At 46.3% G+C, this 71,846-nt stretch overlaps 1 protein-coding gene across 2 annotated transcripts; it reads left to right on the top strand.

Moving 5' to 3' along the window:
- Nucleotides 1-19,175: 19,175 nt before the first annotated feature.
- Nucleotides 19,176-30,201, top strand: LOC117863994 (vacuolar protein-sorting-associated protein 33 homolog). Of its 2 annotated transcripts, XM_034747954.2 has the most exons (23): nt 19,176-19,385; nt 19,549-19,669; nt 19,746-19,785; nt 19,872-19,952; nt 20,110-20,304; nt 21,082-21,192; nt 21,264-21,329; nt 21,601-21,708; nt 21,806-21,850; nt 22,017-22,073; nt 23,690-23,784; nt 24,465-24,516; nt 24,698-24,757; nt 25,370-25,432; nt 25,503-25,609; nt 26,171-26,293; nt 27,177-27,258; nt 27,371-27,441; nt 27,947-28,027; nt 28,669-28,726; nt 28,807-28,874; nt 29,488-29,575; nt 29,853-30,201. In XM_034747954.2, exons 2-23 carry the CDS (start codon nt 19,617-19,619, stop codon nt 29,952-29,954), a joined length of 1,806 nt encoding a protein of 601 aa, XP_034603845.1. In that variant the 5' UTR covers nt 19,176-19,385; nt 19,549-19,616; the 3' UTR covers nt 29,955-30,201. The 2 variants fall into 2 exon arrangements, 1 of the variants encoding a protein (XP_034603845.1); XR_011898705.1 differs by lacking the exon at nt 29,853-30,201 and having other exon boundaries at nt 19,177-19,385; nt 27,947-28,040; nt 29,488-29,559.
- The last annotated feature ends 41,645 nt before the right edge of the window (nt 30,202-71,846 follow it).

Consider the following 71,846-nt stretch of genomic DNA (forward strand, 5'->3'; position numbering starts at 1 on the left):
TGCCAGCCAATCTGACCTGTTGATTGGCAAGGAAAGAAACGTGTCAGATCCCAGAGGTTGCGATCGGCTAAGGTTCCGATCTCGAGATAGCTTATCAGCGAATCGGCCGATTTGCTGTAATAAAGGAAACGGCTACAATACAGCCGATTACCGGGCATCGTTAATAAAGAAGACTGCTGGAGTAATCTAAACAACGCTACAATAACAATACTAGGAGTAGATCTAAATCGGCTATGCGTAAAATAATAGATTGAATAACGAAGCACAAGAAAGCCGAAAGTTCCAATTCCTAGCTGGATAACTTGTGATAAAACTAGAACAACAAGCAAAACCTAAGATTCTAGTGAATATCGATAACTAGTGAATAAATCTAAACGAAACGACAACGATGCGCCCGAAGTTAAAGCTTAGATGTTACTCAGTAAACGGAACTCACAGAATCGGCCGGAGGTCAAGTTGATGCAGCCCCGCCAACCCGTACGAACTCGTGAGAAAGAAGAAAAAGTATTGGCGAAGTCGCCTGCTTGAAAGTAAGTACGAGGAAATAGTAGTTTGTTGTATTGATTTGATGATGATTACAGATCTACGAAGGTGGCTATTTATAGCCTGTTACAAATCAACTCCTTAACCGACTAGAACTCTATCTCTGATTTTAAATGAAAACGAATATTTACAAGTACGATTCGTACTGGAGTTGATCATCATGCTCTCATGGGCTGACTCCCTTTTTATCTTCATAATCCACTTTAAGCCCATACCGGCCCAATTGCTCCAGCTTCCTAATCGGCCGATTTCTACCAACTCCATCGGCAAGGGACAGCCGATTACGGCCCACATGTTGGGGGCTCCGATTACTCCGACCCTAGGACCAAAGGTCGGGCGAGGCGGAGTTCCTCCCTCGGAGGGTCGGGCGCATCCGACCCCAGGACTCAGGGGTCGGGCGAGGCGGAGTTCCACCCTCAAAGGGCAATCGGCCGATCCTCGACTGTAGCACCAATAGGCTGATTTCCAACCGTGACCTCTGTGTCTTGCCGCATCTCCTGATTTCTTCCTTTCCTGACACCGATTTCATACGTGTCAAAATTTGGCGTCAACAGACGTATACTGTGATGCCTCTGGCACTGGACTTGGGTGTGTTCTTATGCAAGACAACCAAGTCATTGCCTATGCCTCACGGGCGTTACGACCTCATGAGCTAAACTACCCGACCCATGATCTTTAGTTAGCAGTAGTGATTCACGCCCTAAAAATATGGAGACACTATCTAATGGGCACCCACTGCAACATCTACACTGATCACAAGAGCCTCAAGTACATCTTCACTCAAGCTGACCTCAACATGCGATAAAGAAGATGGTTAGAGCTGATCAAGGATTATGATTTGGAAGTACATTATCACCCCGGCAAAGCCAACGTAGTGGCAGATGCTCTTAGCCGCAAGACCCATTGCAATTGCTTGTCGGCAACCAACTTCACAGAGACCCTGTGTCATGAGATGGGAAAACTTAGTTTGGAGATCATTTCCCATGGAACTCTCAGTCATGTTTCTCTTGAATCTGCTTTGGAAGACCAAATTGGGTCAGCCCAGTTAGAGGATGGGGAATTAAAGCTAATTAAAAGGAAGATTGCACAAAAGGTTGAAGGGTACAAGCATTTTCGACAGGATGAAAATGGGAGAGCGTACTATGAGAACCGACTTGTTGTTCTATCTGACCTAGATCTCAAGAAGCAAATCCTAGATGAAGCCCATATCTCCAAATTCTCAATCCATCCTGGTGGTAATAAGATGTATCATGATCTCCATCAAACTTTTTGGTGGAGTGGAATGAAGCCAGAAATCTCACGCTATGTCTCAGAATGTGACACGTGTCAACGTGTCAAGGCGAGCCATTTGAAGGTAGCAAGTACCTTGCAACCGCTACCTATTCCATCATGGAAATGGGAAGACATCAGCATGGATTTCATTGTTGGACTACCCCCTACATCTCAGCGACATGACTCCATTTGGGTTATCGTGGACCGCCTCACCAAGTCTGCACACTTTCTTCCTGTTCACACCACCTACACGGCCAAGAAATATGGAGAGTTGTATCTTGACCGTGTTGTTTCTCTGCACGGTGTGCCAAGGACGATCATATCTGATCGAGGTGTTCAGTTTGTAGCACGTTTTTGGGAACAGCTACAAGCATCACTTGGCACCAAGCTCATCCGTAGCTCAACCTATCATCCCCAAACCGATGGTCAGACCGAAAGATTAAATCAGATCCTTGAAGACATGCTACGAGCTTGTGTCATCCACTATGACAAGAATTGGGATAAGGGTCTTTTATGCGTTAAGGGTCGTCGAGAATCAAGGAATCAATGGTGACGCAAGGAACACGATTTAGACAGGTTCGGGCCGCTAGATCGCGTAATACCCTACGTCTTGTATGTTGGTTTGTATTTGATGAACTGGAGTTGTTCTCATGTGTTGAGGTGTGTCCTTGAGGGGGGTCCCTGCCCGCCCTTATATACACGGGAGGGCAGGGTTACAAGTCTGAGTCCTAGTCGGGTACTATTACAGAGTTCTACTCGGTAATGGCCCGAGTAGTTTTCCATAAATATACTTGACTAGTCCGAGTAGGATACGCCCATCCTTGTTCTGATCTTGTCCGAGTACATCCCTTGATGGGCCGTGCAAGGCCTACTCGTGGACCTGGGGTGTATGCCCGACAAGCCCCCGAGTACTTTGTAGTCGTGCGCCACAGTCTTGGGCACTGCGGGCACTATCCGAGTAGCTAGTCGTAGAGGTTGCAGACTGAAGTGCTCGAGTACTGTCGCGTGGCTGGAAGGTACTCTTTTTGCTCCTTCGAGTTGTTTCCATCCCGAGTAATTTTATATGGTAGTGCGATGTCAATCGCACTCCATATGGAGTAGCCCCCGAGCCTTAGGTTGAGTCGAAGAGTCAGGCTTAGGGTCAAACCAGCTTTTGACCATTTTACCCTTGGAGATCTTGGGAAAAAAGAAAAAACTGACCAACGGGTACGGTTCCCGCAGCCCCCAAGCACTTGGGCGATCTCTGTCGTTGAAGTGGTCAGCAGTCCGTCAAAAAGAGTAGCCGTTGAGTGTTAAAGGTGATTAATCTGCAATTAATCTGTCCGTTTCGCAACTGACGCATGGAAACTGGAGCTGGCGGAGATAAAAATGGAAGGTACCCTTTTGGTTGGTTTTATGCCCTGCTGTAATCAGATCTGTTTTTCTTCCTCCCCTGCGCCTCTGCTCCGCATTTTTCACCGTCGCGATTGCCAAGTGCCACCACCGCCATTGCTGCTCCTTGAGAGAGATCCGAGAGTGAGTGTCTTTTGTTGAGGTTGGAATCGGCGGATGCGCACCAAGAAGATGGGCAAGAAACCCGAGAAGATAAAGGGCAAGGCTTCGGCGGCGGGCAACGTGAAATCCAAGAAGGGGAAAGAACTGGTGCTGCCGGCGCCGAAGGTGGGACCGACAAATCATACTGCACCGCCCTCGCCTGGAGCAACGTGGCAACATTCAGTGATGAAGGAAGAAGCCGTGCAAGTGCTAGTCGATGCCAAGCTTCTGCAGATGAAGGACATACTCGAGTGGCGCCCAGCTTTTCCAAATGCATGGCAATTTGAAGAGCACCCTGGCGAGACAGTGATGCTTGCCCAATTTATGGAGAGAGGGTTGGCGGTGCCCACCTCCGACTTCTTCAGAGGTATCCTCGAGTACTACAAGCTTCAACTTGTTCATTTGAACCCCAATGGTGTGCTACATATGTCCATTTTCATGCACCTCTGTGAGGTTTACTTGGGAGTTCCTCCGAGCCTTGAGTTGTTTAGGAAGTTGTTCCGCTGTAAGCCTTAGCCAAGTGTACAAAGGACAAAAGTCTTTGGGAGCGCCGGGTTCCAACTCAGGAACTCGGGCGCGTATATTGTGTACAACTTGACTAACTCCCATGGGGAGTGGAAGAAACGGTGGTTCTACATCGGGAACCATGATCCTCGCTTGCCTGTAGTTACTGGCCACGCGCCGAAGCATGCAGAGAACTGGGTGAGCGAACCCGAAGACACCTCGGAACTTGACCACTTGATGCAAGAGATTACCGAGTTGAAGGCACTCGGTCTTACTGGAATTAATGTGGCGGCCAGTTTTCTGAAGAAAAGAGTCGAGCCGCTTCAGAAATGTGCTCACTCGGGAAGTGAGTACACAGGTCTTAAAGATCCATCGCGTATGTCCGATGAGGATATATCCGATGATGATGTAGAGGCGCTGCTGGCCAAGTTTTTTAGGAACTACCAGGGAGTACCAGTAATCCCTGCGGCTCTGCGTCAGTATGACGCCTGGTATGAGCCAGAAGTTGTATGTCTTTTGCACCTGACATGTTCTCTTTTGACTTATGTGATATTTGTTGTTGATACCGACTTGTTGTTTGTAGTCTCGAGTTCTTGCCGGCTACTTGGCGCAGTCGGAAGAAGAGTCAGAAGCTGTTGCTGAGGAGTCGGAGGACGAGCCTTCTCCTCCTGTCAAGAGACGCAGAGTAGTCCACAAGATGTCTGCGGTTAAGTCTGCTTCAACCCCTGAGAAGTCTCGGGGCACCAAGGTATGTAGTCGTGAACGTATCTGTAGCTGATGAATTTGAACTTGCTATTGATGCGACGAATTTTGTCTTGTTCGTAAAGGCTGTAGATACGGTGCTTGGTGATGATGAGGCTGTTTCTGAAGAAATGGTCGTGACCGACCCAGAAGTTGGTAATGTATCTATTGACATGGTGCCGGAGAAGGTGCCGTCAACAGAAACTAGAGTAGCCCCCGAGCTATCCGCGCCGACTCCATCGGCTGCCATGCCGCCCGTTGTTGACCAAGCGGTCCTGGGGTTACCTGCTGAATCAGCGGGTGTTGTAAAGGAAATGTCGCCAGTACTCGCTACTGGTTCTTTGTTGTCTAGTGTGATCACCAGTGGTAGGTGTTCGGCCCCAGCTGGATTTGTTGATCCGAGTAGATTTGTAGTCTTGACCTTTGCTTTACAGGTCTTGGCGAGAAGACGATGCCGGCGGCTGTTCCTGTGGCGCCAATTACTCGGCCACCTGTTGTCGAGAAGAAACATGTGCGACTTCCGCCACGCTCGACTCGGTGAGCTTACTTTACCCGGTGTATATCTTTAGGTCGTTTTGAAGTCGTCTAATGACTTGTCTTGATGCAGGTATGTGGAAGAAACTATCCCTATGGAGGCAGGGGTAGGGTCGGATCCCCCGACTATACTATCTGCTCCTTTTGAGGATTTGATCGTTGAGGAGGTGCCCGGGGTTGACGCCGGTCGTCTTAGAGCTACCATGTCGATGCTTCAAGATGTCATCCGTTCGGCGGAAGTTCCCGCTGCTGCATCGTGTTCCGGAAGTGCTGCCTTAGCCGCATCTACTGGCGGATCACTGGCTGTAGTGAGTGTTGAAAAAACTAAAGAAGCAACTGCTCCAGGTATGTTTCTGTAGTCTTGTTATTGTAGTCGTAGCAGGCGGCTGACTGACGATAAATGATGTAGGTGCCATTTTGGGTACAACTCCTCATCTTGTGGAAAGTACTCAAAGACCGGTGGTCACCCTGCCATCCAACTTGGAGTTCCAGAAGGCTATCGATGTTTTCCGGAGTTTCCAGGTAAATTTCCTTGTTGAGTTGTTGCATGACCCGAGTAGTTGTGAGGCTTGAAACTCACCACTCCATACTCGGACTTTTTCAGGAATGAAGTCATCAACTGGAGCAGGAAAATGTGCCCGACTGACAGAAGCTTTGCGGGTTCATGAAGTTGGGGTGAAGTCTTTTGCCGTGGAATGCACGAATCACGCGGTTCTGCAGCAAAAATTGGAGAGCCGCTACAAGTTGCTGAACAAGAAGTATCAAGGTATGCATTTCGCCTACTCTGGGTGTGTCCAACTGTAGTTGGCTGTGGTTGAGTTTTTTGTCTTGTAGAGCTCAAAAAGCAAGAGGCGGCTGCAAGGAGCCAGGTTCTCGACTGGAGAAACACGCACGACCGAGTGGCGAATGAAGCCGAACGTCTTCGGGCTGCGCTGACGGAAGCACAGGCTGCTTGCGAACATCAGCGGGATCGAAAGATGCAAAATGGTGTGATGCTTGCCATGACCACGGTGGCATGCAGAGATCATGCCCAGACCATGGGAAGACTTCGGGGCGAACTCCAAGAGCTGTCTGTAGCAGCTGAAGACTTGGTGAACTCCATAGCCCCCGTGGAAGAAGGCGCAGGGCCACAATCACTAGTCGAGCGATTGAAGGCTGCCCCGAGTAGAGTGGCGGGACTTTGCAAGACTGTTTGCAAATTGGTCCTTGCAGTTGTGAAGTCCTACTACCCGAGGGCAGACTTGGTGGCAGCTGGTGCTGGCGTGGCCCGCAACTGCACAGAAGAAGCATATGTGCAGTACCTCAAGGAGGCGGAGCCTATTGCATCGAAGATGTCGGAGTTTGTCTCTTTAGAAGAGCCTTGAGCTCTGTATGCACTCTTCTACTTGTGTCGAGTATTTTGAACGATATTGTTTGATAAATGGATATTGGACTTGTTGCTTGAAGTTTGCTATCTTGCAAAGGGTAGTTTTACTCTAGCTTGTCCGATTCGAAGCCCCGGGGTCGGCTGAGCCTGACCCTCTGGGGGAGGAGCTCTGCCTCGCCTGACCCTGAGTCCTGGGGTCGGTTAAGCCTGACCCCTGTGAGGGTAAAAAACTCCGCTTCGCCCGACCCTGAATCCTGGGGTCGAATGCGCCCGACCCTTGAGCAGAGGGTCGGAGTAGTCCGAGCCCCCGAGATAATGGTGTGAACGTAGGCCACGCCTGAGTGTCGAGTAGCCGTAATGCTTGTTGAGTACTCGTCTTTCGAGGGACACGGGTGTACTGTACTTTGTCCTTTGTGGATGCACGGGTGTACTGTACTCTTTTGTCCTTTGTGGCGTAAGTACCGTCACATGGGCGAAGTTAGGAGTTGCCAGACTCATTGATCACGGGTGCATAGTAACTCTTGGGCAGGTGGAAGTTGCGGAGTTCGACTATAAATAGAGCCATCTGGTGAGCGAACCAACTCAAGTTCCTGATCAGCGATGGACTGCCTTCGGTTGCTTCTGTTTGAGTGTAGAGAGCCGTCAGAAAGTGCACCGGTGCTAGAAGATTCCTCGTAGATTGAGGCCACCTTCCCTCCATAGACTCCTGCGCTCGTAGGGATAGCCGCGATGCTAGAAGAATCCTCGTAGGAGGCTTCGTCGCACGCCTCATCTTGCAGCTCGTGATCCAGTGGAGTACGCGCTGGAACTCGCGAGTGATGGGTGATGAGTGCCGCGGTCTTTATCCCGCTCTCTGAGAGGTGGAGGTGCGGCCGTAGAGTAGATTGGCTCCGCAAGGCTAGCAAAAGAGTAGCCTTGGTTCCCTCTAGGCGCGTCATGCCGAATTCATCGTTGCCGTTGTCAAGGTAGTGGCAATGCTGAAGTTCCTGGCATTGCCTTGGGTAGAGGACCTGGATATGGCTGCGTTGTGCGCAGCTTCCTTGCGTGTGGGTCCTTCCCCTTGTGGTCGGCAGACCTATGTGGCCATGTGATATAGTAAAAGCCTGAGGCTTAAATGCAGCCCGCCAGTAGGTAGTTGCTTGTAGTCTTTGTGTATACCGAGTACTTGTACTCGTATGTAACCTGATGTATCCTTGTTTCAGTAAAGAAATATTGATACGGAGATTTTGTACCAGGGCAGTGATCCTTGTTGAGTTGATAACTCTTGTCAAAGCTGAGGTATCTTGAAGTCGGTAGTCGGGAAGTTAGCCCGAGTAGTAATCATGAGTTATTGCCTTGGAGTGATTACTCGGATGCCACTATGGGTAATAGCGACAGAGATGTTCTTTATTCCAGGAGTTTGGTACTTGTTCTCCTGAGAGCTCTTAGAGTCTGTAAGATCCGGGTCCCGTAACCTTTGATACAATGTAAGGACCTTCCCACAGTGAATTGAGTTTATGCAATCCTGACGTGTCTTGGATACGCTTAAGGACCATATCGCCCGAGTTGAAAGATCTTTCCTTGATGTTGCGGTTGTGGTAACGCCTTAAACCGTCAAGGTATCTGGCAGATTGCACTAGTGCCGCGCATCTTGTTTCTTCTAGACTGTCTATATCTATTCGCCGTGTTTCTGTTGCCAGTTCTTCGTCGTATTGTTCAACGGATGGTGATTGCCACATGATGTCAGCGGGTAGTATGGCTTCCGAGCCATATACCAGGAAATAGGGTGATAGCTTCGTAGTCTTGCACGGTTGGGTACGGAGGCCCCACAAAGCATTTGGTAACTCTTTGAGCCATTTGCCACCTTTGGTGTTGCCAACGTCATGTAGTCTTTTCTTCAGGGCGTCGAGTATCATGCCATTAGCATGCTCGACTTGTCCGTTGGCTCGCGGGTGAGCGACCGAGACATAGTGGACGTCGATGCCGCTGTTCTCGCAATATTCCCAAAAGTCGTGATTATTGAAGTTTGACCCTAGGTCTGTGATAATCCTGTTGGGAAAACCGTAGCGGTGTACGATTTCATCCAAGAAGTCAAGGACCCGGTCTGCCTTGGGGCAAGTAACCGGTTTGACCTCAATCCATTTGGTGAATTTGTCGATTGCCATGAGTACTCTGTTGAATCCTCCTGGCGCAGTTGGTAACGGACCTATCATGTCGAGCCCTCAGCAGGCAAACGGCCATGTTGGAGGTATTGTGACTAGCTTGTAGGCCGGTACATGTTGTTGTTTTGTGAAGAATTGACAACCTTTGCATTTCTGAACTAGTTGTTTGGCGTCAGCCAGAGCCATTGGCCAGTAGAAGCCTGCTCTGAAAGCCTTGCCAACTAGTGTCCTCGAAGAGGCGTGGTTGCCACAGATTCCTCTGTGAATCTCTTCTAGGATTTCTTGGCCATCTTCTCTGGTGACGCACTTCATGAGTACTCCAGACGATGCACCTCTCCTGTAGAGCTTGTCTCCGACTAGAACGTAATTTTTTACTCGCTAGGAGGTTTGCTCAGCTTTATTTTTGTCGGATGGTAGCTGGTGGTCTTTGATGTAGTCGATGAAGGGTGTCCTCCAGTCAACTTCTAGCATCATGATTTCGCGAGAGACGTCAGCAGTCGGGATTGCTAGCGGTGTGACTTGGTCGGATATGGACGACTTGCGTAGTTCGTGTACAAAGATTCCTGCTGGAACCTTTGCGCGAGTAGAGCCCATTTTGGATAAGACGTCGGCGGCAACGTTGTTGTCGCGGACGATGTGATGAAATTCCAAGCCAGAGAACTTGGTTTCCAATTTGCGGACTTCTTTGCAATAAGAGTCCATGTTATCCTTGTTCCGGTCCCACTCGTCATTGACCTGGTTTATAATGACTAGAGAGTCACCGTACACCAGTAGTCGTTTGATGCCGAGGGAGATTGCGAGGCGAAGGCCGTGTAGTAGTGCTTCGTACTCGGCTTCGTTATTAGATGCTTCCCAGAATATTTGCAGCACGTACTTGAGCTGGTCTCCCCTGGGGGAGATGAGTAATACGCCTACGCCGGCTCCATCAAGTTTGAGGGATCCGTCGAAGTACAATACCCAATGTTCTGGTCGTTCGACTGGTGTCGGAACTTGATTTTCAGTCCATTCAGCTATGAAGTCGACCAAAGCCTAGGACTTGATGGCTGTCCTTGGCTTGAAGTTCAACGTGAGAGCTACGAGTTCAACTGCCCATTTGGAGATTCTACCCGTGGCGTCTCTGTTGTGGAGAATTTCGCCGAGCGTGAAGTCGGAGATGACTGTGATGTTGTGCTCTTGGAAGTAATGGCGCAGCTTCCGGGAGGTGAGCAAAATAGCGTATAAGAGCTTTTGTATCGGTGAATACCGAGTTTTGGAGTCCGAGAGTACTTCGCTGACGAAGTAGACAGGTCGTTGGACCTTGTAAGCGTGGCCCGGTTCAAGCCATTCGACTACTATTGTCGTGCTGACGACATGAGTAGTAGCTAAGATGTATAGGAGCAAGTCTTCGTTTGGAGAAGGAGCGGTGAGTACAAGAGGCTTTGACAAAAAGTCTTTGAGTTGTGTTAGTGCCTCATCTACCTCTTCTGTCCATTTGAACATGTCCTGGCGTTTGAGAAGCTTGAAGAAGGGTAGTCCCTATTCTCCAAGTCTTGAGATGAACCGGTTGAGAGCGGCCATGCAGCCTGTGAGTTTCTGCACATCCTTAATGCTGGCTGGTGCCTGCATGTTTGTGATGGCAGATATTTTTTCCGGGTTGGCCTCAATGCCGCGATGGCTAATGATGAACCCGAGTAGCTTACCGGAAGGTACTCCAAAGACGCACTTAGTAGGATTAAGTTTCCATCAGAAAGCGCGGAGACTAGAGAAAGTTTCCTCCAAGTCAGCAATGAGTTCCTCCCGGTTTCTTGTTTTGATGACGACGTCGTCGACATAAGCTTTGACATTGCGGTGAAGTTGCCTTTCGAAGCACATCTGTATGGCCCGTTGATAAGTTGTCCCTGCATTTTTTAGTCCGAAGGACATTGTTTTGTAGCAGAAAGCTCCGAATGGCGTGATGAACGCTGTTTTGGCTCGATCTTCTTCTTTGAGGCTTATCTGGTGATAGCCGGAGTAGCAGTCGAGAAAGCATAGCAAAGCGCACCCAGTGGTGGAGTCAACCACCTGATCGATCCTGGGTAACCCGAAAAGGTCTTTTGGGCAATGTTTGTTGAGGTCGGTGTAGTCAACACACATTCTCCATTCGTTGTTTTTCTTACGAACAAGCACAGGATTGGCGAGCCAGTCAGGATGAAAGACTTCTTTGATGAACCCTGCCGCGAGTAGCTTGGCTAACTCTTTTTTGATTGCTTCTCGTCTGTCCTGAGCGAACCGGTGTAGTCGTTGCCGTCTTGGAGTAGCTTTAGGATTGACATTGAGAGAATGCTCAATCAGTTCCTTGGGCACACCTGGCATGTCAGCCGGTTTCCAAGCGAAGATATCATGGTTAGCCCGAAGGAAGCTGACGAGCGCGAATTCCTATTTAGGATCTAGCCCTCTTCCGATCAGGGCTGTCTTGGAAGGATCACCTATCTGGAGGTCAACTGATTTGAAGTCTTGCTCACTGGTGGGTTTCACCTTTGTGGACCCTGACTTGTTTTCCGGGATCTCTAATTCGGTTGGATTGAGCTTCTTTGAAGCTGTGAAGACTTGTTGTATGGGACTGGGTGCTTGAGTAGTCGCAGCAATTTCCACGGCTTCAGTGTCGCATTCGTAGGATCGTCGTAGATCTCCTCGTAGCGTGAGCTCCCCCTTGGGGCCTGGCATTTTGAGTACCAGGTAGACATAATGTGGTATGGCCATGAACTTGGCGAGTGCTGGTCGTCCGAGTATAGCATGGTAAGATGTCTCGAAGTCTACGACTTCGAATCTGATGTACTCGGTATGGTAATGTTCTTTAGTGCCGAAGGTGACTGGAAGGACAACTTATCCTAGTGGTATAGCCACGTTTCCAGGCACGATGCCGTAGAAAGGTGAATCCGTTGGGGTAAGCATTTCAGTAGCGTCGAGGCACATCTTCTTTAATGTCTTGGCGAAGATAACGTTGAGGCCACTTCCGCCGTCGATGAGTACTTTGGTTAACTTTGATCCTGCCACAACTGGATCCAGGACTAGTGGGAAACGACCTGGTTCTGAAAATTTTGTCCATTGATCTTTTCTGCTAAAAGAAATTGGAACTTCTGACCATTTTAACGGTGTGGGGTCCGTTGGTTCGATGGCCATGATCTCCCTGAGTACGAGTTTGTTGGCTCGCTTGGATGCAGTGCCTAGGATATCGCCGAAAATGACGTTGACGGTTTTTGAAGCTATCTGGAAGTCGCCTTCTTCATCTTCGTCGTTGCGGGCTTTATTCTTACCCTTATCTCTATTCTTGGTGTACTCTTCAGGGGGTGGTGGTGCGGGTAAGTCTTGCATGACTCGGTGCATGCTATAGCAGTCTATCGCCGAGTCCTTGCTAGTCGGATGCCATGGGCACTGCTTTTTGAGTAGCTCAGTGAAGGTTGGCCCTTCATCATTTCTGCGGTGTCCCTTTTTCCCGGAGTTGGTCATGGCGGCAACAGTGTGGCTGGAATTGACTTGGACACTGGCGAACTTGAGTCCTTTGAAGTTGAAACCGACTTGGACACTGGCTGGGACTGACTAGTCCGAGGCGAGTCCGACCCTGAGTCCTGGGGTTGGCTGAGCCCGACCCTTTGGGGGAGTAGCTCTACTTCGCCCTACCCCGAGGGGTGAAACTCCGCCTTGCCCGACCCTGAGTCCTGGGGTCGGGTGCGCCCAACCCCTGAGCAGAGGGTTGGAGTAGTCCGAGGCGAAGTCGAATCCAACGCGTAGTCGAACTTGAACTCGTCGACTTTGAAATCTTGTTTTTTTCCGATCATATTTTCTGGTTTCTTCTCCTGAACGTCAACGATCTGGCGCCGGAACGAACCCGAGCCTTCGGCGACGCAAAGCCAAGATCTGAAAACGAAGGTGGCGCCGGCTTCGATGAAGAAAACGGGCCTGATGATGACCTTTGCCATTGAGTTCGCGCTGAGAAACTCGATGAGTCCCCCTACCTGGCGCGCCAGCTGTCGGTGTTTTAGACCGGCAACCCACCTAGGGGGTACCCTAGGTTGTGTTTTATGCGTTAAGGGTCGTCGAGAATCAAGGAATCAATGGTGACGCAAGGAACACGATTTAGACAGGTTCGGGCCGCTAGATCGCGTAATACCCTACGTCCTGTATGTTGGTTTGTATTTGATGAACTGGAGTTGTTCTCATGTGTTGAGGTGTGTCCTTGAGGGGGGTCCCTGCCCGCCCTTATATACACGGGAGGGCAGGGTTACAAGTCTGAGTCCTAGTCGGGTACTATTACAGAGTTCTACTCGGTAATGGCCCGAGTAGTTTTCTATAAACATACTTGACTAGTCCGAGTAGGATACGCCCATCCTTGTTCTGATCTTGTCCGAGTACGTCCCTTGATGGGTCGTGCAAGGCCTACTCGTGAACCTGGGGTGTATGCCCGACAGTCGGAGGTGTCGGACACCGTTGAATTGGTCACAAGTGGGAGAAAGACAAACCTATGGCCCTAATCTAGTAGTAGAAGCCGAAGAGCAAGTTAAGATAATTCAAGCAAATCTCAAGGTAGCCCAATCTTGACAGAAGAGTTACTCCGACAAGAGGAGGAGACCCCTGCAGTTTGACATTGGTGATCACGTATATCTTCGAGTCTCCCCGACCAAAGGAGTGCAACGGTTTGGAGTAAAAGGAAAATTGGCTCCCCATTACATTAGCCCTTATGAGATTGTGGAAATCTACGGACCCGTTGCTTACCGGATCCAGCTACCCGAACAGCTCCTAGTCATTCATGACGTCTTCCACGTCTCCCAACTGAAGAAATGTGTCCAAGTCCCGACTGAGATCTTGGAACAGGAGCAACTTCAAATCGAGCTCGACCTGACCTATGCTAAGTACCCGACCAAAGTTCTCAACCGAAAGGAGAGGCACACTCGACGACAAGTGGTGAAAATGTACAAGATCCTATGGAGTAACCACACGGAGGATGAAGCAACATGAGAAATAGAGGAGTATCTGAACAAGCACTTTAGAGGTTTTCTTTTCAGCCAAGGAGGTAAGAACCGCACCCCCACTGGTTGTCCTTACACTCGAATCTCGGGACGAGATTCTTTTTAAGGGGGGTAGGCTGTAACGACTCAAGTTCATCAGCCGAGTTAATCTTAAGACAAGTTCCCAAATCTGCAGTTCTAATCAGCCCCGACCCCTGAAACCCAACAACCCGCTGTTTTTCTCTAAGTCCCAAAAACAAGTGTTCCTCCAAACTTTGGAGCCTTGGATCCCCAAATCCACTACGTTTTTGGACTCAGTCCAATTACAAGAGTTGGGCCTTGGCCTAAAATCTACTTTTTTTTGTTAAGGAAGTCAAAGTGGTGCAGTTCAGTTTTTGGGAGAGCCAGAGTCTGGAAGTTGGACCCAGGGAAAGGATCCCACGGATCTCTCGAGTCAAGCATGCCAGAGCAAGCGTGCGTCCTATCTCAGAGTACCGCCGCCGCGTGGCTTAACCTCCCCGACGAGCTCTGCCTCGCCTAGTCGCCGGTCACGACCAGATGGATCAGCACGCCTCCTTCCCAATCGCGTGCAGAAGCGCCCTGCAGACTCTCTGCCTCGTCTCGTCTCGCCCGTAACCTCGCCGGTCGCACCAGGCGCCCTGTCGCCGCTGCGACCAAGGATTGGCCGCTGCCGCGCCAAACCGCCTCGCCTCCCACGCTCATCATCTCACCTGGATCCCTGGCCACGCGCCCCAATACCTTCCGGCTTTTCCGTCGCCCCTCAGTTGCGCTGCCTACGCGCGCGCCCCACGACGGTGCCGCCTTCACCAACCACGGATCCAGCAGTGACAACTCCTTTTCCCACCTCGCCAGTAGCATGCCCCGGCAAAGCCACTAGTTCAGCGCTTGCTAGCGTTACCGTTCGCCCTGACACCTTGCCTGTTGCGCCCTCGCTTGCAGTGCCCCTTCCTTCCTTCCTGTCACACGCTAGCCGAGTCGCCGCCCCCAATCCGCCGCTTGACGCGACCAGACCTGGGCTCGCCCTCGCCAATCCTTCTGTTGACACCAAAACTTGGTGCAGAAACCAGCAAGCTTTTGGTGTCAACACCTTCTCTCCGGCAAAACCGCGCCTGCATAAGCTCTATCTTCAGTGCCCAATGACCGAAGACCCTATCCTCGAAGCTCCGCTTCGCCGGCCAATGGAGGCGTCGGCCAATCGCCACCATGGCAGAGCACTCCTTTCTCTTCGACCTGATCCTCGCGCTGCCCCGGACTCCCTCTCTTCCGCACAGCTATAAAAGGGAGTACCAGAGCCTCTACCGGAGTTCCCTTCGCCATCGTTGCCTTGCCGCATCTTCCTCTATTTCGTGCTCAAGCACTGCCACCTAAGCTCTTGAGGAACTCCCCTCTCCACTCAACACCCGCCTTTCCCAACCAACCAGCCGCTTGTTTCCTCCGCACGGTGCTAGAGCTTACTTGTGTCAACAAGAAGCACCGCCGCCGCCGGAGCACCGCCGGACCTCGCCGCCGCCCAAGCCTTAGCACCTTTTCATCGCTCCGCCTGAGCCTGTTCCTTCCCGACCCCAAGACTTCACCAGTAGGCCCAAGGGTAAGCTGCCGATCCCTGTCTGGTTCGCCCGACCCCTTGTCCAGTTTGCCCGACCCCTTTTCCATTTCGCCCGACCCCTATCTGTTTCGCCGACCCTTGTCCGTCTTGCTCGAGGGCTCGGCTGTATCTTTTTCTTTTGACCAAGGGTATCTGTGCAAAATTTCGAGGACTTCTCTGTGTTAAGTCTGAGGACCCCGGTATAGTTATTCCTTAGGTCTGAGGGTCAGATCATAAGTTTTTCCCGACCCGACTCTTTTATCTGATCTCTATCAACAGAAGCATGGATTTCCACACCTTTCCTGTAGTTTGCTACAAGTTTCTGGGCTAAAGCTTGCAGGTGTTGTTGAAATAACCGTCTAAGTATTAACCCCTGCATTTGCATTCGTGTAGAACTAACTCTCGCCGACGGCACCTACGAGCTGCATCCGGTGCCAGAAGACGGAGCAGTAGCTGAGCCGTCGATCGAAGGAGCTGAAGCAGAACCCGAAGAAGACCAGTTTACCTCCGCCCTGCTCGAAGGCAAGCCCCGGAGCATAACCAAATCTTTCTAACCTTGAGCATGCCTTATTTTGTATGTATGTGCATTTACGTTACAAGAGTTGTTTGAAACCATAGATGCATGACTTAGTTCCCTTGATCTGAACACTAGCATGATAAGTCCGAGTAGTTGCAGTGCTTAATAGGACTCGATAAAAGTCGAGTGATTTCCTGTCACTCGCGAGTTGTAGGAGTTGTTTGTTCTCCTTCTGGTTACAACTATAAGGACGGTGGACGGGGTAGGGTCTTGTGAACTCTTTTGGTGGTCGGTGGATCACCCCGTCTGTCTATATGAAGTTGCTTAAGGTCGGAAAGTGTTGGTGTTTGTGATCAAGTGTTGAAAGTACTAATCTCATACCTAGTATTAGATGGGGAAGCCTAGTACTTGATTGAACTAGGGCGTGGCTTATACCCCTGCTGTCCTTGGAACGAGGTTCCCATGGTGCATCATGTGGGTGCAAGTGCGGCCACAGTACGACAAGAGGTTGGGACTGTGGAGCATTGCATGGCAAGGGAAGTTTGGACCTGACACGTGCTTGGGAATTGATGGGGACAGCCGACACAGGAAGCGACCCTTTGTGGTGCGCGGATGTCGTGAGATTAGGTTCGCCATGCATGGTTAAGAAACTCGAATTGATTCGTCTGGCTCTCACAGTTGTAGACTGCTTGATCGCTATGCTACACTAAGTAAAGATGGAACATGATGATGATATGAACTCGATGCTTGTTCTATATATTATTGTTGGAAACTATGTTTGTTTAGCATAAGTTGCCAATGTAGACTGGTTAATGAACTTAGAATCTGAGCTAAAATATTGAAAGTAAGGACCTACTGTAGTCGATTTTGGCAAAACAAACCCCTCAGCCAAAGAGCCTTGCATGTCTAAATGTTGGTGGAGTAGTTCCCCACTAGTCGGTTAAGTCTTGTTGAGCTTAGCAGCTCAGCCTTGCTTGTGGCATCTCTTTCAGGTGAAGTTGAAGCTTCTGAGTTTGCCGCTGTTGGCACTTGGCCGCCCCAGCTTCCTCCTGGGTGGACGGTCGAGTGGGATCCCTCCTCGGACGGCGAGGAGAGGGATCATTGATGTCCTGATCGGCCTCATCAGGGACATCCGACCCGGCGCTAGCTTTCGCTGTTCTATTTATCTTTCCGCTATTTGTGAACTTGTAAAACTCTGATTTTCGAACCAGTGTTGAAGAACTTAATGTACTTGTTTAAGTAAAAGATCTGTTGTATTCTCTGGAACCACTCACCTTCGTGTGAGCCATGCTAACTCGGTCCTGTATAGTGGTTTATCGGATGAAATCCAACGGATCGTCGAGTTAACTTGATTAAAGCATATGATCGCGTGTTAGGTGACTTAGATGTGCTTTAGCCAAGTTAATCCGAGGTGTTCCACCACACAAGGGGCGGCAGCAAAGGGCGGCGCTGGATCGGGAGTCGGATGGGGGGAGATGGGGGACAAGGTCACGGACTCACGGGGGGATGGGGAGGCTGGGGCCTGGGAGTCAGGGAGTGACTCGGTGTAGCGGCTAGACCGGTAGAGGGAGAAATGAAACCCTAGACTCTGAGTTTATATATATGGTATTGGAGTTGGGGCCACATGTCAGACATTGGAGCGGGTCTGGCAGGTTTGCGGGTGCGGATATCATTTTTTCACGCCCATGAACAAATATCCGTTGGGTCTAGGGTCACGTCCGTGCCCATCCCCGCAGGCACAGAGTTAGACCCATATCCGTGCCCATCGAGTTTCATATCCGCGGGTTTGCGAGTATTTTCTACCCGTTGCCATCTTTAACAGTGCTGCATCACCCTATTTTAGCCTGATGGGCCTTGTATCAAGTTGGATCAATGTGGACGCATCCTAGGGTTGGAGCACGACACCAGGACCCCCCTTGTCAACCTCCTAGGTATTAATAAGGATTAGAGCCACCACAAACAGATTGAGTTTTGCTTAATGAAAGTTTAGCTACCGCTACTTCCTTATAAACGCGCGTGTTGATTAAACCACCTTATTTTCTTGATTCAGAACCCCATGTTTAAGTGTATCAGATTCATCCCTTGGGCAAAGTCTGTGTACTGTTTACTTGTCCACTTGTTCTTCGATTTGCTTGCAGGTTCAAGGCTGTTCTTGGCACGGCAAGAACAACAACAAATTGTAGTCGGTGTAACTGTCGCTAAGGTGTAGCGCCCCTGTTGGTCGTTGTAGTCAGGCAGCACAACGTCGGATCTACCCAAATCGAGTTATCTCCCACTCACCAAAAGATCGGGAACAAACCCTAGCGGGTTCATATCACAATATGGCCCCATAAACCCAACCTTTTCTCTTACCTAAGCACCCAGGCCGGCCTCTAGCTCTGGCAAGCTTGTCGGCGCGGAGGACAGGGAGGGAGAGCGCATAGCATAGAGGGCAGAGGCTCGAGGCGAGCCCTACCTAGGCACGCGCACCGTGCGTCGAGAGTGCCGTCCATGCACACGCGGCTGACACGCCTTGCTAGGATGCCTCCGACAAGTGCGATGTGTGCCACATCATCCGGCGCGGCTTTTCCACCAGAAAGGAAGAGGCAAGGCCTGCATGGCTGTGTTCAGCTAATACCGCACGTTCGAGTCCATTGAGGCGCCCGCCCGCAACAACGGAGACATGGCCGGCGCGCGCAAGACGCTGCTGAAGGGGCGTGGCTGACCGCTGCCGTGGGAGGTGAAGCTGGGGGTATCCATGGGCTCCTTGCTCACCATCCTATTTGCGGGAATGTCGGCGCACCTTCGGTGAAGAAGAGCAGGGAAGGGAGGATACAACTAGCCTGCCGCTGTAGATTGATTGGATAACCGGTCGGTGTGGTCTACATGGATTTGGTGGTTGCTGATTCGAGGGAGGAAGGAGGAGGATGAGCTGATTGCTGCCGATTTGGAGTTGGGGAAAAGTACCAGCACAACGCCGTCGGGCATGAGATGCAGAGGGCAGAGCGTTAGGAGGAAGAAGAACAAACGATCCTATGTATTAGAACTTGGAGATATATGTATTATGCGGTTATGCTCAAAGTGTTTGAATGGACTACTTATTTCATATCTTCTTATGCAACATATGAACATCTATCCGTTAGATTTGTGTAGCTAAAATAATATAAATGTATGCTGTGTCCTACTTAATTTTTAATTTTCATCACGGTATATATGACAATCATTGATCTGTGCAGTGGCATGTAAGGAATGAGGTAAATTTCACTCCATTCCTTGAGAGGGGTATAATGGTCTTTTCCATCTCTAGAGAACAACTTGGGGAGGTAAAAACCCGGAAAAAGAGACAGGGCTGTCGTCATTTTGCATTGCTGGGCCCTTATGGGCCATTATGTTTGGCCCAGCCCGTCTCTGTTTCCATGTTGCCCAGCCCAGCACATCCCGTCTCGTCCTCGGCCGCTCCGGCCGCGACCTCCCGTCAATCGTGCGTGCCCGCTGCGCCGCAGCTCCTCTCGCCCGCAGCGCCCCACGCCGGTGATCCCGCAGGGCGGCTGGAGGAGGCGACGAGGGCCAAGGGGCGCCGCCGCTGCCGACCCACCTCTCGTGGCCGGCAGACTGCGCCGCTACTCCGCAGCTAGCCTCTGGTCCGTCCCTCGACGTGCTCCGCCGCAGCGCGCTCGATCGGTGTGAGGTATTGGCCGATTACTGCCTCCTCCCTTGTCGCCATTGATTCGCGTGTGCTCGGATTTCTCAGTTCTGTGCGACCTTGCCTTCTGCATTAGCTGTAGACTGAAAATTCCTGTAACACTTGATTAATTCTTCTCCTCTCCCCTCGTCGTCCACCTCTCTCTTAGGCTGGAGTGGAGCAGAGATCCACCCGAACTTGGATAGGTTCCTTTCCAACTCACTCATCCCTGGACAGATGGCGCAGATCCCCAACCTTGACAATGCGCCGCTCAACCTTGCAGCCCTCAGGTCCTCCCTATCCCGTTCCCCTCTTCCTATCTGTTATGCCTCTGGATTCTGACATGCCTGTTTGCTCCAATTGCAGGGAGCAGTCGCAGAAGGACCTACTCGGCATCCTAAAAAGCGTGGGTTTCTTGTCTCATACTGCTCGTTGCGACCATGGCCTCCATGCTGAATTGAGAAATTAAGTTTCCTTTGTGGTGGATATCAGATAAGGGGGAAGAAGTGTCTGGTCATTGACCCGAAGCTCGCTGGGACCCTGTCGCTGATCGTGCAGACATCCCTGCTAAAGGTGCAATGTTGCTTTGTTGTCTTCCATAACTCTGTATTGCAGTAATATTCGTTGCACTCCCTTTTATACATCATATCAAGGGTGAGGCTATTGCCACATTTCATTTGCGGAGTTTCAGACTTGCTTATCTCATTATGTGGCTTGTTCTGCTTATCAGGAGTACGGTGCGGAGTTGCGAATTCTCTCTTCTGATCCCTTGCAGACGGAATGCCCGAAAATTGTATATCTTGTGCGCTCTCAGCTGAGCTTAATGAAATTCATTGCAAGTCAGATCAGGAATGATGAATCTAAAGGGCTCCAAAGGGAATACTTCCTTTACTTTGTACCACGCCGCATTGTTGCTTGTGAGAAGGTACCTCTTGTTCTTTTTTATGTTTGGACTAATCCTTTTGTGGTTCCTTATTGTTATTTGTGCTGGAGGTCCAGTTTGTTGGATCTTAGAATAGTTTCCAATGCTTACTGCTATTTAGTTATTCTATATTTAAATTTAGTAAGAGTGAAAACTCAAAGTGATCACAATTGCCATATGATGGATATGTTTAGCTTGCATGAGAGTAGATATTGCTGAGTCTAGTGGAAAATTGGTTTAATTAGGTTCCAAAAATTGGCAGCCGAAGCTAGTCCATCAGTTTATTACTCTGCCCTTAGGCTATGCTTAGACATGAGTTCAACGATACCACCTTGTGTATTGTATCTGGCATGTTAAGCATTGGCAGATATGTAATTACAAATTTTTAGTGGCGTGTAAGGAATTGCCTATTTATAATATATAATCCTGCTTTGCGTAACCTAAGGCCAGTATCTAGAATCTTATAATCTGTAGTATGAGATCCGAGCAGGGCCTAAATGGGTCGCAATGGAGTCACTAGTTCGATGACCTGGTTCAATCAACAGATATGTTGCCCAGGATACATATCAGGCCTGAAATGTTATTTCCAGTTGAACATCGTGAACTTCTACATAGTTAATTCCCAGATATGTATTTGAGGTTTTAATAACAAATGAGCTTTAATTGAAGGCAATCTTGTCTTTCTTGCTGCCATGAAGATGAATGGAAATAAAACATGTTTAGTTTATAATTAAACTGTTATTGGAATATGGCTTATATTGTTTTACTTGGCACCTGCAGATCCTGGAGGAAGAGAAAGTTCATCAGAAACTGACACTTGGAGAATACCCTTTGTATCTAGTTCCATTGGATGATGATGTCCTTTCTTTTGAACTTGACCATTCTTTGCAGGTATTGATGCATGTTATCTAGCATTTGTGTTCCGATATTCTGAATCTTGTTTGAGCTCCTATGTCTTTTAGGAATGTCTCATTGAAGGAGATACAAGTTCTATCTGGCATGTTGCAAAAGCAATTCATAAACTAGAGGTATTTATGTCCTTCCTCCTTGTATTTGAAATTTATATATTATGTGCAAGAAGCAAGATGCATCTGTTTGTGGATGAGGCACCATATGGACATGCTAAATTGTTATCTGCTACTGAACTATAGAGTGCGGAGTATTTACCAATTTCATAAATCTGCAAAATCACAAGTTCTAAATATTTTGTTAAGTAGAAGGCATGACACCCTGTTGTACTTTGGAATACTGACTTATAAGATTCTTGAAGTTATGCATAGTATTGCATCTTTTTGCCAGTTTGCCTTTGGAGTTATCCCAAATGTTAGGGCTAAGGGTGTGGCATCTACCAAAGCTGCAGAGTTGTTGAATAATATGCAACTAGAGGATCCGGTCAACATGGATGATGTAACACCAACTGATCTTTTCCTTTTTTTTTTCTGACTCAGATTTCTAAAATTATTTGACCTGATTAGTTTTGTTTGTATCCTTTGCTGATTCATAGATGGGCATTCCGGAGATAAACACTGTTATTCTATTAGACAGAGAGGTAAATGTTCTATTCTATTCTGTTTGTACTGTGCTTTACATTTCTGAAAACAATCATGTTGCGCTTCTTGATTTCTCCTGTTTTTGTCATATGTTCCTATTTTGAGTCATCAAGTGATACATTTTATATAGTTTTTCTTATCTGTTATAATTTTGTTTCCATTCAGGTGGACATGGTAACACCAATGTGCTCTCAGTTGACATATGAAGGCTTGCTGGATGAGGTAGAAAGAAGCTTTTCATCCTGGCATAGATCATGAGAATATGATCTGTTTGTGTTTTCTTTTAACCACAGTAAAATCATCATATGCCTATGAACTTGCATCTGATAATAAAGTATTATCTAAAGATGGAACCAGCAAGTATAGAATGACTACCAAATAAAAAAAGAGGGAATTTGCTCTGATATAGATTATGGCTTGGCCTTCTTGGACCACCTAAGTGCAATTACGATAAAAGAAAGGATAGGTAGAATTTTAAAATAAAGTATTTACTTTATTTTTTATAAGTACTTGCCAATCTAGTTATCCACCTATCTACAAATCCTTTCTTTTATTGTAATTGCACTTAGGTGGTATGCAGGCCTGGTAAAGGGCCTAAAAAAACTTAGCCTACAAAATTTAAGGACCGAGCTCAAAAAGGGTCAGGCTAAATTTTTATATGATTGTGAGTTAAAACTAAGGACGTTAGGGCCATGATCCGTTACCACCCCTATCTGTATAACACTAACATCAGTTTATCTAAAGATGGAACCAGCAAGAAACATTGTCCCTTTCTCTTACCAGTTGCATGCTCAATGCAACAAAAAAATTTGATTGCTGCATCCATCTTTCTGACCCCACTAGATTCTCTGTTAATATTTCTGCATGTCTGATGAGATTGAACAATAATGATTTTGCTGATGGGCCAATGCAGTTAAAGTCAACATTTCAACAAAGGCCATCTAAAACTCTTAGCCGTTAACTTAATTGTTTTGACTCCAGCAAACTTTATGTGACTATTAAGTTGAATACTGATATTCAAAAAGGTATTTAGAATGGCCTTTCAAATGTAATATCGGTAGATTTTTCAACAAAACGTCTTCCAGAATGCCTTTCAATATCCTATATTCTCCTAATTAATAATAATACAAACTAGCGTAAAAAGAGTTAGATGTGTATTGAAGGCTGTCAAATGTCTGAAATGTCCTTTTCTTTGAATGGCAGCAGCATATGATAGTATGTCATAGTCGAATAAACACTTTCATGGTTCACTATTGGTGTGCTAAGGTGCATATTGGAGGTGACCTATTTGGTATTCTTGAACTATCTATGAAAAGCATTTAGCCATTCCATAATGGCTAATTTGCTTTGTGTTTTTCATTTTGAGTGTGGAGAGTGGGTGTGATATTTCCCATCCTTGTATTGATTCTCTTACCCTTGTACTGTTAGGTTCCATTTCTTACTATGATGCTCTTTTAGCAAATACCTGCTGCTAGATTGCACATGATGATCTTGGAATCTTATTTTATGTAGCAATAAATATGCAGCTGCATGCTTACCTGTTTTATGTGCAGCAGTAAGCAGGGTAATATTGCCTAGGATTTTTGCTTAATGCATGCTCGTCTGTGTTTTTTTTGCCTATTTTGTTCTGTATGGCTCTGAAAGCAACAATAAGCAATCATCACTGCATGGATGGTAGGTCTGAGAATTTTTTTTTTTGCTTAACTCAGTGCAATATAGATGATCTATCATGCACTTTTAGAGAAGAGATTTTCGACAATCCTAAAGCTGCATTGCTAGTGTGATATAGAATCTCAAGTTGTTTGAAATGAATTCTATGATCGTGTAATATTCTACAGATGCTGCAAATTAATAATGGTTCAGTGGAAGTTGATGCGAGCATCATGGGAACTCAACAAGATGGGAAAAAGGTTAAGGTTCCACTGAATTCGAGGTAAATATCCCTGTCTCAATTAGCGACGATTAATTTGCTTTTTGTATTTTTAAATACCCCTTTCTATCACAAATATAAGTCGTTTTATGGTTGTCCTAAGTCAAACCATTTTAGATGTCATAAACGACTTATATTTGTGATTGTAGAAATTACATATTACTAAAATTGTAAATTTGCTGTGTGCCTATGAATACTTTGTCTGTAAGGAAGCATTGTTGCTATTTTTTAAAATTATTTTGGATACTCTGTTGACAACATTGGCCTTATCAAGATACTTACGATTCATTTTTCACAGTTTGAAACTTTTGGATGTAGAAAGTTTAGATTTTTGTTACCAATGGATTCTATAGTTTTCATATGTTGGAAGTTACTATTTGTGACTCTTTCCAATCAAAGCAATGGTGTGAAATGTCTGCAATCAAACTTCTGATGTTTGATCAGTTACCTTCATGAGTATCTAGATTGGCTGTGGAAATGTTCTGGCTGACTTTTCTCAAAAAAAAAACTTTCCTAACATTACCATTTAATAATTTACAAATATATTGGATTTAGACTGGTACTTGTTTGTGACTGTAGGTAGTGCAAATATATGTGTTTTATTGTCTTATTGTACATAGGCTTACATGCTATCTTTCTGTATGTGGAGCTATGAATTTATATTTGCAATCTTTCGTTTTCAGTGATAAGTTGTACAAGGAGATTCGTGACCTCAACTTTGAAGTTGTAGTTCAGGTTTGCTCCACGGACTTTAATTCTTGTTAATTTCATATGAAAGAGTTTTGTGCTAATTCTTTTGTGGTTTTGGTTGTACCTGCTGTTGTCATAGCTTATGAATGAGTCTGGTTCCAGTTTGTTAGTCACAGCTGCCATCATTCTATCAAGTTTAAATTATTTTAAATTGTACTGTCTGCAGGTTTTACGTCAAAAAGCAACATCTATTCAGCAAGATTACGCGGAAGTGAAATCCACCAACGTAAGAATTAAATTGTGCTAATTCTTTTTTCAGATGATTTCCTGATATAAGTTTATTTTTGAGACCATTTACTGTTAGAATCAGGAGTCCCTATGATATATAAAGGTTGAAATGTTGCTCCTCTATATATAAGAATTGAGTATTTTGCTTGTTTGTCAAGTTTAGACGATATCCACTTTTTAGTCTGTTTCATTTCTTGCTGTTATTAGAAATTTATGATAAAAGTGGCATGCATTTTCTGCTGTTGAGGAGTGATATGAATTGAATTGATTTTGATTCAGCTGGTTTGATATTTACAGGATAAGAAAAATGTTAAAAATGCCATTCACATTGTATAAAATTGTCTTATTGAGGATTTAGGGGGGGCACCTCTGATAGCTCCATCTTGTTTGCTTGGATAATAATACCAACTCTTTAAATCTAGGTGTGGACATGCTTTGATTGAACTCTTAGCATGAATAACTTGCTACTTTCTAGGTGTGTGTGACCTTGTATCCAATTTTGTGCAAATGTCTGTTTATTTCTAGTTTTTTACAGTAAATTACCTTTCTTGCTAGTACAATGTGGAAATTGGAAAAGGAAATTAATTTATTAATATTGTCGTTTTAACAGACTCAGTCTGTTTCTGAGCTCAAGGATTTTGTGAGGAGATTGCACTCGCTACCGGAGATAGCTGTGAGTTTATTGCATGGCTTCATTCTATCTCTGTTATTATTTTACTAACTTATTGTATGCAATGGTTTAGAGGCATGTTCATTTGGCGCAACACTTGCAATCCTTCACAGGAAAACCCTCATTCCATGCCCGACTAGACATAGAACAAACGATATTGGAGGTTCAGAACTTTGAAATGTGAGTTTATCGTTGTATTACTGTTTTTTATCCTTTGAACGCACAGCTGAGCTTCGTGTCATTTCATTTCCACTGCTCTTTAATTTTCTTTTGTTTCATTTTCTTGTAGTTCATTCATCACTCCTATTTAACTTATCATTAAGTTTACCCATTTTCTTAAAGTATCCCTTTTTGTATGCTTGTTTCTATTGACGTGCAGGAACTTAATGAATGAGTAAAATAAGTTCTCTTGAGCTATCACAAAGTTGAACTTGTGTTTTGAATTGCACTTATCAGTGTTTCAAAGGCGATGCCAAGGCATCCAGGCGGACCCAGCTCGCCTTGGGGTTGGGGAACAGCTATGCCTTGTGGCCTAGGCGTACACAGCTCACCTTGGGTTATCTTGTCGCCTTTGAAACACTGGCATTTATATTGATATTTTTACTTCAATACTCGTACAAGATCTGCCTAAAATGTTATGTGAAGTTTGGCCACATGTTTTCTATCCTGATAAACCACAATATTTTTTTTGTTTGCTCCCAAATTATGTTTGTATATGAGCTAAGTTAACTTCATCCCCAGATGCTTTGAGTACGTCGAGGAGATGATACATAAGCAGGAACCTATTGAAAATGTGCTTCGCCTTCTAGTGTTACTCTCTCTTACAAATGCTGGGTTGCCAAAGAAGAATTTTGATTACTTGAGGTATGCTTATGTAGGTTTACAAGCTTTCTTTTTTCCTTTATTTATTTTTGTGGAAAGTTTTATGTTCATTATTTGGTTCAATGCTTTACAGCACTCAGGGATGTGCTTCTTCTCCCAACTTTTAATGAACTAAAGTTTTGACTTTTGACTTGTGTTGGTACCTAGACATACTAAATATGAAGCATCCATGTATTTTGCACCAGTCCTGCGTCAAGCTAGTGCATAATAAATTTAAAAAATTTGATGAATCACCATCCATAAATGACAATTAAATGTTGAACAATATTAGAAATTCATAAATAGGCTTTATGGCCAAGTTTTTAAACTTTTGTTTTGTACAACAAGATGGCCAGGCAAAGTCTTATAGACCTTCACCTTTATAAATTGAAAGTGGGTACATGTCTTGTCAGAGGCTTCTTTGACTTGTGAACTAGGACCAGGCCCCTGACTGCGAGCTAGACATCATCTTGATTCCGATATCCTGATGCATGAAATTGGTGACTAGTTGGGGTGCTATCGTTCTCAGTATTCTGTGACACTGCTTCATTCAAGTCACAGATTGGCTATAATAATTGCCCCTCAAACATAAGACAATTTGTTATGGCCTTTTTAACAAATGTAAGGCATCTTTCATACTCCAATGTAAAACAAGTCCCTGTACACCCTTAAGAAATTTCTACCTTTTATTGTGTATTGTTTGCATGTACGAAAATATAGACTTAGAGATTAGAGACAATAATTAGGGATGGTGCAGTCATTTTATGTCTTCTTGATCTGCAATTGCATTTGTCATACATCTGTTAGAATTTATTTGTTAGATTCCAGCATACTGTGGAATGTGGGCTTAATCCTTGTTTACTCTGCTTTCTATCCTACTCTCTAGGCGGGAGATGCTGCATAGCTATGGCTTTGAGCACATGAACTTATTATACAATCTGGAAAAGGCTGGCCTTTTTAAGAAGCAGGTTAGTCAGATTTGTCCTCACTGAACTTTTTCTTCAAAGTTGTCCATGGCTCCTTCAGTGTTTTCTATCTTTTCCTTTCTAATCTTCTATGCCATATTATTGTGCTTCCCAGGAATCAAGAAGCAATTGGGTTGGTATTACAAGAGCTCTGCAGCTTATAGTCGATGTAAATGATACAGCAAAGTATTAACACTTGCCTTTATGTTTACTTTGCATGTTATCTTCCATTTGCTCATCATACAAATGTATGGTTTCATGTATGCATGGTCACATAAACACATATTAGTTTATGCTATAAAATTGCGGCATGTAAATCTGCTGGTGACTTGCACTGTTTGTCTTCCATATAACTATATAAGTAATATAGATTGTTAGAGTCTTCAGTTGTACTAGAGATGAGTTAACATATCTTTAGTTGCTTCCACTAATAATTTGGTAGGAATGCAATAATTGGGGGTTTTGATACATTGGATTAAACTTTATGCTAAAATTTTATCTCTAATGTTTCAGAGTCATTTTGTTTCAGTTCTGTTCAAATTTTGTTTAGAAGTTATTCGTTTTCTTCCAATGCATTGCTTCATTGTTATGATTATTAAATGCATAATTATGGCCATTCTTCTGCTTGTCGCAACTATTTTGTATATCTTTGGTTACACCATCTACTAATCTATTCTTATTGAAATCTCAGCCCTAGTGATATATCGTACATCTTTTCTGGATATGCACCTCTTAGTATTCGCCTTGTTCAGCATGCAGTGAGATCTGGATGGTATGTTTGCCATGTTAGTTTCTTTCTATCTCTTTACTCTTGGATGATAATGTTTTTTTTTGTATTTCCATGAATGCAATCTGCTGAAAAAGTATTTTTTAATTTTCTATGGAAGAAATGTTTCGATGACCTTTCAGTAGACATAAAAGATGCAAAAAGAATCAGAGAATAAAATGAAATATCTAGATTTTTGATCATTTATCCCTTTCCTTTGTTTTGGCAAAGAACGTAGATACATAATTTATGGAAGGAAAAAGAATTGTCACGTGTTCTCCTCCCCTCTTTTATACTTGAATAGAAATTCCATAAAGTAGGAATTCCTTTGTTTCTTAAGAAATTGTGGAGACTTTAGTTCTGTGGAAACTTATTAGTCATTTTGTTGATAATAAATTACAGAAAACCGCTTCTACTAGAATATCCAATATAATAGGAATGTTACCCAAGTTTCTCTTATCTACAGTTCTGCTGTCGTTCCAAACAGACTATAGTTTTTTATCAATATATCAGATCAAATAGGTGCTGTTTATGTGGCAATAAATGTGCCAGCTGGTTGTGCAAGTGATTTGCATGAGAGACCTTAATTAATCGATAAAAGGTGTTCCACATATACTCTCACATTACAGTTATTTCCCACTTTACAGGCGTTCTATTGAAGAATTGTTGAAACTATTGCCAGGTCCACATCTAGATTTGAAAAGGGTAAGTGGACTCCGTCAAGTTGACTTTGCATTTTAGGGAAGCAAAAATCTTTTCCTTGAAGATTTTTCAAACTCATGTAGGGTGGTTTGACAATTGATTCGTCACTGGAAGTACATCCAGGTTCAGGGGCTCAGCAGAGTATTGACAGGTAAATTCACCCCTGTAGGACAATTCTAACATTGAAGAAATGATTCATGATTGAAATGGAGAGAGAAGAGAGGGATATGGACACCATGCTGGTTCTGTATACAAACTCAAGTAAAATGGAGTCTGAAAATGTCCTGTACAATCCATTAGAATCCATGTGAGGGAGGAGCAGCACCATGCCTTCCTAGAGCCTCGGAATTGGGTCATTATTTAGAGAAAATTATATTGTATTGTTTCCTTAATTTTAAAGATTAGTTTCTTAAGGATCATGTAATTTCATGAGTATTAGTCATCTCATTTTTATATGGATGTCAGGTATCTCTGGGAAAGCTAGAAAAATATCAGAATTCCTATTACGTCACTTTCGTTGTCCTGCCATTTTGTTAACAATGAATTACAGAAAATCTCTTCTACTAGAATGACTATCCAATATAATAGATAAGGAAAACAAGGAAAATATGAGCAAGATTAATGCTTATTTTACTGAATTTGCTGGTGTTTGCTTTTCCTTTTACTTGTACTTAGAAGGAAAGAATGGTCATCTGTTGCAGTTCTAATCTTTCCTATCTCATTCTCATGGTTGTAAGTTCGTTTTCCAAATTTTCTGTTTATAGGGTTGGTCATCGCTCTCTGGTTTTGGTTGTATTCATTGGTGGTGTCACATTTGCTGAGATTGCTGCCCTTCGATTCCTAAGTGCACAGGTACGCCTTGTCTGACTTGTTTCTCAATTTTCAAATGTTTATAGCAAATCGATTCTAAGGTATTTTCTTAGATACCAGAATTTACTTCAGTATCCTGTATAGATCAGATTTTCCCCCCTAATAGTCAACTACCATACTGTTTACATGACCAAAATCTTTCCTAGGAACTATATTTTTTTAACACGTGAGACCTGAAATTTAACTGGGGAAGATTTTTTTATTTGGACCATACTATTGTTTTTATTTTTTAAAATACCTTTTGCCTTGTGTATTGCAGGAAGGAATGGGCTACGACTTCCTTGTTGCAACAACAAAGGTCGTCAATGGTAACACGATACTCAGACCAATTATAGCCAGCAGTAAATCGGGGATGATGTAATTTTTTTTTTCTGAGCATGTGTTTGTAATTTCAATTTCAAACAAACCCAAGCTTGTGAGTTCTTTTTGCTGTGCGTGTGTGTTTTAAGCTTGTGAGGGTTTTTCTTGTTTGGCTATCAGTTCCTAATTAGTCGGCAACTGGACGTTAGGCTCACGCGCCTGGCCTTTTTTGTGTATATATTTAGATTAATACTGATAGATGAAATTTTGATGTTCTCATTTTTATTCAGTTCTACTGCTTACATTTAGTACATTCTACGCACCGTAAATCTGTGAAATTTTTTAACGTATACTGTAATCCTTAAGTAGTTTAAGACAACTTTTGTCGCCATTTTATAGTAGAGTTGTTGCAATTCCACTCTGTACGTACTTCTAATAGTGTAAAAAGAATGACCATAGCATTTAGTACTTGAACATGTGCTAATTCTATTCATGAATCTAATGCTTCTTTGGATTATGTTCATGTTATTTTGGATAAATGTTGTGAAATAAAAACGCAATAAATGTGTGGATACCCTAATTAATCTTTTTTTATTATTAGGAAAAAGAAAAACATGTACTCCCTAAGTGGTGGTTTAGAAAATTTTAGACACATTAAAGTAGTTATGAGAAGTGACCATCTTGATCCTAATTATTCATATTAGTTGTGTTGGCGCTAAAAATCAGCCGGTTGATTTTCAGCGTTGGACACACGACTCGGGAGAATCTGCTTAACTCCTGTTCGGGTTATCGTCCTGGTGCGTTTCGCGCGGCGTGCCAGTCAATCTGACCTGTTGATTGACAAGGAAAAAATATTAAATTCCAAGGGTTCCGATCGGCTAGAGTTCTGATCTATCTTTAAAAGCGCATCGGCGAATCGGCTGATTTACTGTAGAGGTAACCAGCTATAAGACAGCCGATACTGTGTAGCGATTGTAAAGAAAAAACTACAAAAGCAAACTAAACAACGCTAGTGAAACAACACTCGAGATAGATCTAATCGGCTATATGATAACAAAGAAGGAAAGCAATAAAAAGTCAACAGTTCGTACCTCAAGCTGGTTGTGATAAAAACTAAAATAACAGTTAAAACCTACGATTCTAGCTGATATCGATAACTGGTGAATAAATCTAAACAAAACAACAACGATGCGCCCGAAGTTAAAGCTTAGATATTACTCGGTAAGCGGAACTTACAGAATTGACCGAACATCGTGTCGATGCAACCCTGCTAACCCGTACAAACTCGTGAAAGAAAAAAGTATTTTGGCGAAGTCGTCGACTTGAAAGTAAAGTACGAGAAAAAAGTAGATTGGTTGTATTGATTGATGTCTTTTCTTTACAAACCTCTAGAGGTGGCTATTTATAGCCTGTTTATAACTGATTTCCTAACCGACTAGGATCTATCTCTAATTTTAAATGATAACAAATATTTACAAACACAACTCGTATCAGAGTTGGTTATTATATCCCTACGAGCCAATCTCCTTCTTCAGCTGATCTTTTTTCTTGGCCCACCTTAGACCCATACTGACCAAGCCGCTCCAGCTTCCGATTGGCCAACCTTCACCGGTTGCTTTTGTCAGTCGGCCGAAACACTGTAGCTTCAATCAGCCGATTCCTAACTGTACCCTTGGCCTGCCTTTCTCCTTCTTTGACGCCGAGTCGAAACACGTGTCAAAATCCGGCGTCAACACATGCCCCCCAGTTTCGGAGTAAAACACAACTTTTGCTTCCAAATTCTTCCTAATTTTAATTCTTCCTCCAAAGCAAGCGCGGCAAAAGCTCCTGTCTGTTCCACAGTCTCCTCTCTGATGATTATAATTTTTTCGAACTGGGCGTCTGAGGCAACCGTTCCCCGAAATTTGTGTAGGCGGCGCGGTTTTGAGCCGACTTGAAATACACGCGTCCTCTGCCACTTCTTTTCCACGAGCTCAGAAACTCCTCTTTCCCAGCGAATCATCTCCCGTCATCTTCCGGCGCCCTTTCGCCTTCCGGTTGCACTCCTCCAGCGATCTTTCTCTCGTCCTCACCCCGCTTCATCTTCTTCAATGGCGGCTCCATCAGCAACCATGAACTTCATTCCGGAGGTAAATATCTGAAGCTTTACCCTTTTACCTTTCACTGCTCATGCGTCTTTTAGATCTATTTTTAGTTTCCCTTTTGCATCTTTCTTAGGAGGTCAGGCAGCGAATCACCATCCGCATTTCCGATGCACCCGGTCTTATCGGCCTTGGTCCTATGGGGAATCCAGATCCCACTGATGTGATCAACCTAGAAACCCATAGGATTCCCTTTAAGCAGTCACCCATGGATTTGAACCAGTGGACGGGCGCATTCAGATCCTGGCCGAACGAAACTGTTGGCTGGAAGGAGTGGTTCCGAAGAATGTCCAATTCTAAGAGAGTTCTTTGGGACGAACTGAAAATTAGCCAATGTATAAATCTATCTTTGTCTCAGATGGAGAAGAACGAACCCTTGGTGATGGCAGCCTCTTACTTCTGGTCCGACGCACTCAATGCGTTTCTTTTTGGACATGGGCCCATGAACCCCACTTTAGCAGACGTCCTGATGTTGACTGGCCTCGACATCTCTTCCCCCGATTCGCCCTTTGATTTTCTAGTCAAACCGACCCATCGCCTGGAGACAAAAGGAATCGGCGGGTGGAAAGGATATATTGATAAAAACATGAAGACTGGGCCGATCGGCGACAGAGAATACACGGCCTTCCTAATGATGTGGTTAGAGAAGTACTTCTTTTGCGGCAAAGCAGTTGGCCCTTCTTATAATACACAAGCTTTGGCCGAGTGTAACACCCAGTGTTAATGACAACTTAAGTATGACATTAAGAAGCTAATGGTGAAGTTTGGATTAAAGGAAGGTAATTTGAACCAAAGTCGAATTTGAGCCGAATTCGACCAAATTTGCAATTTGTAGTTTCAAATTTGAATAAATTTAGCAGACATATGAAATGGAGACTTGAGAGTATTTAGAACTCAAGAGAGTGAAGTTGGTGGTCTAATTCAAGTCATTAACCTCTCAGAAATACAATTGAAAATGAAATTGATGAAGTTACTGTGCATCGTCCGAAAACACGCGAATCTGAAAATGATATTAAGTACATTACTTTGGAGCCAATTTCTGGAGAATTTTTCTTGTAAGTGAGCAGATGTTTTTGGACATTAGTGAAATATGGACTATGGAGAAGGTAAATGAAATGTTGTTGTTCAGAGAAAGTGGAAGGTTTGAATTTAAAATGAAGCCCAAAATCAGCAAAAAAGCAGATTTCAGCCTTCTCACCAAGAAAATCCTAAGTCTGAAAACAGCATTGACTAGCAATGTTTGGAGTGAATTTCAGAAAAATCCAGTGTAAAAGATATATAAGTTCATGTGCAAAATGGAATCTTTGTTAGTTGTAGAACAAGGATAGGCAAGGTTCAAACTGTATGGAACGAGTTTAAGCAATTTAAATTGAGTGTAAAGTAGGGAAGGAGTCTCTGTTTTGGAACCCGATGAGACTGAATGACCAAGGTTCAGTTACACAAGGTTTTGGTCGAACTTCGAGCTTCAAAATCTTGGTCTTAGATTGATCATTTCGCTTGGAGGTCAATCTATTAACAAAAGTACTTGGACTACTCTACAAGTTTGCTTAAGGAATAATTGGGCATCGGGATTTGAATTTGGGCGATATGGAGGTCGGAATTTCGGAGCAAAGAAGAAGAAGGAAGAGGGGAAAACAAGCACAGCAGGGAACAGAGCTGTGCCGCCACCGGCACCCTGCCCGCCGGCCAGCGGGACAACCATGACGTTGGCTACCGCGCCACGCACACCTGCAGCTCGTCGATGTGGTCGTCATGCACACGGTAGAAGTTCGTATTTGTACCGCTCCCGCCTCATCCGTTAACCCCGCTGTCCTTTTCACCACCGCGCAAACAGAGCTCGGGTGAGAAGCACGCCGCCGGCCGATTCCACCGCACCGCCGCTCTATTCCTCGATTCCTTCCGCCCGAAGCCCCGCTAGCACCTCGTCGACCCCCCCCCCCCCCCCCCCCGTTTCCTAGCTTCCCGCCGGCAAGCCTCAAGTCGCTACCGTTCCTGTCCGCTCGCCGCCGCTACTGCTCCTCCGGTGAGCCCTCTGCGCCGCCCCTCTTCTGTTCTTGTGCTCGAGTGTAGAAGGTTATCTAAGTCGCATAGGAGCCGTAGGGCGCCTCCGCCGGTCGCTTGCGCCGCCGCCAGACCTAGAACCCCGCCGGCCTTCGGCCATGGCCGCCCGTGGAGACCCCGGCTCAGGCCGCCTCCAGGGGGGCCGCCACCTCCCGCCGGTGCGCCGGGACCTAGGGGTGCTCCCCGGCCTGGCCCTGCCGCCGTCGAGCCGCCGGCCGGCGAGCCGCCGGAGCCACCTGCTGGGCACCCTGTTTTGGGTCGGGCAGGGGAGGTCTGGCCAGGTTGGCCCCATGCGTCGGTGAGAATAGGGTAAAGGGGGGCCGGTAGCAATAGGATTCCAGGGGGTTTCGGATAAGGTTTGGGTTTTTGATTTTAAAAATAGATTTAATTACCTGTTACACCTTTTAATTCACCAAAAATCATAGGAGCACCCAAGAATAGTGAAATAAATTTTAATAGGTTTGTTTTTATCTCCTTTACACATTAAAATTATTAAAACTTATTTGATTATAACATTTTTGGGTATTTATTTAGTGCCTTTAATCAAAGGTATTAAATAAGTACTTAATAATTCCAAAATACATAAAATATGAACTAATGCTTTTCTAATTACAAATTAATCATAATCTATAGTAATTAGGAGTTTAAGATTAGAAAATAATTTGATGCTTTTCTAAAATAAAAGAAAAGGCTTATTTTTTTTTAAATAAAAAGATAAAGATTAAGTATTTCTTTAATGCTTTTCCTTAAAATATTTAAGTAAATGCTTAAGCTTTATAAATAAATAAAATTCTGAATAATGTTTTGATAAATTCCAAACAAATGTTAAATCTATAGTTTTACATTTCCTTTTACCTTAGAAATTAATTCAAATGTTTTTAAAAAATAAAAAGAAAAGTTTAAAAAGGGGTTTGATAAAGTAGGTTTAAATCGCGAGTTAGACGTTTGGGTAGAGTTTTGTTGGCTTGCAACTTTATCATGAAGTTAAGTTGTCTAAGTCATTGCTGGCTTGCAACTTTATCATGAAAGAAGTTGAAGAGTCCTGTGCTTTAAAAGGTGCATCTCTGACTCATGCATACGCTTTCTCGTAGATACTGAAGCTCCAGAAGCAGAATTTCTGGAAATTTCTGAAGAACCTCCGGAGTTTGAGGAGATTATTGAGTTGATCCCTTGTGAAGCCGGACTGTCGGGCAACGCTAACATTTTCACAGATCAAGGCAAGCCCTGGTGCATCTATGCCTATCTATTTTGGAGTCATTATTTCATGTGTCCAACTTTTGGTTATTTCTTTATGAATGCATTAAGTCTAGGAGTTGATCGAAACCTTACTTTTATGCACAATCCAACCTTATTATTAAGGACATCTTTGCCACTTGTTCAATAATTAGTAAGTATCCCATGCTTAGCAAAGCATAGTCGCGCTACCTTTACCATTCCTGAGTACCTATGGTACTCAGCAACCTAAGGTAACATTGTCATACACATGTACATCAAGGAAATGACCTGTTTTGGAAGATAGTGGACGGAAGCTTGGATGGAATCAAGAGAGGAGTCTTGAGTTCCGTAGGTCCGTCTACTCGATTAATTTGATTAAGGACCGATCGTTGTTTTAACCCGTGATCAAGTGATATTACATGGTTGCTTACTGCTATATGGGAACCAGCAAGCTTGGTAGGTTAGTTGGCTCTCTGATCGGAAATATTTCGTACCCGTGCTTGGCGTGCAGTGGAAGGGTAGGGGCGTAGCCTGAAACTCACATTGGAGATCGCCAGACGTGGGGTTCCATGTGGGGGTGCGTCCCTAGGTTCGAGTAGTCATATTTCCGATCGTTGGGTACATCTAATCGAAAGGTCGTTATGTGCAACCGGACATTTGTACATAGCTGGTGGTCGGGTATCTCCTGCAGGATGTAAATTGGTCCAAATCGCCGCAATTCTCAGATATGAATGCACTTGATCATTGCTTAAGCATCGTAGTGTAACAAAGAGAAGGGAACCATTTGCTTTGAATAAATATGTTGTATGACTTAGTTCCATCTGGTTGCTAAAATATTTTTCATCATCTAGACTGGTCAGGTAACAAACTCAATCTGAAATAAAAGATAAAACTAAGGTTTCACTTGTAGTAAGCTCTTTTTGCAAAATGTGAGTAAGCCAATACACCATAAAGCTATCATACAGTGTTCAGGAAATATTTATATTGGTTAGACGGGTTAGACTTGCTGAGTACTTCGTACTCAGGGGATCCTTTGTTGTTGTTTTCAGAAGCCCAGCAGGGACCCACCGAGGAGGAAGTTCCGAAGAACTAGGGTATCTTATGAGTCTCATGATACCCTAGAATAAACTTAGATGTTTAATTACTTACCCCGGACTATTTTATATTTTAAACTCTTAGCAATGGTTTAACTTGCACTGTTAAGTTTCTTCAATCTATGGTTTGTAATAAATCGTACCTCTGTTCTGTATGAAAAAAAATGTAATGTTTGTTGATGCTATCCCATCGTGGAAGCGATCCTGATGTATGGCTATGGAATACACCGTGGAGGTTTTCAAGGAGTTCTGTGAACAGAAGCCTTGACGGACTACCGGACTTACACTGTTTTAAGTGCATTTTGGATAATTGTTGTTCTGACATCAATTAGATGCACTTAAGCCAGTTTAAGTTGGGCAGTTCCGCCACACCGAGGCCTTGGCAAGAGGATCCACTGTCCCTCTAGGAAAACATTTGCTAGGATCGGCTTACCACATGATGCATCAGATCGCCGTCAAGCTATCAACCGGAGAGCCGATTGGGAACCCTGGTGGCCCCTGTTGATTTATTACTCTCTGGCTCAATTTGTACATGAGTAAGGTTTTCCGGCAACAAGTAGAGACCAAAACATTTCCCAATATTGAGTCAGAGGGAAACCCAACAGTACGACGACGGTGCACTTCTTTTGGCGAGACGGCGTCAGGTTTTCCTGGTAGTAAATTTACCTCTGCCAGAACAACCGAGTATTTCAAATGCTTTTATATCGGCTGCAGTGAAGAAACCACCAGCTGGTATCCATACCAGAGAGCCGAGCCACTCTTCAAACATCCCATTTGTTTCAACTCGACGATTAGCTCCTTCAACAATGAGCTTACGGATGTCCTAATTAAACTGGGGATCCTGCCAGCGAACTTCTTTTCGGGGAAGGACTTTCCAACTTATGAATTTTATAACCCATCGGTGGAAGCACGACAACTTGTCCTTGGACAGCTGCCGATTAAGATCTATTTTGCCGGCCGAGCGAAGTTTCGGGATGAGCTCGCCAAAGGACTTGAATATAATTGGCTATGCAATCTGGCACCAGACTCCAGTACTGTTGACTTAACCAACTGGGTGGTGGCTCCTTTTGTTGTTCAGCAATTCAAATTATGGTGGGGTGAATGGAAGCAACACCTCTTCTGCGTATCTCCTGCAACATACTGCAATGATCTGGATCCTGACAACATCGACCCAAATGCAGCGGTACCAAACTTTTCTGGCCGATTTGACATTGTACTCCTTGTGCTACAAGATTACCACTGACTCCTTTTTTTTTGCAGTCTCGAAGCCAACTCCCCCCAACGCGTAGCCGTAGCGGAAGGCCGATAGAGAATCGCCATCCATATACTTCATTTCCAATCATTGGTTTTCAGGCCCCATCCATCGAAGATATCACCACTGGCCGATTAAAACAGAAGTTGAAAATATCTTCTTCAAAGAAGACAAGTTGTCGGGCGCGCGCCCGTACAGAACCAGCCGATCAATCGGCGGCAGTACCAGCCGAGGCTTTAGTCTCATTAGCCCTGCCGATTGCCCAAGAGGTCGACCCCCAGATTGCTACAGAAATCGGATCGGCAGCTGCATCTTTATTGGCAGAAGCTATGCAGGTAATCCCATATATTTCACATTTCTCCAAGCATTTTATTGGCATTAACTTCTATTTTGCTAGGCCGCACAAAATTTTCCAGAGCAAACCCTGCAACAATCGACCGTCCCTCAAGCAGAAATACCCTTGGCAATCCCCTCAGCTGAGGTAAAGAATATACATCTTATTCTAGCTTTTCCGATCCTTAACTGAAACTGACCGATTTTTTATGCAGGTCATCTCGGGCACGCTAATCATACCTTTCCAGTAGCCGTCGGCCGGATGATCCACAGAGGTAAAATGACCAGTATCAAGCTTCAGATTTAATTATCCTTTCATTGTTACGAAGGCTTTTTCTTTGTCATTTTCCAGGAAGCTGGTCCAAGCACAACACCGATCATTGTGGAGTCTTCCTCTTCTGATGAACCAACCGCGCCGATCCCTGAACCAAGGGTGGCAATCCCACTAACACAAACGGAAGAAATTCGCTTTAAACAAGTAAGAAACTTTTGGCATCCACCTCAACCAATTTCCACTATCATTGGCTGACCCGTTCCTTCCCTTTGTACTCTTATAGGAGCAAGACACACCCAATAACAGCCTCTTCTCATTTGCTATTGCCGTTTCTGATGATGAAGAAGTAGTCTCTCAACAAGTAGCTCTAGGCTCCATTTCTGAGGAAGTATGAGCAAAACTTCAGAGCATCCGAACCCTCCTCCAAGATGACATCGGCCGATTGGTGGAAGACACCTCAACGATTCAGCAGATTTTCAACGAGATAAAAGGGCGAGTTCCGGAGGATGCAGAAGAAGCCCTTGCGCCCGCGGCATTCATTGAATCGATGAAAATTCCAGTGTTCAGGGCTTTGCGACATATGGTCGATCGTGCCAAGCTGGCCAAGGTGCGTGAAGAGGAAGATTCTTATAAACACCGAGCTCAAGAGGTACACCAGAAAATCAGCGTTCTTGAAAACTCCTGCCTAGATATCGTTGGCACCATAGATCATCTCAAACGGCGTAGGGCAGAGCTTGCCAAGGAGATGGAGCAGGTAACAAAGGCTATAGCTACTGAAGAGAAGAAACTCAATGATCTTCCATCCGTCATCGCTAACCTAAAGCAGGAAAGATAAAACCTTGCTCATGAAGCCATCCGGCTTCATCGACACATGCCGGAGGTCCCTGGATCGGCTGACAATGATCAGAGGATTTTAGATTCGACTGATCAGATCCGTCAACGGGCGATCACGGCCATCGATACCCTCCTCGAGTGATTGTACTAGAAATTGAATTGTCCTCTGAAGATTTCTGTGTAAACTTAATGCTCCTCTTGCCGTTTGTCATGTGAATATGAATTTGAACGTTTCCTCTTCGCAACTTTTAGCCCAACGGTCATTTGCTTTGAATGGATGCCTTTGCTAACCGTTGCCCCTTACGTTTTTCCCTCCTATAAATATGAGGTCTCTCTACTCCTCCCAGGGGCACTCGCGTCTCATTCACCCTTCTGTATTCTCTTCGACCATTTGCAGATCTCCAAACAGGTGCAAAAATGTCCTCTTCCTCCTCCGTTAATCAGGTATGAAATCCTTTTCACACTCCTCGATCAATTCTTCTTGACGACTAACCGCCTATGGTCTTCCAATTTGGCTCAGCCCTGATCTGGAGCGGGCTATCAAGATCATGCACTCTGAGGAACCACTGACGCAGGCAGACAAAGATCTGATTGCGGCTCATTGTGAGGAACTTATAGATCATCTTCCAGCCCATGTCAAGAAAATCGTGGATCACATCGAAGCCAACAACATCAGAAAACCAACTCCGCCATTGGTCGAGAGGAGTCATCAGCTACCTCGCCAGGTAGCCCTTGAAGATGCCATGGAGGATTCGGAGGAAAAGAGCACCCGTCTCTTAATAGAACTAGGCCGGGTGCAAAGAGAGATTAATAAGAACAAAGCTCAGCTGAAACTTGGTTAATAACTGTATTGGTACTTTTGGTCTAAGGGTGACTTGTACCGTGTCGGCCATGTATCCCATCGCTGTACCGAATAATAAATCGGCCAAACTGGTCAAATGCTTCGCCCTTAAGGCGATGTCTCTTTGCATCGGCTATATGAATACGAGTCAACAGGAATCAGTCATAACGATTCAACACGCCTATGCGCCCACCCATATGCTAGGATAGTATCTCTTTAAATACCTTCCATTTAGAGCTCTTGTAAATTCCTCTCCTTCGATGGTCTCTAATGTGCACGCATTTCCCGGAGCACATCGACTGATTCTATATGGCCCTTCCCAAGTAGGCGATCATTTACCGAACTTGGGATCCTTAGACCCTATCGGCAGCACCAGCTTCCATACCAAGTCTCCTTGGGAGAACTGCCTAACCTTGACCTTCTTATCATACCACCTGGCTACTCTTTTCTTATTTTCTTCGATGCTGATCAAGGCCCTCAATCGCTGTCTCGCCAAATCGTCGAGCTCCTCCTTCATGAGGAGGGAATAATCATCGGCGGTTAACTGATCTTGAAGTGACGTGCGTATGGACCCTGTCCTTAATTCCCAAGGCAATACTGCCTCGTGACTGTATACCAATTGATAAGGAGATATTTTAGTAGCTCCATGGCAGGCCATCCTGTGGGCCCATAAAGATTCAGTCAAGGATGCGTGCCACCTCTTGGGCTGCTCCTTTATCTTCCTCTTGATCACCTTGATTATCCCCTTATTGGATGATTCAACCTGACCATTAGTTTGAGCATAATACGGAGAAGAATTCAACAATTTAATTCCTATATCGGCGGTGAACTCTTCAAACTCTCCCGAAGTAAACATTGTCCCTTGATCGGTCGTGATGGTTTGAGGGATATACCAAACCGATAAACAATATGGTCTTTCACAAATCTATCATAGCGGCTGATGTCACGATTTTCAGGGGAACTGCCTCCACCCACTTGGTAAAGTAGTCAGTGGCTACTAATATGAACTTGTGTCCCTTGCTTGATAGAGGATAAATCTGTCCGATGAGGTCTATTCCCCAACCCCTAAACAGCCATGGCTTAATTATTGGTTCCATAGCCGAGGCCGGTGCACGTTGCACATTACCGAACTTCTGGCAATCCTGACACCCCTTATAATATTTAAAGCAATCCTCGAGTATCGTCGGCCAGTAATAACCATTATTCCTGATCATCCACTTTATCTTGTGAGCTGACTGATGAGCCCCACATACGCCTTCGTGAATTTCTCCCATCAGAACCTTTGCTTCTTCTATCCCAAGGCATTTAAGTAGTACTCCATCAATTGTCCGGTAAAACAAATCGTCTTCAAGTAACACATATTTCGTGGCCTGAAAACGCACTCGCCGATCCACTTTCTTGGATGGATCCTTTAAGTAATCGGCGATCTCCTTTCTCCAGTCGTCAGCTGCAAGCTCCAGAGACATAACCCCTCGAATCGGCTGATACCCGGAGGCATGTTGGGCGAGCCTATTAGCTTCCTTATTATAACTTCTGGGAATGTGCTCAATAATCGCAGACTTGAACTCCTTCAATAATTGGAGGCAATCTTCATAGTAAATCCTTAAGATATCATCTTTGCATTCAGACTTCCCAATTAATTGATCGACAATGAGCATGGAATCCCCAAAAATCTCCACTGCATCGGCCTTGATTTCTCTCAATAATTGGATACCCTTTAGGAAAACCCGGTATTCCGCCTGATTATTGGTGGCGGATGCCTCTATTGGCAGAGAGAAATCATAACTTGCCCCCTGAGGCGATTTGAGGATGATGCCGATTCCTGATCCGGCCCCACATGAGGAACTGTCGAAGTACAGTGTCCATGGAGCTGGCTCAACAACTACAATTCCTGGTCCACAATGCTGGGCCACAAAATCAGCCATTACTTGGCCCTTGACAGCTTTGGCCGATTCGTACCTCAGGTCAAACTGTGATAGAGCTAGAACCCACTTTCCAATCCTTCCTTTCAAAATTGGCAATGACAACATGTACTTGACCATGTCAACTTTGCACACGACTATGCATTCTGCCGATAATAGGTAGTGCCTGAGTTTAGTACATGAAAAATACACACAAAGACAGAGCCGTTCCACTGGGGGATATCTAGTCTCAGCATCCAGGAATCTTCTACTGACATAATAAATTATTCTTTCTTTTCCTTCAAATTCTTGTACTAGCACTGACCCAATAGCTCATTCATCGGCCGACAAGTATAGTTTGAATGGCTTGTCAGCCCGCGGCGGAACCAATACCGGCGGCGAGACCAGGTACTGCTTGATGTCCTCCAATGCCTTTTGTTGTTCCTCTCCCCACACGAATTCCTGGTCAGGTTTTATTTCAACAAAGGAGTGAAGGCTTGAATCTGTAACAACTCTATCTAAATTAAGTGCTTTTAACGCTAAACCAGTGATAAATCCTTAATTTAAGAAGTGAAATGACCCTTATAAACCTAAGAAGCTCCTTTTGGAGTTTGTTTTAAAGCTTGAAATTCTATATACAAACTTAAGTTTCTGCCCAAATAAGAGTTGTAAAACTTTTATATTCCAACAACTTTTGTTAAAGGCACCTTGACTAATTCGGAGTGGAAGGGCGTCAAAAACAGCAATCCAAAGCCGGCTTTCCTAAAAGGACCCTGAAAATCTCTTAAGTCCTGGAATTCGAGTTTTCCTCCATCCTTGCGGACTTTCATCTCCCGTTTTCCTATCTAAACTCGAGTCAGAGCCTTAATAGAAGTTGTAGTACCTCGAGAGTGTTCCAACTTTGTTACACTGACCTAGATCCCAATCGGACCCGAACTTGTTCAAAATCTCGGTCAAAGTGAGGTAAACCAGTCAACTCACACCGGATGCCTTAAATCCTAAGTCTGGAATTCCAGATTTTTGGCGAGCTTTGGCCGGAAAGATCTTTGAATCCTTTCACAATCTAAACCGACACCTTAAACAAAGTTTGAAGAACGACCAGAGTTGAACAAGTTTGTTTAAGGGAGTTTCGGGAGCTGTGTTGAAAGATTCGGAGAAGGATCGCTCCAAAGCTGGTCGTGCTTGCTGCCCGAAGGGAGCCTCGACGCCCGCGCGCTCGAGCATGTTCGCTCGCGCGCCGCGCGCCACGTGGCCGCCGGCCACCGGCAGCTCGCCGGCGCCCTATCACCAGCGCGACAGCGATAGGACGAGAGCCACGGTGCCCAACCCACGCTCGCGACAGGACGGAGCGAGCGCAGGGCTAGCCAATCACCGGCCGCGCACAGGTCGCCTTCCACCTGCCACGACTCTGCTCTGCCAACCCTGTTCCGCCCGTTCGCCGAGAAAGCTGAGACGCCCCCAACGTCCCGCGCCTCCGCCCACTCGCCCAACCCCCACGGTAGCCTTTCCGCATCACCCGCCCGACAGACCGGAAGCCCCAGACGCGCGCCGCCCAAGGCCAATCGCCGCCGAAGACCACCCGGAGCTCCGCCTACTCTGCCCAATGGCGTCGTCGGCCAATGGCCGCCTCGCCCGAGCACTCGCCGCTCCCGGCCTTATCCTTTCCCCACCGAAGCCCCGCCTCAACCCTCCGCGCCACCCCAGCCCTATAAAAGGGAACCCCCCTCACCGGCAATGCCACCCCTTGCCACAGCCCGCACCTGCGCCACCGCTTTCTCCTCTGCGCCCTGCTTTCTCGTCTGAGCCACCGCTTTCTCCCTGTGCCGCCGCTGAGCTTCCGTGGAGCTCACCCCTTTGCGCCACCTCACACTCCGGCGATTTCGCCGCCACCCTTTTGAGAAAGCTCCCCTTTCCGCCCCAGCCTGCTCCTGTTCGGCCCCAAGGCTTCACCGGTAGACCTGGAGGTAAGCTACTTAACCCTCCCGGTCCTTTCCGTTTCGCCCGACCCCTGTCCTTTTCGGTTCGCCCGACCCCTTTTCTTTTCATCTCGCCCGACCCTTTCCCGTTCGCCTTGCCCGACCCTGCCAAGTTCGCCGACCCTTTCTCCGCCTCGCCCGAGGGCTCGGTTGTAACTTTTTATTTGACCCGAGGGTATCGGTGAAATATTTTCTGGGATTCCTCTGTGTTGAGTCTGAGGACCTCGGTACGGTTTTCCTTAAACCTGAGGGTCAGACCCTAAGTTTCTCCCCAATCCGACCCTCTCATCCTGCTCTCCACCAACAGAAGTTGAACTCCCCCCACCTTTCCTGTAGCTTTGCTACAAGTGTCCGTGTTAAAACATGAGTGTGTTGAAATAACCATCTAAAATGTTTAACCCCTGCACTGCATTGCCGTGTAGAGTTGAATCTTGCCGACGGAACATACGAGCTTCACCCAGCGCCAGAAGAAGACCCCGCCGAGGAACTGCACCCCTTCGAAGGAGAGCCCGAACCGGCACAAGACCCCGAAGACCCGCAAGCTTTTTCTGAAGGCAAGCCCCGGAGCAGAAATTCCTATCTTGAGTTCATGCAATATTATTGATTACTTGATTGCGCATTTACATTTCGAGGAGTTGTAATGAAACCTTAGATGCATAAACTTAGTACCTTGTCTGAATACTAGTTGCTAAGGTCGAGTAGTGCAATGCTTAATAGGTTTCGGTAAAAGTCGAGTGATTTCCTGTCACTTGCGAGTTATAGGAGTTGAATGTTTCAGATTTGTCGCAACTATAAGGACAACTATAAGAGCTATTCCGATCAAAGAAGAAGACCCAACCAATTTAAGGTTGGAGATTTTGTATACCTACGGGTTTCACCGACCAAAGGCGTACAACGTTTTGGAGTAAAGGGAAAGTTAGCTCCGCGCTATATTGGTCCCTACGAGATCGTAGAGGCGTGTGGACCCGTAGCGTACCGAGTAAAACTTCTAGAGAAGATTGCAGCGATACACGATGTTTTCCATGTCTCGCAACTCAAGAAGTGCATCAGGATTCCAACTGAGATCATTACCCCAGAAGAATTGGAGATTGAACCCGATTTATCATATAAGGAGTATCCAGTTAAGATCCTCGACCGGAAGGAAAGACATACTCGTCGGCAAATGGTCAAGATGTACAAAATTCAGTGGCGTAACCATACGGAAGACGAAGCGACGTGGGAGACGGAAGAATATCTCAACACTAACTTCCACGGTTTTCTTTTCGATCAAGGAGGTACGTTGCACCAGCCACACTAGTTCTTTCTGCACTTGAATCTCGGGGCGAGATTCCTTTAAGGGGGGTAGGCTGTAACAACTCTACCTAAATTAAGTGCTTTTAACTCTAAACCAGTGATAAATCCTTAATTTAAGAAGTGAAATGACCCTTATAAACCTAAGAAGCTCCTTTTGGAGTTTGTTTTAAAGCTTGAAATTCTATATACAAACTTAAGTTTCTGCCCAAATAAAGTTGTAAAACTTTTATATTCCAACAACTTTTGTTAAAGGCACCTTGACTAATTCGGAGTGGAAGGGAGTCAAAAACAGCAATCCAAAGCCGGCTTTCCTAAAAGGACCCTGAAAATCTCTTAAGTCCTGGAATTCGAGTTTTCCTCCATCCTTGCGGACTTTCATCTCCCGTTTTCCTATCTAAACTCGAGTCAGAGCCTTAATAGAAGTTGTAGTACCTCGAGAGTGTTCCAACTTCGTTACACTGACCCAGATCCCAATCGGACCCGAACTTGTTCAAAATCCCGGTCAAAGTGAGGTAAACCAGTCAACTCACCCCGGATGCCTTAAATCCTAAGTCTGGAATTCCAGATTTTTGGCTAGCTTTGGCCGGAAAGATCTTTGAATCCTTTCACAATCTAAACCGACACCTTAAACAAAGTTTGAAGAACGACCAGAGTTGAACAAGTTTGTTTAAGGGAGTTTCGGGAGCTGTGTTGAAAGATTCGGAGAAGGATCGCTCCAAAGCAGGTCGGGCTTGCTGCCCGAAGGGAGCCTCGACGCCCGCGCGCCCGAGCATGTTCGCTCGCGCGCTGCGCGCCGCGTGGCAGCTGGCCACCGGCAGCTCGCTGGCGCCGTATCACCAACGCGACAACGATAGGACGAGAGCCACGGCGCCCAACCCGCGCCCGCGACAGGACGGAGCGAGCGCAGGGCTAGCCAATCGCCGGCCGCGCGCAGGTCGCCTTCCACCTGCCACGGCTCTGCTCCGCCAACCCTGTTCCGCCCGTTCGCCGAGAAAGCTGAGACGCCCCCGACGTCCCGCGCCTCCGCCCACTCGCCCAACCCCCACGGTAGCCTTTCTGCATCGCCCGCTCGACAGACCGGAAGCCCCAGACGCGCGCCGCCCAAGGCCAATCGCCGCCGAAGACCACCCGGAGCTCCGCCTACTCTGCCCAATGGCGTCGTCGGCCAATGGCCGCCTCGCCCGAGCACTCGCCGCTCCCGGCCTTATCCTTTCCCCACCGAAGCCCCGCCTCGACCCTCCGCGCCACCCCGGCCCTATAAAAGGGAACCCCCCTCACCGGCAATGCCACCCCTTGCCACCGCTTGCACCTGCGCCGCCACTTTCTCCTCTGTGCTCTGCTTTCTCCTCTGAGCCACCGCTTTCTCCCCGTGCCGCCGCTGAGCTTCCGTGGAGCTCACCCCTTTGCGCCAGCCCACACTCCGGCGATTTTGCCGCCACCCTTTTGAGAAAGCTCCCCTTTCCGCCCCAGCCTGCTCCTGTTCGGCCCCAAGGCTTCACCGGTAGACCTGGAGGTAAGCTACTTAACCCTCCCGGTCCTTTCCGTTTCGCCCGACCACTGTCCTTTTCGTTTCGCCCGACCCCTGTCTTTTTTTCGTTCCGCCCGACCCTTTGTTTCGGTTCGCCCGACCCCTTTTCTTTTCGTCTCGCCCGACCTTTTCCCGTTCGCCTCGCCCGACCCTGCCAAGTTCGCCGACCCTTTCTCCGCCTCGCCTGAGGGCTCGGTTGTAACTTTTTCTTTGACCCGAGGGTATCGGTGAAATATTTTTGGGGATTCCTCTGTGTTGAGTCTGAGGACCTCGGTACGGTTTCCTTAAACCTGAGGGTCAGACCCTAAGTTTTTCCCCAATCCGACCCTCTGATCCTGCTCTCCACCAACAGAAGTTGAACTTCCCCCACCTTTCCTGTAGCTTTGCTACAAGTGTCCGTGTTAAAACATGAGTGTGTTGAAATAACCATCTAAAATGTTTAACCCCTGCACTGCATTTCCGTGTAGAGTTGAATCTCGCCGACAGAACGTACGAGCTTCACCCGGCACCAGAAGAAGACCCCGCCGAGGAACTGCACCCCTTCGAAGGAGAGCCCGAACCGGCACAAGACCCCGAAGACCCACAAGCTTTTTCTGAAGGCAAGCCCCGGAGCATAAATTCCTATCTTGAGTTCATGCAATATTATTGATTACTTGATTGCGCATTTATGTTTCGAGAAGTTGTAATGAAACCTTAGATGCATAAACTTAGTACCTTGTCTGAATACTAGTTGCTAAGGTCGAGTAGTGCAATGCTTAATAGGTTTCGGTAAAAGTCGAGTGATTTCTGTCTCTCGCGAGTTATAGGAGTTGAATGTTTCAGATTTGTCGCAACTATAAGGACGACGAACAGGGTCAGGCTTGTGTTCGATACTTGGTGGATTGCCCCGTCTGTCTAAATGAAAATGAACTAAGGTCGAAACGTGTCGGCGTTCATGATCAAGTGTTTGAAAGTACTAATCTCATACCTAGTATGGGATGGGGAAGCCTAGTACCTGATTGAACTGGGGCGTGGCATACCCTCCGCCTGTCCTTGGAACGTCGTTCCCATGGTGCATCATGTGGGTGCAAGTGCGGTCACAGTGCAGCAATAGGCCGAGACTGTGGAGCATTGCATGCCAAAGGAAGTTGGCCCTGACACGTGCCTAAGGGATCGATGGGGACGGCTGACAAATGAAGCGACCCTTCGTGGTGCGCGGATGTCGTGAGATTAGGTTTGCCATGCATGGTTAATAAATTCGAATCGATTCGTCTGCCTCTCACAGATTGGGACTACTTGATCACTATTCTGCACTGAGTAAAGATGGAACATGATGATGATTTTAAATCTTGATGCTTGTTCAGTAACTTGATTTTAAACCATGTTGTTTAGTATAAGTTGCTAATCTAGAATGGATAAAGAACATAGAACATGAGCTAAAATGTTGAAAGTAAGGACTGACTTTAGACGCTTTTGGCAAAGAAAACCCCAGAGCCAGAAAGCCTTGCATGTCTAAGTCTCGGTCGTGTCTTTCCGACGGGTCAGTCTTACTGAGTACTAGTTGCTCAGCCTTGTTGTGGCTAATCTTTTTCAGGTAATATTAATAGCTTGGGTGTTGGTACCACTTGGCCGACCCAGCTCCCTCCAGGCTGGACCGTCGAGTGGGATCCTTCCTCGGACGGCGAAGGAAGGAGTTTTTGATGTCATGATCGGCTCCGTCATGATGTCATGTATCGACGTTTAGCTTCCGCTAGTTTTATTTGACTTCGAACCTTGCAAATTTCGGAACTTGTTGTCATAATGGAATGTTGTAACCTCTGTGCTACTCACCTTCGTGTGAGCGATGCTTCTCGATCCTGTTATGTGGTTTATCGGAGGAAATCCGACGGTCGACCAAGTTGACTTGCTTAAAGTGCATAATCGCGTGTCAGGCGACTTCAATGCATTTTAGTCAGGTTAATTTGGGCGGTTCCGCCACAGCTGGTATCAGAGCTCGAAGCATGGTACGGAGAACAACAAACCTTAAAACTCTTTCTCTAACTAAAATTTGCAAGAAGTAAAATCGAGAAGTTCGTAAGTTCGCTAAGGATGAGTTTAGTTCGAGGAGCCCTAGGGGATTTTGGGGTTGTTTTTAAGGTGGCTAATAGTTATTGGTTATCTTCTAACTTCCAGCACTTTTTGACACGTCTATCATACGTGTGCCGAAATCCACATCGCGAGTATGCGAAGGGTGATGGGAATTCGATTCCAACGAGCCTATCATCACGGTTGTTTCGCCCACGTCTATTATACGTGCGCAGGTTCCGTATGTTAATACATGCGAAGGATGGTATGGTTCGATTCCAATGAGCCTATCATCACGGTTGTTTGCCCACGTTTGTTACACGTGTGCATGATTCCGCATCACGAGAATGCGAAGGGTTATAGGATTCTATTCAAAGGAACCTATTTCCACGGTTGTTGCGCTGTCCATGTAGCGTTAAATGCATGGGTGCCGTTTCTATAGTGAACGGTAATGATTGTGGACGCTTTCGTGAGTGCTGGCATGGAAGGTTCAAGCTGTGTTGTGTTTTTCTGCAGGTACACTACCAAACGTTGCGTTCGAAACGATGCCTAGTAACTCGACTAGTTATTATAGTGAGAGCCGTATTGTTGCCTTGCCACCGGCACTAACCACGTAAGTCCAAAGATTTTTGGCAATTATTTTTGGTTGAGAGGACGACTAGGACGTGCATGCATTCAGAAATAAAACCAAACTCGGGTACGTCGTAAAAAGTAATGCACCGCGTTAAGGATTGTCTAGCTGTCCTTTTTACGCCATACTAACTCCAGAAGCTTTGTATAAAAAAAAAGTTGTGTTAAAACTCCCAAGTAAAACTGCCGCAAGGTACTACCATTTGGGTTGAGAGTTGTGATCAGTTTGGTGACCCCCTGTTGGTTGTTAGCCCAAAGTGCACACCAGCGGAGTTTCTGCTGTTTCGACCTCCTTAAGGACCTTTCCTGCAAGGAGTCCTTTAAGCAAAGTTTTTCAGAACTTAGTGAAGGACTTACTGGTAGAGTTTCAGCTTTGTTAAGTCTCTGGTTTGGAAGTTATGTTCAGTTTATCTTGACTCGGTCTGAAGAGTTCCATCAGGTATACTTAATGGGAATCTGAGATTATCACCTTGTTGGGTTCTGTTCTAGCCCTACCTTTGAATACCAAACTTGTTACCCACTATCTAAAGAACATACTGGTAAAATTTAAGAAATTTTGGAGGAATACTTGCTGAGTTATGAGCTTTTCTCTAACTACCAGAAATCTGTTTGATTTCCAAGTGTTAACCCCGTTTCTCACGTGACCCTTGGTTACAGATGGCGCAGCCCGTGCACGTTGCAGTCGGCACGGAGGGCACCACCTACTCACGGCGCCTTCACTACGAGGGTTTTCCAGCTGTGTTGTGGGACACTCTGCGCTCTTTCGGGTACCAGTCGCCGCCGGTTTATGCGGGCCGTGCGTACCAGGACCACGGGATTCCGCGGAGCCGCGTACACGTGCGGGTACCCCCGCCTCCGGATCAGCCACAGTGGCCGCTGTTGGAGGTAGTGGCTGAGGGACACACGCTCCACGACGCTTGGGAGTTCGCAGCCTTGCAGACCTTGACCTAGTTCTACCGGGCACACCCTCTTGAGATCGTGCTAGACCCAATTGGGTTGTTCCCTGCCCGGGATACGAGGGACCTGGACTGGTTGGATCGTATGGAGCATATGGACTTGCTCGGGCTTATGGATCCTCAGCGCACGATTTTTGTTTCAGCTCGTTGCCTGAATGTGTTCTACAGGATGGTTGAGCTGCAGAGCCGAGCGATGGCTACGGTGATTGGGATGGCAGTGGCCAACCAGGTTGCCTTGTCTACCGTGCAGAGTGCCATGGTGGACCAGTCGCTCGAGCTGGTATAGAAGGATGTTCAGATTGTTGAGATGCGGGACAAGATTACTCGTTTGGAGGAAGAGATTGTGGATATGGAGCATGATATGGAGATCTTGGCTGACCAGTTCTATGATGTGAACATGGAGCTGGCGAACGCCAATGAGCACTTGCAGGAGCATCACGATGAGCTTAATGCCATCCACGCCTTAGAGGTGCAGCTGGATCAGCAGATGGCCCAGGAGGAGGAGCCTGAGGAGATCGAAGGCTTTTCGAGCATGGACTATGAGAATGCCTCACCGTAGCCTCCAATTGGTGATGCTCACTCTCCGGTCCTTAGCTTTGCCTCCGTGGGCAACCTCGACGACTTCTAGTTATGGCAAACTAAGTTGAACGGTTCTATTTTGTTTTTGATTGTACTCCTTGGCAACCTATATTTTTGGCCAATGATGTAATAGGTTAGCTTTGAGTTGAGTACTCCTCCTGTATTTTAAGACCAGCAATGAAATGATCTTAGTGAAAGCAGTTCCTTTGTTTTCGTTCCCTTTTGACTCGACTTCTGACACTTTGCGACACGTCATGGATGTCAAGAGTGTGGGTTTTGGTGCGGTGAACACACCCGTTTCCTGAGGGCCTGTCCAAAGCTGACCGACCCCGAGTCGCGAGGTCAGACGCGCCCGACCCCTCGCGGACGGTCTCCGCCTCGCCCGACCCCGGGATGAAAGGCTCCGTATCGCCCGACCCCGGCACCAGAGGTCGGAATTAGTGGGACCCCGAGGATAAGGTTTTGGCTCGCCCAAGGGTATATGCAGACCAACCAGGGAGACACCGGATCTTGTGGACCCTACAAAACGTGGATCAAAATACCTTTCCGATCGGTAACAAGGATAAAATGACGTTGCAGAAACGGGCCAGTTGCTAGCTAAGATTTGTGCACCTTCTTAATAAGGATATGTGTTGGGTTGCAAAAGTTGCATTTGCGGAATTAACACATACATTCCCACATTATTTGGAATACTTCGGAGATTATGGAACTAATGGAAAGGTGAATCTTGCAGATGGCGCATCGCACACGCTCCGGCTACGTTCCCAGTGGCAGTGAGGTGCCTCTCCCACCTCCGCCTCCGACCACCCTTGAGTCGATCTTGGCAGCCCAGACCGAGCTGTTGAGGCACATCGCTCAGGGGCAGCAGCAGCAGCCCCAAGGAGGAAGGGCCCATCATTAGCCACATGTTGCTCGCTATGAGGATTTTCTGGGGACCCAGCCTCCTCTGTTTCACAAGACGGAGGACCCACTTGACGCCGATGCCTGGATTCGCGCTATCGAGTCCAAGTTCTCCCTTCTCACCGCATATTGCCCGGATGAGAACAAGGTTCGGTTCGCCGCGCAGCAGTTGCATGGTTCTGCTCTCCTGTGGTGGGAACACTACCACGCCATGCAGCCGGCTGACCACGTCATCGGCTGGGAGGAATTCAAGACGGTGTTCAGGGGCCATCACATCCCTGAGGGTCTTCTGGAGCGCAAGCTCAACGAGTTCCTGGCTCTCACCCAGGGAGGTCGCGATGTCCTGCACTATGCGCAGGCTTTCAACGACCTGTGTCGCTATGCAGGCTATCATGCGGACTCCGATGAAAAGAAGAGGGACCGCTTCCGCAGAGGCTTGAGTTTGGAGCTCAAGGAAAGGCTGAACCCCATCAAAGTGGGTTCCTACAATGAATTGGTGAACCTGGCAATTTCCCAGGAAGATTGCATGAAGGCTCTCAAGGCCGACATGAAGAGGAAGGCCCCAATGCTGGCACCCAGCCCGCCTGCCCAGAAGTATAGAATGGTTCCCCCACAAGCGCCTTGCAGGCCTGCACAGCCTGGGAGATGGGTTGCTCGACCTCCACCGCAGGCAGCACCTCGTTTCCCCGGTTTCCAGCCGCAAGGACCCCGCCCTGCTCTCCCGATGCCACTGCGCCCGGTGACTGGAAACCGCTGTTTCACTTGCGGGAACTCAGGACACTTCGCCAAGGACAGCCCCCGCAACCAGAATCAACGACCCGGTCAAAGCAATACACTGGGCAACAAGGGGAAGAAGCCAAAGGTGCAGGTCCGACAAGGCAGGCTGAACTTCACCACCCTTGCTGAACTTCCAGAGGGCACACCAGTGATGACGGGTACCTTTTCTATCTGTGATCAACCCGTCCTTATTCTGTTTGATTCGGAAGCATCTCATAGTTTCATTGGGACTAGAATCAGTGCTAAGTGTGGGTTAGATTTCTGTCACACCGAAGGTACCTACATAATCTCTACCCCGGGTGGAAAGGTAGCTTCACACCAAGTGAGCCGCAAAGTACCTATCCAGTTAGGGAGAACCCTTCTTAAGGAAGACCTGCTTACTCTTGGGATAGAAGGAATAGATGTTATCTTGGGAATGGATTGGATGACCCGACACCGAGTGACCCTAGATATCCCTGCCAGGGCAATCCATATAAATTCACCCAAGTATGGTAGCTCCACTATACACTTACCTCCCTGAGAGTGCCAAACTTTTTGTGCCTATCCAGTGTCTGAAAACCGATTGGAAGATATCCCAGTAGTGTGTGAGTACCCGGATGTGTTTCCAGACGATTTGCCGGGTATGCCGCCTGAGAGAGACATCGAGTTTGCCATTGAGTTGCAACCAGGTACCGCCCTAATCTCAAAGAGACCATACCGGATGCCACCAGCCAAACTGGCAGAAATGAAAGCTCAGTTGCATGATTTGTTGGAAAAGGGTTTTATTCGCCCAAGTACATCACCTTGGGGTTGCCCCGCCTTGTTTGTGAAAAAGAAGAACGATAGTCTGCAAATGTGTGTGGACTACCGACCTCTCAATGCGGTGACGATAAAGAACAAGTACCCCCTACCCCGCATTGATGTTTTGTTCGACCAATTAGCTGGAGCTAGAGTGTTTTCCAAAATTGACCTCCGTTCTGGCTACCATCAAATCAAGATCCGCCCGTGCGACATTCCAAAGACTGCCTTCTCTACACGATATGGACTCTATGGGTACTTAGTCATGTCGTTTGGGCTTACTAATGCACCGGCTTATTTCATGTACCTCATGAATTCGGTGTTTATGCCCGAACTCGACAAATTCGTCGTGGTATTCATTGACGACATCTTGGTGTACTCGAAGAATGAACAAGAACATGCAGAGCACCTACATACTGTACTTCAACACTTAAGAGACCACCAACTCTATGCCAAGTTCTCTAAGTGTGACTTTTGGCTGGACAGTGTTAAATTCTTGGGACACACCATATCCAGAGACGGAATAGCAGTAGACCCAAGCAAGGTGCAAGAAGTAATGGACTGGAAGCTGCCCACTTCAGTTCATCAGATTCGAAGTTTTCTTGGTTTAGCCGGTTACTACTGTCGCTTCATCCCTGACTTCTCAAAGATAGCTAAGCCAATGACGGAACTGCTGAGGAAAGGGAGTAAGTTTGTGTGGAGTGACAAATGTGAAGAAGCTTTCCACACCTTGAGGCAATTATTGACTTCTGCGCCAGTTTTAGCTCAGCCCGACACCACTAGGCCATTTGATGTGTATTGTGATGCCTCTGGCACTGGACTTGGTTGTGTTCTTATGCAAGACAGCCGAGTCATTGCCTATGCCTCGCGAGCGTTACGACCACATGAGTTGAACTACCCTACTCATGATCTTGAGTTAGCGGCAGTCGTTCATGCTCTGAAAATGTGGAGGCATTATCTCATGGGAACCCGATGCAACATCTATACAGATCACAAGAGTCTTAAGTATATATTCACTCAAGCAGACCTCAACATGCGTCAGCGGAGATGGTTAGAATTAATCAAGGATTATGACCTAGAAGTGCATTATCACCCAGGAAAAGCCAACGTAGTTGCAGATGCACTCAGCCGCAAGATCCATTGTAACTGCTTATCGGCGGTTAATTATGCCGAGACCCTGTGTCATGAAATGGCTAAACTCAACTTGGAAATTGTTCCACATGGCACCTTAAATCATATTTCTCTAGAGCCCACCCTGCTTGACCAAATAATTCTAGCACAGCTAGAGGACAAAGAGATAAACCTTATCAAAGCGAAACTTGCACAGGAGGACAAAGGATATAAACGTTTCCGACGGGATTGGAAAGGACTGGTACTTTATGAAACTCGACTTGTAGTTCCAAATGATCCCGAGCATAAGAAACAAATTCTGGACGAAGCACACCTATCCAAATTCTCGATTCACCCCGGCAGTACCAAGATGTATCACGACCTCCGACAAAATTTCTGGTGGAGTGGGATGAAACCCGACATTGCTCGATATGTTTCAGAGTGCGATACCTGTCAGCGAGTTAAGGCAAGCCACTTGAGGGTAGCTGGCCCCTTGCAGCCGCTGCCTATTCCCTCGTGGAAATGGGAAGACATAAGCATGGACTTTATAGTCGGACTACCCAATACCTCCCGCAAGCATGACTCCATATGGGTTATAGTAGACCGACTAACCAAAACGGCACATTTCCTTCCAGTACACACCACCCACACCATACAGAAATATGCAGAACTGTACCTTGATCGGATTGTGTCCTTGCATGGTGTACCTAGAACGATCATCTCTGATCGAGGTAGTCAGTTTGTAGCACACTTTTGGGAGCAGTTGCAATTTTCACTTGGCACTAAATTGATCCGCAGTTCCACATATCACCCTCAGACCGATGGGCAAACTGAAAGGGTTAATCAGATTTTGGAAGATATGTTGCGCGCCTGTGCTATTCATTATGATAAGAACTGGGATAAGTGTTTGCCATTAGCGAAATTCTCCTACAACAATAGTTACCAAGCTAGCCTGAAAATGGCACCTTTCGAGGCCTTGTATGGACGAAGATGCCGAACCCCACTGAGCTGGTCGCAACCCGGAGAGAGAACGGTGTATGGACCTGACCTGGTCATAGAGGCCGAAGAAAAAGTGAGAGTCATCCGCGAAAATCTCAAGGCCGCCCAATCTCGACAGAAGAGCTATTCCGATCAAAGAAGAAGACCCAACCAATTTAAGGTTGGAGATTTTGTATACCTATGGGTTTCACCGACCAAAAGCGTACAATGTTTTGGAGTAAAGGGAAAGTTAGCTCCGCGCTATATTGGTCCCTACGAGATCGTAGAGGCGTGTGGACCCGTAGCGTACCGAGTAAAACTTCTAGAGAAGATTGCAGCGATACACGATGTTTTCCATGTCTCGCAACTCAAGAAGTGCATCAAGATTCCAACTGAGATCATTACCCTAGAAGAATTGGAGATTGAACCAGATTTATCGTATAAAGAGTATCCAGTTAAGATCCTCCACCGGAAGGAAAGACATACTCGTCGGCAAATGGTCAAGATGTACAAAATTCAGTGGCGTAACCATACGGAAGACGAAGCGACGTGGGAGACGGAAGAATATCTCAACGCTAACTTCCGCTGTTTTCTTTTCGATCAAGGAGGTACGTTGCACCAACCACACTAGTTCTTTCTGCACTTGAATCTCGGGGCGAGATTCCTTTAAGGGGGGTAGGCTGTAACAACTCTACCTAAATTAAGTGCTTTTAACTCTAAACCAGTGATAAATCCTTAATTTAAGAAGTGAAATGACCCTTATAAACCTAAGAAGCTCCTTTTGGAGTTTGTTTTAAAGCTTGAAATTCTATATACAAACTTAAGTTTCTGCCCAAATAAGAGTTGTAAAACTTTTATATTCCAACAACTTTTGTTAAAGGCACCTTGACTAATTCGGAGTGGAAGGGAGTCAAAAACAGCAATCCAAAGCCGGCTTTCCTAAAAGGACCCTGAAAATCTCTTAAGTCCTGGAATTCGAGTTTTCCTCCATCCTTGCAGACTTTCATCTCCCGTTTTCCTATCTAAACTCGAGTCAGAGCCTTAATAGAAGTTGTAGTACCTCGAGAGTGTTCCAACTTTGTTACACTGACCTAGATCCCAATCGGACCCGAACTTGTTCAAAATCCCGGTCAAAGTGAGGTAAACCAGTCAACTCACCCCGGATGCCTTAAATCCTAAGTCTGGAATTCCAGATTTTTGGCTAGCTTTGGCCGGAAAGATCTTTGAATCCTTTCACAATCTAAACCGACACCTTAAACAAAGTTTGAAGAACGACCAGAGTTGAACAAGTTTGTTTAAGGGAGTTTCGGGAGCTGTGTTGAAAGATTCGGAGAAGGATCGCTCCAAAGATGGTCGGGCTTGCTGCCCGAAGGGAGCCTCGACGCCCGCGCGCCCGAGCATGTTTGCTCGCGCGCTGCCGGCCACCGGCAGCTCACCGGCGCCCTATCACCAGCGCGACAGCGATAGGACGAGAGCCACGGCGCCCAACCCGCGCCCGCGACAGGACGGAGCGAGCGCAGGGCTAGCCAATCGCCGGCCGCGCGCAGGTCGCCTTCCACCTGCCACGGCTCTGCTCCGCCAACCCTGTTCCGCCCATTCGCCGAGAAAGCTGAGACGCCCCCGACGTCCCGCGCCTCCGCCCACTCGCCCAACCCCCACGGTAGCCTTTCTGCATCGCCCGCCCGACAGACTGGAAGCCCCAGACGCGCGCCGCCCAAGGCCAATCGCCGCCGAAGACCACCCGGAGCTCCGCCTACTCTGCCCAATGGCGTCGTCGGCCAATGGCCGCCTCGCCCGAGCACTCGCCGCTCCCGGCCTTATCCTTTCCCCACCGAAGCCCCGCCTCGACCCTCCGTGCCACCCGGGCCCTATAAAAGGGAACCCCCCTCACCGGCAATGCCACCCCTTGCCACCGCCCGCACCTGCGCCGCCGCTTTCTCCTCTGCGTCCTGCTTTCTCCTCTGAGCCACCGCTTTCTCCCCGTGCCGCCGCTGAGCTTCCGTGGAGCTCACCCCTTTGCACCACCCCACACTCCTGCGATTTCGCCACCACCCTTTTGAGAAAGCTCCCCTTTCCGCCCCAGCCTGCTCCTGTTCGGCCCCAAGGCTTCACCGGTAGACCTGGAGGTAAGCTACTTAACCCTCCTGGTCCTTTCCGTTTCGCCCGACCCCTGTCCTTTTCGTTTCGCCCGACCCCTGTCTTTTTTTCATTCCGCCCGACCCTTTGTTTCGGTTCGCCCGACCCCTTTTCTTTTCGTCTCGCCCGACCTTTTCCCGTTCGCCTCGCCCGACCCTGCCAAGTTCGCCGACCCTTTCTCCGCCTCGCCTGAGGGCTCGGTTGTAACTTTTTCTTTGACCCGAGGGTATCGGTGAAATATTTTCGGGGATTCCTCTGTGTTGAGTCTGAGGACCTCGGTACGGTTTTCCTTAAACCTGAGGGTCAGACCCTAAGTTTTTCCCCAATCCGACCCTCTCATCCTGCTCTCCACCAACAGAAGTTGAACTCCCCCCACCTTTCCTGTAGCTTTGCTACAAGTGTCCGTGTTAAAACATGAGTGTGTTGAAATAACCATCTAAAATGTTTAACCCCTGCACTGCATTTCCGTGTAGAGTTGAATCTCGCCGACGGAACGTACGAGCTTCACTCGGCGCCAGAAGAAGACCCCGCCGAGGAACTGCACCCCTTCGAAGGAGAGCCCGAACCGGCACAAGACCCCGAAGACCCGCAAGCTTTTTCTGAAGGCAAGCCCCGGAGCATAAATTCCTATCTTGAGTTCATGCAATATTATTGATTACTTGATTGCGCATTTATGTTTCAAGGAGTTGTAATGAAACCTTAGATGCATAAACTTAGTACCTTGTCTGAATACTAGTTGCTAAGGTCGAGTAGTGCAATGCTTAATAGGTTTCGGTAAAAGTCGAGTGATTTCCTGTCACTCGCGAGTTATAGGAGTTGAATGTTTCAGATTTGTCGCAACTATAAGAACGACGGACGGGGTCAGGCTTGTGTTCGATACTTGGTGGATTGCCCCGTCTGTCTAAATGAAAATGAACTAAGGTCGAAACGTGTCGGCGTTCGTGATCAAGTGTTTGAAAGTACTAATCTCATACCTAGTATGGGATGGGGAAGCCTAGTACCTGATTGAACTGGGGCGTGGCATACCCTCCGGCTGTCCTTGGAACGTCGTTCCCATGGTGCATCATGTGGGTGCAAGTGCGGTCACAGTGCAGCAATAGGCCGGGACTGTGGAGCATTGCATGCCAAAGGAAGTTGGCCCTGACACGTGCCTAAGGGATCGATGGGGCCGGCTGACAAATGAAGCGACCCTTCGTGGTGCGTGGATGTCGTGAGATTAGGTTTGCCATGCATGGTTAATAAATTCGAATCGATTCGTCTGCCTCTCACATATTGGGACTACTTGATCACTATTCTGCACTGAGTAAAGATGGAACATGATGATGATTTTAAATCTTGATGCTTGTTCAGTAACTTGATTTTAAACCATGTTGTTTAGTATAAGTTGCTAATCTAGAATGGATAAAGAACATAGAACATGAGCTAAAATGTTGAAAGTAAGGACTGACTTTAGACGCTTTTGGCAAAGAAAACCCCAGAGCCAGAAAGCCTTGCATGTCTAAGTCTCGGTCGTGTCTTTCCGACAGGTCAGTCTTGCTGAGTACTAGTTGCTCAGCCTTGTTGTGGCTAATCTTTTTCAGGTAATGTTAATAGCTTGGGTGTTGGTACCACTTGGCCGACCCAGCTCCCTCCAGGCTGGACCGTCGAGTGGGATCCTTCCTCGGACGGTGAAGGAAGGAGTTTTTGATTTCATGATCGGCTCCGTCATGATGTCATGTATCGACGTTTAGCTTCCGCTAGTTTTATTTGACTTCGAACCTTGCAAATTTCGGAACTTGTTGTCATAATGGAATGTTGTAACCTCTGTGGTACTCACCTTCGCGTGAGCGATGCTTCTCGGTCCTGTTATGTGGTTTATCGGAGGAAATCCGACGGTCGACCAAGTTGACTTGCTTAAAGTGCATAATCGCGTGTTAGGCGACTTCAATGCATTTTAGTCAGGTTAATTTGGGCGGTTCTGCCACAGAATAAGTCCGGACAAGTTGGATATGAACCTCCGGATAAAGTTAACTTTGCCGATTAGGGACTGTAGCTCAGTTTTGTTCTGCAGGGCTACAACTTTATTGATGGTAGCTATAATCTTCCGGTTGATTTCTATCCCGCGCTCGTGGATCATCAATCCTAGAAATTATCTAGCCAAAACGCCGAAGGCACATTTGTTTGGATTCATTTTCAATCTATGCTTCCTTGTGCACTCCAATACCTCTCGCAAATCAGCCAGATGCTCCTGATGCCCCCTTGACTTGACCACGACGTCGTCGATGTAAATATCCACCAGGACACCAATAAGCTTGTGGAAAATATAATTCATAGCCCGTTGATATGTAGCTCTAGCATTTTTTAAACCGAAGGTCATCACTACCTACTCGAACAAACCGAGGTGGCCTGGGCATCTGAAAGCTATCTTTGAAATGTCTTCTTTGGCCATTAATATCTGATTATACCCAGCATTACCGTCCATGAAGCTGATGACTTTGTGTCCCGCGGCGGAGTCTATCAAAACATCAGCTGTCGGCATTGGATACCCATCCATCGGCGTAGCCTGATTAAGATTCCTGAAGTCAATGCACACGCGCAATTTCCCATTTTTCTTGTATACGGGCACAATATTGGAAATCCACTCGGCATAATGGCACTGCCGAATAAATCATGCTTCAATCAATCTTGTAATCACGGCCTTTATATCAGGTAGAATTTTAGGGTTGCACTGTCGTGCAAGCTGTTGATACGGCCGATACCCTGGTTTTATAGGCAACCGGTGTTCAACAATGGACCGGTCTAGACCAGGCATCTCATGGTATTCCCAAGCAAAACAATCTTTAAATTCTTTTAATAAACTTGTCAATTCACGCTTATACTTGGGGTCTAGACTAGCACTAATATACGTCGGCCTTGGCTTGCTGCCGTCTCCTAAGTCCACCATCTCCAATGAATCGGCCGACATAAATTCGTGCCCAAGCTTCCCGTCTTCTCGGACGAACCGATCCATTTAGTCTGATTCTTCAGAGCTGATTGCTTGGATTGGCTGTAGGCTAAAATCGGACACCTTCAGGAAATCGGTGTCCCAAGTCTTGCCAGATATGCATCTGATGTGTTCACAGCTCCACTGTTGCGCGTCGGCCGCGGCAACACTGTAGGCGGAATCGGCGGTGACTATCTCGATGTTGTCGCCGACCCACTAGACGAGGCACTGGTGCATTGTAGATGGGACGTAGCAGTTCGCGTGTATCCAATCTCACCCGAGCAACATGCTGTAGGACCCTTTGCCATTAATAACAAAGAGAGTAGTGGGTAGGGTCTTACTGCCGATGGTGAGGTCGACGCAGAGTGCTCCTCGGGCCGGGGACACATTGCCTTCAAAATCCATGAGCATCATGTCCGTCTTGGTCAGATCCTCATCACCTTTGCCCAATTTCCGGAACATAGCATACGGCATGATGTTGACCATAGCACCTCCGTCCACCAGTAGTCTAGCAACCGGCCGTTCGTTGACGTGTCCTTTGAGGAACAGAGCCTTGAGATGCTGGCATTTTTCATCCTCGGGTTTCTCAAAAGTGGCTGTCATTGGCTCCAAAGCCAACTGTGCCATTTGCTCCTCTATTTCTGTTGCGTCGTCCTGATCGGCGGGAGCCATGAACTCCATCAGCAAGATGAACACCATGCTGACGTCATTTGCCGACCCATGATTGTCGTCCTCTTCACCAGGTTTTCCTTCTGGGGCGCTAGACTCGAGACCTGCCCTCCTTCTTATCCATCGTCTGCCTCTGTTCTTCTTCCTGTTGTTCCCATTGGCGCAAACGCTGGACTCTTCGTTTCTGGGATTTAGTCAAACCGTCTGGGCACCATCTGGGGTTCACTAGTTGACCCGGCGGTTTTGCACACTCCCAGTCTGGCTCTCGTCCTAGGGGATTTTCGTTCGAGACTCTGGCATCGGCCATCTTCTTCAGCTGATCATGTGCGCTAGACCTGCCCCCTAGTCGATCATGCTAGTCAACTATGCCCTCCAGCCGAACACGCACTGAAACGCGTCGATCTTCTTGTTCGCACCTATATCTGTTGATCGACTCTAGTCCTCGATCCCTGGAGCGTGACCTCTTGAACAGGCGACCGTTGCGATCCTGACCATTGCACTCGGGGCAATTATCGGCCGATGGCAACCTAAGGTTATTCTCCCAGCAGTGGATGAAGAACGGGCACCGCCAGTGATCTTCGTGTCGACGCATCATCTCCTCACGGCGTCTTGAACTTTCTTGTTGTCGCTGATACTTGCTAAGTAAGTCTTGGGAGGTGATAGGCCTATGTGACCTCTCCGATTTTTCACCCTCGTCTTCGATCCGTCCTTTTCCTTTGACATCTTTGACCGTGGCCTGATTTCTAGGGTCCACAGTGCCACTTCTCTTGGCCGATTCTGACATCATCACCTTGGTCTGGAGTACGCTTCTTCCTGCATCGACCATGTTAGTGGGGAAAGGATGCTGATCGATCTTCATCGGCTTTACTGGCTTTGTCGAAACTTTGAACTTGAGTCTCCCTTTTTCAATGGCCGATTGTATCGGCTGTCAGAAGATCTTGCACTCATTCGTGTTGTGGGATGTGGCATTGTGTCATTTGCAATATTTCATCTTTTTGAGCTGCTCGGCTGATGGAATCGTGTGGTATGGCGAAAGCTTGATCTGCCCTTCTTGGAGAAGCAAATCGAAGATTTTGTCGGCCTTCGACGTGTTAAAGCCAAATTTTTCTGGTTCCTTCTTTCCAAACGGGCACGATATCGGCCTTTTCCCTTTTACCCACTCTACTAGACCGATTTCCGCCTCTTCCTCCGATTCGGACCCCTCTAGGTATGCCACCTTTTTCTAAAAATTCCTTCGTTGGTCGAAAGGGCGCACCTCCTGGCCAGACAAACGGTGGACGATCTGACTTAAGCTTTCGAACTCCTGGGAGGCGTACTTCTCTTTGATGTGTGGCAGGAGACCTTGGAAGGTGATATCGGATAGCTGGGCGTCAGTCAAGACCAAGGTGTAGCACTTGGTCCATATCTCTCTGAACCTCTGTACGTAACTGGTCACTGGTTCTACGCTCCTCTGCTTGAGGCTGGTCAGATCTGAGAGCTTCGTCTCGTGGACTCCCACGTAGAAGTACTTATGGAACTGCTTCTCCAAATCGGCCCAAGTAATGATGGAATTGGGCAGCAGTGTAGTGAACCACTGGAAGGCTGATCCGGATAGGGATGACGAGAATAATCGTACTCGCAGAGCATCTTGCGTGGCAGCTTCCCCGCACTGGATAATGAATCTATTCACGTGTCATCCAAATCGTAGCTCCAATCAGAGCGTTTCTGCAGTGTCTGCCCCCCTGCCAATTTCTAGCGTGGCCGGCTGATATTGTGGGACCGTCGGCCGGATGGCCGATTGGAATGATGCCTGGACTGGAGAGTTCCCGTAACTGGTTGATGGATCCAGCCTGGCCGTCGTTGTTGGTGTTCCCCGCGACACCGAGTTTGAGGGCAGCGATTTCACGGAGGAAATTTGAGCAGGCTGAGACGGCGCTTGCGATTGGTAGCACGGCGCGCCGTTGTATCCTAGGGGTATTGAAGCGTTGTACCCTCCATGTTGCATTGATATCGGCTGAGGAGCCGAGTGAGATGCGCTCGGTACCGCTGAGAAGCCTCTGATTGGAGCTACGATGGGTGGGGCGTAAGCTGGTCCCTAATACTCTTGAGCTACTCCGCTGACCAAGGAACTGATGACGGCATCCTATATCGTGTTGGTCATTACTGTGGACTGGTGGATCATAGCCTTGTAAACAGACTGTTGAATCATGTTAGACATCTTCCCTGAGTCCTCAGCAATGGTGATGTGGTGGGGAGTTGGAAGAGGAGCTTTCTTGACGGTCTCCCCGCTTCTGGTATGACTAAGGGATTGCAAGCATGTCTTCTTGTATTCTTCTAGATGTCTAGCCACTTCTTCCTTTTGGTCGTTCTTGAGATCTGCTTCAGTAATTTCGATGACATTGTCTTCGTAGACCTCGGCAGTCTTCGACATTTGGATGTTGTTTGGTCCCACTGGGCGTGCCAAAAGTGTGTTGGTGCTAAAAATCGGCCGGTTGATCTTCAGCGTCGGACACACGACCCAGGAGAATCTGCTTAACTCCTGTTCGGGTTATCACCCTGGTGCGTTTCACACGGTGTGCCAGTCAATCTGACCCGTTGATTGACAAGGAAAAAGTATTAAATTCCAAGGGCTCCAATCGGCTAGAGTTTTGATCTATCTTTAAAAGCGCGTCGGCGAATCGGCCGATTTACTCTAAAGGTAACCAGCTATAAGACAGCCGATACTGTGTAGCAATTGTAAAGAAAAAACTACTAGAGCAAACTAAACAACGCTAGTGAAACAACACTCGAGATAGATCTAATCGGCTGTATGATAACAAAGAAGGAAAGCAATAAAAAGCCGATAGTTCGTACCTCAAGCTGGATAACTGGTGATGAAAACTAAAATAACAGGTAAAATCTACGATTCTAGCTGATATCGATAACTGGTGAATAAATCTAAACGAAACAACAACGATGCGCCCGAAGTTAAAGCTTAGATATTACTCGGTAAGCGGAACTTACAGAATCGGCCAGAGATCGTGTCGATGCAGCCCTGCCAACCCGACGAACTCGTGAAAGAAAATAGTATTTTGGAGAAGTCGCTGACTTGAAAGTAAAGTACGAGGAAAAAGTAGATTGGTTGTATTGATTGATGTCTTCTCTTTACAAACCTCTAGAGTTGGCTATTTATAGCCTATTTACAACTGATTTCCTAACCGACTAGGATCTATCTCTAATTTTAAATCATAACAAATATTTACAAACACAACTCGTATCAGAGTTGGTTATTATATCCCTACGAGCCAATCTCCTTCTTCAGCTGATCTTTTTTCTTGGCCCACCTTAGACCCATACTGACCAAGCCGCTCCAGCTTCCGATTGGCCAACCTTCACCGGTTGCTTTTGTCAGTCGGCCGAAACACTGTAGCTTCAATCAGCCGATTCCTAACTGTACCCTTGGCCTTCCTTTCTCCTTCTTTGACGCCGAGTCGAAACACGTGTCAAAATCCGGCGTCAATAAGTTGTTGAAAGCTATGCAGCGTGGTTAGTTTTCTGAATCATGAATAAATGCAAAACCATAGAAAAAGTATCACTTGGTCATTTCATTGGCTATATACACTTCTGAATACATTTTTTATTGGTGTGAGTGTTACTTTAATTAGATGAGTCTCACTCACTGGGAGCTAAATAAATATTTTTTGTGCGACAAAATTTAAAAGTTAAACGAACATTTATTTTGTGATGGAGTACACGTGAAATATAATCTGAGAGCAGCAGTACGTCAATTTAGATGTTCGAGCTTCCGCATTTTATTTAGGCTGAGGCATTTACTGGGGCTATTTTTTTTAAACAAAATCTTTTGAAGACTTGAATGAGGAAGATCTGGCATCTATTAGACTATTGATGCTTATTTTCCTCGGAAAATCTCAATTTCTAGAAGTTCACGTGAAAATTTGAATATTTGATGTAGCCTTGCTAAGTTTTGTGAAAATCATATGAATATTTTCAATAAGTCTTTGCCTGTTACCTTTCTTAAAAAGTGAGCTAATGACGTTGGCATCTGAAAGGCGAAAGAACTGCAAGGTACATCCCAACACTGCAGGTGCTATCGGTCCAACCCTTGGTCACGACCAAGGCTAAGATCAAAGCTGACGTGGCTGGTTTGACCGAGAAATGGTTTGACTCAAGTCAGTACTTCCTCCATTTTTATTTAAGCCATTTTCAATGTAAAGTTTCATATTTATATTTCCAAGAGTACCACGTAAACAAGAATATATTTAGTTCACGAATGAAATAGCTCACACAATGCATAGTTTCATCTTTTGGTGTTTCTAAGGCTACATGCAAGACATAAAGATCTTGAAAACAGTGAATAGTTTCATCTTTTGGTATTTCTAAAGCTACATGCAAGACATAAAGATTTTGGAAACAGTGTACACATGGTTTCATCCTCATGAAACCTCTTTCTTCTCTCACCTCATAAATAGTGTGCCATGTCATCAAAATTGCCTATGTGGTAGCTCATTTATTGTCCATGAAACTCCCATTGAGAATGGCCTTATAAGGCGCACACGCATATCAAGATTCAAACTTTGTAATATTTCACCTATAATTTGATTATTAATTTTTTTATTTTTATAATGTGTTGGATTTGTAATCAAATATACTCTACAATGATTATAAGTTTATAACCATAAATAATATAATATAAGATAAATGAATGGTCAAAGTGTTAAGATCGTGCTAAGGTGGTGTATGGTTCCTTTAGTCCAAGGACATGGATTAAACTTTAGTTCACTCCCTGTTTAGTTCCATGGACTAAAGTCCATTAATGTTGTTGAACAAAGACTCTTTTACCCCTGCTCCCCACCAGGCTGTTACCCTGTGTTCTGGCGCCAGTTTTCTTTCTATTTGTGGCTCCAATTTGTTTCTGGTGCCAAGTTCTAGGCGCTGCTGGTCTTGGCGCCAAGTTACCGCGCTGTTGGATTCTTTGCGCATGGCGGATAATAAAAATTGTGGTACATTCATAAAAATGTTCATACACTTGAAAAATCGACCATACAACATAGTAACAATCACAGCTATGACCTACTAAACAAACCATCGACTATCCAATCATGGAATTGATTTATGGTTTGATCTTCGTCCCCATGACATGTGTTTGATACATTTTCTTGAGAAGATGATCCTTCGGAGAATGAAACATAGTTCTCATCATGATCAACCAAATCAAAGTCCGCATCCCAAAAAAACTCTCTCGAATCAAATTATGTAGTTCCATGCACGCAATTATTATTTGACTTTGCTTTGGCATCGGATAACTAGGTAGATCTAGCAAAATTCTCCACTTCATCTTCAAAACTCCAAAAGACCGCTCAATGACATTACGAAGTGAATGTGCATAATTAAATTGCTCTTTTTTACCTCTTGGCATTGGGCCTTGTCGATACTCCGGGAGATGATACTTTGTACCCTTGTACGGTGCAAGATAACCCGGTCGGTTTGGGTAACCCGAGTCAACAAGGTAGAACTTGCCTACACATTCATAATAGAAGATTTTTGTAAGTCACATGGCAAGTATTGCAATAATGAGACAAAAGACAAAAGAACGTGTCAATACCTTGAGGTGGATGCGGAAACTTGTCTCCATACTTGTCAATTGCATCTTTGAACACCTTCGTATCAAGAACTGATCCAGGCCATCCCACCACAACAAAAGTAAACCTCATATCAAAGTCACATATGGCCATCACATTATGACTTGTATATCCATGCCTTCCCGTATGTTGTACTACCTTGCTAGTTGGGACTACAACAGGGATATGTGTCCCGTCTATTACTTCAATGCAATTGTCAAAGAATGGAGAAAAGCAAGGAGATTGCATCCTAGGATGCACACTCCTAAACTCTTGGTCTACTAGCCTAATGACATCAGCTACAAGCTTGCTCACACTCTGTAGTACTTTATCAAACTTCCTACCTACTGTCTCCAGTGACCTAGTGAAACGGTCTTTAGCTTGTCTAACAGACTGAGGGACACCACATATCCATAAAAATAGCCCTAAAGCCTCCATAGATGACATCCTCCTTGTGGACTTCAATCCATATGACTCAACTAGCAAACTATGGAGCTTCTCAAACACACACCGACTCATCCTAAACATATTGAAGCAAGCTGTCTTATTTGCTAGTGTTTCCATGACCCATTCAATGTCATTTTCTGTTGCTACTCTATATTCCGCTTTGTTTATGTAAGTGTCAAATCGATGCATACCAATCAAGGCAGCAGCCACAATCATGATTCTTCTCCTCTTCTTCTAATACTCCAAGATGTACTCTTGTACTCTTTGATCATCATCAGACCCCTCTTCTTCTCTTTAGTCCTCATTAGACTCCTCTGGTTCTTCTCTTTGTTCATCATCACACTCTTCTTTTTCCGACAATCAGTACCAACAACAGATTAGTACCACCACCACAAAAACTACCAACACATGAACCAGCAACAAATGAACCATCAACACATGAACCAGCAATCAAATCAGTAGCATTTCAGAAGTTTCTTAGCACAAACATTACCATTACAGAAGGTCTTAGCACAAATAGTAACATAACAAAAGAGTAACATAACAGAAGTTCTTAGCTTGCAGCAGTAGCAGAATAGAAGGTCCTAGTAACAGAAGGTCTTAGCACAACAAGTTACAACATGTCCTCAATAGTTTTGAAAGTCATGGCAGCATCTCTTCAGCCACCCCAATCTGTCCTCTTTAGTTTTGATCTTGTGGAAGACATGCCGATTGTAATCAGAAGAGAACAATCTAGTAGCTATGAAGAACTCCTCTGTGTTGTAACCTGCTCCAGCATCCATAGCCAATTCTAGACATCTATCCATGTCTTGCAACTCTACATCCCTCTACCTCTGTCTCTCATCCTTCTCCATCTGTTTCTCCTCCTCCCTCAGTTTCTTCTTCTTTTCCCTCTCCTCCTCCCTCAATTTCTTCTTCTGTTCCATCTCCTACTCCCTCAGTTTCTTCTTCTTTTCCCTCTCCTCCTCCCTCAGTTTCTTCTTCTGTTCCATCTCCTGCTCCCTCAGTTTCATCTTCTTTTCCATCTCCTCCTCCCTCAGTTTCTTCTTCTATTGCATCTCCTTCTGCCTCTGCTTTGCCATTTCGGCTAGTGCTTCTTCTTCCTTACTTCTAGCAACTTGCAACTTTGTTAGAAACCCCTAAAACATCTTCATCATTGTGCTTTTTCTTTTCTTGGGTGGACTTGTGGTTGTGTCCATAGTGCTGCTTGCTCTCTTGCAGCTGTTACTGCTCATTGGGGTTGCCAGAAAGCCTTCTCCATGTGCTTCTTCACCATCCTCGTCACCACACACTCCTTCAGAGTCATGAGCTGCATAACCAGAGATGCAAGAGGTTGGTCCATCCACTGTAACCCATGAAACATCTTAGCTAGTTGTTCAACATATGTAGGTACTCCATACATGACCTTCTTGCATTCAACTTTTTTCTGAAAACTACAAACAGAAAAAAAAGTGATCAGGTACATAAGAAGCTAGAAGACATAGAATAAGAAACTAGAAAACTAGAAGACATAAGGTACCTCTGTCTCCCTTTTCCACCACGCTACCGATGCTATGACTATGCCATCAGGTCTTCAGCCTAAAGCAGTACTTTTATTCAACATAACCCAGAATATGTGCAGAGTCTTGCATTGTGTCCATCTGTTCCTCATTTGCTTGGTAGAAAGGTTCAGGCCAATCTTTAAGAGAAAACCTTGTCTCATAGCATTGTAACATCTACCTGACATTGTACCGTTCAAGCAATTGCCTGCCCTTATTTGTTCAACTGCTAGATCAAAAAAAATGTGTGTGTTTCCTCGGACCAATTGGGCTTGTCATAAAGATTCTATTACAGAAAATAAGGGCGTCACAGGGCATGACAAACTCAAAATACTAGGCCATTCATCTAGCAGATCATGACATACTGAAAATGGATTGAACACAACAATACCACAAACATTCATCTAGCGGATCATGACATACTAAAAATGGATATACCAGAACCAAATTCATTCAGGTACTAGGACAGGACCTACTGAAAATGGAATTCACAAGCATTCACATGAATACAGAGCCATTCATAGGCAACAAAGAATCACAGGCAGAGGAGCTTGGAGCTTACCGACTGGGAACGGGCTTTAGAGTATCTTCTTCTTTGTCCTCGAAGGCGCCAAGTTGCTCTGGAGGCTCAAAGGTGTGGCCAGCAATAGAGGATCCACCGTGGTGCACCATCGATCCCCCACGGCTCCCCCCTCTGCCTCCGCAAGTAGCCACGGCTCCCCCACGGCCTCCAACTCTGCCTCCACCGAATCTAGCTCCAATGTTCGTGGACCTCGACCGGCGACCTCCATGGCCTTCACCATGACCTACCACTCTACCTCCAGGGGCACGAGGAGGTAGCCTATGGTCGCCTCCAACATCGTCCGCCTGGAGGTACTCATGGTAGGAGCCGAGGTTGGGGAAGCCGTCGGCCTGGGAGCTGAGGTCGAGGTGCTCCATGTGGCAGTGGGGAGCGGAGAGGGAGGGGGCCGGTGGTGAGGTGAAGGGGCCATCCTAGAATGAGCGAAAGTTGTGGGTAGCTACGGATGAAGAAGCTGCCTGAGAGAAGAAGTCCCGGTAGTGGTCCATGGTGGGTGCGGTGGTGGGGAGGACCGGTTGTGGCAGCGTGGGAAGGAGCGGAGGTGGTGGATCTGGTGTGGGGAGGACAGGGCACTATGGATCCGACATGAGGAGGAGCGGGCGCGGCGGATCCAGCGTGGGGAAGACCGGGGGCGGTGGTGGCACCGGAGCGGGAAAGCGAGCAAGCGGCGAGAATGGATGGAGAGGGGCGGTGGCAGCGGCAGGAGCGTGGAGGGGAGCTAGTGGCGGGAGCAGCCGGAGCTGAGAGGGGAGTTAGCGGCGGGAGCGGGGAGGGGAGCACGTGGTGAACCTTCTAGAGGAAGCAGCTGGTGGCGAGGTTGAACGACATTAATGAGGGGTAGGGGTGTCCCCAACACACTTTAGTCCAGTTCAGTCCACCTCATGTGGGCTAGAGGACTAAAGCCTTTAGTCCAAACTTTAGTCTACCTGTTTGGGTGTTTAGGGACTAAAAATGCACAAAAATAGTGGACTAAAGTTTAGTCTATAGGAACCAAACAGGCCCTAAGTCATACCATGTCTTATAAAGACATAGATGGTTGAAGTACATGTTAATGTGGCAGTCAGGGGCTAGCGTTCCAACCCGTGTGAGGCACGGTTTGACTTCCCTTCACTAAAAACAAGGTTTAACCTTATGACTACACGCTTAGCTTAACTAACCATGCTTAAATGCTTTACAATGCTCATAATAATAATAATACTATGTACATAATTAAGTTGGGTTGTTACAAGTCCCAACTCCTAAGATTTCAAGAAGGGACCAATTGTTGATTAGATCGCACAACCCGAGATCTCACCACAACTACTAGGCAAACTACTCAGAAAGGTTGAGGATTCTTGTGGAAGCTTACCAACTAGTATCACAAATCAACTTGGAATTAAATGTACTATGTACCTATCCATGTTCAATCATTTCTCATGGCTACAATTCGATGCTAAGATTCATCATAGCATCTTCCAAATGTTGGCATAAGAAGACTAACAACAGCAGTACAGCAGCATCAACAAAAGGTGTATACCATAAATAGTAGATGGTATGGTTGAAAACTGGGAAGATGGCTACATATTCAAGCCACATGTAATGCAATGCAGTTTATGATCATGAGAAGTAAAATTGCATAAAGACCATATTCAGGTCATGAAAGTAAACACCACGAGAGGGTGGCGGTAGGGCATTAACCTCTTGTCACCAAGCCCGACAACCATGAGGAGGGTGGTGGTGGTAGGGCATTAACCTGATACGATCTAGCACCACCACCAGGGCCGGTCGTGAGATTTAAGGGGCCAGGCAAAAATTAAGATGGCCCTAAACAACAACCCAAGATTATCCTAATTTCTTAGATTATATATATCCTTATTGAACTTGGTTGTTTGTCAATACTATTACTTTTTTTAGAAGAAGAACTAAATAGTTGAATCTAAAAATTTTATCACTTAAAAAAAGCTTATCAGACAATTCCAGAAATTTCCGAAGATTGTTCCGGAAATTTCCGAAAATTTCAGAAATTTCCAGAGAAATCTTCGGTTTTTTCTGGATTCCTACGAAAACAACTACAACCTTAAGATAGAGTTGTTAGAAATTAGATCGATGAAAATAGGTTGTTTCACAGGTTGTTCTACATTTTTTCCACAAGATATAACAACTTCAAACACACTAGAAAAGGAGATCGAGCACAAACCCTAGATATGTGTTCTATGCAAGAATACGTATGAAAGCAAGAACAACAAGCAAGAGAGACACAAGGATATGTTCCTGGAGTTCAGCTTCACACCGCAAAGCCTACGTCTCTGTTGAGGACCCACAAAGGGTGGGCTTATATCACCAAGCCACTTTCCTCCCTCTAGCAACCATAAAGATCAAGCTAGAGTCACTTACTCAATAACTGGGGTAATACAAACTTCCTAGAGCGCCCACAAAGCTTGGATGCTCGTCCGGGCAATGCCTAGCCGGCTAGGAGCTGGAAGCTCCAAGAGTAACAAACATGAACCACCGGCTTGACGAAGAACGAAGGTGCTCAAGAGATGGAGTTGCAG

The sequence above is a fragment of the Setaria viridis genome, chromosome 7, assembly GCF_005286985.2.
Source record: "Setaria viridis chromosome 7, Setaria_viridis_v4.0, whole genome shotgun sequence".
NCBI lineage: Eukaryota > Viridiplantae > Streptophyta > Magnoliopsida > Poales > Poaceae > Setaria > Setaria viridis.

Bases quoted from the DNA above. Each gene is read 5' to 3' on its own strand.
- LOC117863994 (XM_034747954.2), top strand. From the start codon at position 19,617: ATGGCGCAGATCCCCAACCTTGACAATGCGCCGCTCAACCTTGCAGCC. The intron at 24,517-24,697 runs GTTTGCTCCACG...TACTGTCTGCAG, and splicing joins ACTTTGAAGTTGTAGTTCAG to GTTTTACGTCAAAAAGCAAC. The intron at 29,576-29,852 runs GTACGCCTTGTC...TGTGTATTGCAG, and splicing joins TTCGATTCCTAAGTGCACAG to GAAGGAATGGGCTACGACTT.